Source organism: Bidens hawaiensis, unplaced genomic scaffold, assembly GCF_021521415.1.
Source record: "Bidens hawaiensis isolate Kalapana, Puna unplaced genomic scaffold, B.hawaiensis_p1.1 tig00016560_1, whole genome shotgun sequence".
NCBI lineage: Eukaryota > Viridiplantae > Streptophyta > Magnoliopsida > Asterales > Asteraceae > Bidens > Bidens hawaiensis.
The window spans coordinates 226,816-298,904 of NW_027492517.1; the positions used below are offsets into that span (position 1 = coordinate 226,816).

General features: G+C 37.8%; 3 protein-coding genes and 1 pseudogene across 4 annotated transcripts; 1 reads left to right on the forward strand and 3 right to left on the reverse strand.

The window, feature by feature from the left end:
• Positions 1-33,047: 33,047 nt before the first annotated feature.
• Positions 33,048-37,003, reverse strand: LOC143551694 (calcium-dependent mitochondrial ATP-magnesium/phosphate carrier protein 1-like). 2 transcript variants are annotated; one of them, XM_077042077.1, is made up of 8 exons: positions 36,790-37,003; positions 35,646-36,737; positions 35,161-35,578; positions 34,930-35,074; positions 34,738-34,853; positions 33,955-34,033; positions 33,640-33,873; positions 33,048-33,572 (listed from the first exon to the last, which is right to left on the reverse strand). In XM_077042077.1, exons 2-8 carry the CDS (start codon positions 36,712-36,714, stop codon positions 33,222-33,224), a joined length of 2,412 nt encoding a protein of 803 aa, XP_076898192.1. In that variant the 5' UTR covers positions 36,715-36,737; positions 36,790-37,003; the 3' UTR covers positions 33,048-33,221. The 2 variants fall into 2 exon arrangements, with proteins under 2 accessions (XP_076898192.1, XP_076898191.1); XM_077042076.1 differs by having other exon boundaries at positions 35,646-37,003.
• Positions 37,004-38,821: 1,818 nt separating this feature from the next.
• Positions 38,822-40,847, reverse strand: LOC143551674 (mitochondrial import inner membrane translocase subunit TIM14-1-like). The gene is made up of 3 exons (XM_077042064.1): positions 40,705-40,847; positions 39,362-39,540; positions 38,822-39,217 (listed from the first exon to the last, which is right to left on the reverse strand). Exons 1-3 carry the CDS (start codon positions 40,705-40,707, stop codon positions 39,061-39,063), a joined length of 339 nt encoding a protein of 112 aa, XP_076898179.1. The 5' UTR covers positions 40,708-40,847; the 3' UTR covers positions 38,822-39,060.
• Positions 40,848-42,678: 1,831 nt separating this feature from the next.
• LOC143551675 (protein IQ-DOMAIN 3-like) lies at positions 42,679-44,903 on the reverse strand. The gene is made up of 5 exons (XM_077042065.1): positions 44,760-44,903; positions 44,380-44,661; positions 44,077-44,298; positions 43,869-43,988; positions 42,679-43,514 (listed from the first exon to the last, which is right to left on the reverse strand). Exons 1-5 carry the CDS (start codon positions 44,835-44,837, stop codon positions 42,999-43,001), a joined length of 1,218 nt encoding a protein of 405 aa, XP_076898180.1. The 5' UTR covers positions 44,838-44,903; the 3' UTR covers positions 42,679-42,998.
• Positions 44,904-68,106: 23,203 nt separating this feature from the next.
• On the forward strand, positions 68,107-69,615 carry LOC143551676 (malonyl-coenzyme A:anthocyanin 3-O-glucoside-6''-O-malonyltransferase pseudogene; annotated as a pseudogene).
• The last annotated feature ends 2,474 nt before the right edge of the window (positions 69,616-72,089 follow it).

Genomic DNA, 72,089 nt, shown 5'->3' on the forward strand with positions numbered 1-72,089 from the left:
CGTTCAGTATGTACTTAAACATTTCAGTAGTAACATGCTTCCGCCCCGAGAAAATATTTAAAAACAATTCAGAAAAAGGGGCTCGTGAAACTCACCTTAGCACATGCAAGCAGGTAACAACAGTCATTATTAGTTAACACGTCCAATCTGTAATATGATCCCTATGATCGTTACTATACAATTACTATTAATATAACTTTAACTGTGTTAACCGGTACATCTGGGGACACTGTTAACCCAGTACTGTACCCGTTCCGGGGGCAATGTTAACCCAGAAACACTTCTAGGGACATCTGGGGACACTGTTAACCCAGTACTGTATCCATTCCGGGGGCAATGTTAACCCAGAAACACTTCTAGGGACATCTGGGGACACTGTTAACCCAGTACTGTACCCATTCCGGGGGCAATGTTAACCCAGAAACACTTCTCCGGACTCAGATTGTGATATCGTTTAGAGTTCAGTAGTCAAATTACTATTAGTTTGTTTTCCCCGTTTTGCGTGCCTATCACGGTTATCCGTTTTTACGTTTCAAGAAATGAGTTTGGTCACACACGACCCAAAAATAGCTGTTCACTGATAATTTAATTAAAGTTGTGACATTTGAGCTCGGTTTAGACGCCCCGATTGGCCGCGGGACCCGTTTCCGTCTTTAGTGCACCGGAAACTGTTTTATCGGATAAAATTACCCAAATCATCCGAATTATTTTCGGATGATTTATTTTTACTTGATTAACTCAGTTATATTCAAATAGTTCATTTTTAGGGTTTTTATGCACCGGTCAGCTCGTTTAGGAGAACTTTACCGGTTTACGCGTTTTAAACTTTAAAAGTTTGTTTTTGCACAAATAATTATCCGTTTAATCTCGGATCTTGAAATTTTGCACAAATCACTTTTTGAAAGTGGGGAATTTTATAAAAATATTTCCAGAATTAATTTTTATATTTAAAAATTTATTTATCTATTTTTAAGCACCATTTAAACACTAAATATGTCGTAAATACCAAACGACCTTAGAAAAATCCCAAATTTTTCCTGGATTACCCCTACCATCCACATAGTCCCCTGTAATTTTTCCAGAACCAGAATCTCTTTTTACATGCCATTTTCACTAAAACCGATCTAGAAAACCCTAGAACTCGTTTAACCGAAAGGCCTACTTAAACTTCTCCAACGGACCTAAAATTTTGTGTGTGACTTTTAAATGTTATAAAAAGCTTATCTGGAATTTTCCAGAATTTTTTATGATATTTAACTATTTTTCACCATTTTTAGCCAAAACCGAGCATTAAATTCACCAAATATTCATCCTTTATCCAAAAATTACCAAAATTTTACAGAACTCTTATTTTCATGTATTTAACACCTCTGTAAAATTTCATAACCTAACTCTAAATCATCCACAATCTGTTCAAAAATCCATAACCGAACATAAACCGAATATACCTTTTGCTTTCCGCCACTACAAGCTACAAACTCGTCTTTCCGCCTTATCTACCACTAAATACATAACCTACAATCAACATACCACAATACCAAGCCAGTTACACTCACAATCAAGCCTCTTACACTATAGTTTCGGTTATTGTTTCAAAACTAAAGTTTAAACCGTAAAAATTCGTTTTTGGTTCGTTTAACTCCTTTCTTGGACCAAGATCCCTTGTATAACCCGTATACATCACTTGATCATGCAAGAATCGGTTTTCATCTTTGAAACCTCATTTTCTTGCAAATAAACTTAAGAAACGAAGATGGAAACGTAAATAACTCGATTTTTACCTCAGTTTTCTTGCTAAAAACTCGGGTTTTTAGATGATCTTGTGGAGAGGAAAGGAAGAACATGGAAATGCTTGTTAAAAAAAATAAAAGGGCTAGGGGTTTAATCCCCAATCCGATCGGAATTCATGGAGGGGTGGGGTGGGACCCACCTTTTCATTCTTAGCCATCATTCGGATTTCGGCAATCTGGATAATGTTTTGGATAATCTGGTTCATTTCGTTTTTCGGTTAAATGTTTAATTCGGCTTAAAACGAGACTAAAACGGTCGTTTTCGTCTTAAAAATGAAATTTATATAGAACCGATTTAAAAACTTTAAAAACTTAAACCATGACATTTATTAACTTAAAACATCATATTATTAGTAATTGCGCATCTTTTTCGGCTTGATCGATCGTCTCTTGCTCGGTTTGGTATTGAAGGTTTCGTTTAATGATACGACGTACCATTAAATCGAAAATTCTTTTTCTGTGCTTTAATTCACTTATCCCGAAGCTTTAATACTTCGTAACATTACTAAATATCATATATCTCGTCTATAATTGAACCCTCGATTCGTTCGGGTTTCAATAACTATCGATCGATTAATCGCATGTTCAATACGATAAGTTATATATCCACGTACAATCAATACAGTGAACCATGTATTCTCGTATAATTACTATGGTAATTCATGTACCCGACATTAAATATAACGTAACTACTGTCTACCGGTTAGGGTATCCCTTGTTTCGTCGGAATCGTTACATTTCTTCTTCAAGAGAAAACGTCTATACTATGTTTCTTTTTCAAGAATAAACGCCAATCATCTCTATCATTTGTATAATATCTTATTTTTCTTAATAATTAAGAAATAATATAGTAACTATATCCTCATTTATTAAAAATTCTATCTTTCTTACTTTTATAAAGAAACATTATTTTAATTTAATCTTTGTATTTATAATTCTTTGATCAAGGTCTAGGCTATATCCCTGACTAGGGTCTTAGCCAAATAATAATAAAATAATAACTTAGGCATAACTCCTACCTTACGCGGGTTTACTGAGTTTATATGCCTAATCTTATACGATCAGCACTTCTACTCTATGTCGTGTACTAAGACTTTAATTGGTGAAACTTCGAAGCTTGGCACGCATTACGAGGTCGTCACGCGTTATAAGGTTGTAACATCCTACTTTCTGTTATAATAATAAAATAAACTTCGTCTATTTTATAGTGGGTCGTTATCGGTTTAGATAAATAGGATATGAGTTGGGCTAGTGTTGGGTTAAATGTATATGGGTTATGGACTTGGGTTATAAAAGAAAGAAGGAGAGACCATGGGCTTAAGCCCATGATCCCTAAATATATAAATCATAATCACCATTAATTCCTCATTTTACACATATTCCATACACCACCAAAACACACACTTAAGCCTTCTCTCTAGTTCTCTCCCTATCTAAACCGAAACCAAGAAAGAATCCGAGCACCGACCCGAGATAATGATAGTTTTATATTGTATGAGCTTAAACCGTTAGATATAGTCATGAAACGACGAGCCGACACCGTTAAACCGTTTAAGTCACGAGATCCGGGTGGAATCGGGTATAAACCGAACCTATGATGAGCTTAGGGGTCACCCTAGCTCAGATCTGGATCGAACGGGCCGAAAAACAGTGAAAAACGAGTTAAAACTCGCTTTTACGGTGTGTTCGCGGTTTTCCAGCGGCTTTCCGGCGGCGACGCCGAAAAGGCGGCTGAGTATTTTTAGGATGTCATAGAATGTTTCTGACATTCTATGACAAACCCTAACCCTGATTCGTAACGAACCAGGTGTGATTCGCCAAGTGATTCGCTAAAGAAAGCATAGCGAACTAGCCTTAGTTCGCGTCCAGATTCGTTAAAGGAAAAGAACAACGAACTAGCCCATTTCACTAAGGTCTGGTTCGTATAAGGATCAGTTCGCTATATGGACCAGTTCGTGAAAAGGGTCCAATTCGTCATAAGGACCAGTTCGTTATAATGCTTGATTCGTTACAAAGCCAGATTCGTTATAATGGTTAATTCGCTATGAACTCCCATTCGTTAAAGACTGAATAGCGAATTAGAACTTTGAAAGAATGACACAACAGTCCCTTGACTTAGAAAAGAATGAATTGATTATAAGTAAGCCCTTGAACTTTGATTTAGCGAATTATATAATAATTTAAAAATCTTAATGGAAAATGTGTTAAGACAGTTAATGGAATTAGAACTGAATAGCGAATTAGAACTTTGAAAGAATGACAGAACAGTCCCAGCCAGGGGCTCTGCCCCTTGGACCCTGCTAGGGGCTGCCGCCCCTAGACCCCGCTGCCAGGGGCGCTGCCCCCGGACCCCCGTTCGTCGAGGGTTATAATTAGACTAGAAACTTAAGATAAGTAGTGATAGTAATTGATGCATGTAATTATTATACAGTTAGCCGTGCCCAACTGAATAAGGAAATAACAATTAACGGTGAACGTAACCGACTTCAGGTGAGTTTCTAGCCCCATTCCTTGTTATGTTTTCGGGGTTGTGTGCACACTCGATGTGATTAGTTAATACACTTATCCTAAGTGATAAGTGTATACCATATATGTATTATGTGAAATGTATGAATGATTTCTTGTCGGTAGATGAACGATCTTCGGAATTGCATGTACTGTCAGGAAATGGTTGATGTTATATGTATGACGTAAGATGAAGAATGATTGATGTATGTACGTACGAAACTTACGATTATGTATATAGAAAAGTATGTTATAAATGTATGGAAGAAAGGAGACCGGACCCTAATAATATCCGAGGATGAAGGGTGACCGAACCCTAATAATATCCGAGGATGGAGGGTACCAGACCCTAATAATATCCGAGGTATGTAGGGTGAATGCTCTTTATAACGTAAGGTTAGTTATGTATGTGTATAAAAGAATGATGGACAGGTTAAGTATGTAATGCGTACCTACGGGCACGTATATGTGTATGTAAAGTAAGTTACGTGATTAACTAGAACTCACTCAGCGTAGCTGACTTTTAGTATGCACACAGGCAAATAGGTTGAGGCAGCTCGCGTGATTGAAGACACATGGCATGAAATCGAAGATACTGGCATCTCGAAGAAATGTTGTGATGTTTTAAAGATTATGTTTTGTTTTAAATGACTATGAATGTTTTATAAGACAAGATTTGAAGGTTATGTAATACGTTATGGTTGAAGTTTTATATTCCGCGTAAAGTTTTAATGAACTCTGATATTTAGAACTGCGTTTATGAGTAAATCCAACACCAAAGTAGGGCTACCGGTAACGGGGCCTTACAGAGGTCGACACACAAAACGAGGTGCGTCGGTCGTCAGTATTTGTTGGCACGAACTTCAAGATATCGTCGGTATATGGCACGGTTTACAAGGTGATGATTATCGGATCAAGGGCACGAAAACCGAGGTAGAGAGAGAAATAAATTCTAGAGAGAGAGTGGTTTTTTTGCGTGAGGAATGAGCCGGCCCCTTTCTATTTATAGCCAAAATCACAGCCCATCGCGATACGCGATGGACTTTTTAAATGGGTCATCGCGTATCGCGATGAACGGCCCATCACGCTACGCGATGGCCTTGTGCTTGGACTCATCGTGTTTCACGATGGGTCCCTAAATACCATTTTTCATTTTTGGTCCCTTATCTTTTTGTAGCTTGTTACTTTTGGGTCTAACTCTCATTGTCCAAAAATACTAAGGCGGCTCGCGGCGATGCGACTCTCATTGTCCAAAAATATCTTTTGGTAGCTTGTCACTTCTGCTAATATCTTTCTTTATATACACTAGGGATTTAAATACCCTTATACAATTACAAATTTTCTCGTATCATAACGAGATTACAAACAGTTTAAAAGAGTTAACTAAACTATTAGTTATTTCTAAGTCTTTGGATCTTGAACATTCATTAGGCATACTCTTGTCTACTTCTATTCTTGATTGGATGCATCTTGTATGTTTAACATATTAGCCTTTCCTTTCTTAGCACCACTTCCACTAACGTTGTTTTGTATTATTCGGACATTATAAGCTGAAGTTTCCGTTTTCTCCACAGCTAAAACATACAACTGTTTTTCTTCTGCAATCGCCTTCCGAATGACCGAGTTTCTTGCAAAAGTTGCATGTGATCAATGGAATATTTTTGGAAAAGTTGGTTGGTTTTAAACATTTCCCGTGATGTCTTTTACCACAACTTTGACAGATTGGTCTTGCGAATTTAAAAAGCCCTTCCTCCTTTTCTTTGCTTTTCCTCGTTTTCGTTTCCACTAGGAAAACCAAACATTCCTACTACTATACCACAAATGAGGGATGCATATCATATACCTAATAAATACTTTTGTATATTATCGAATAAGATAACATATCATGTAGAGTTTTATATTTGTATTTTTCAGACAACTTGTGAACGTACCGGCATACAAACAAACATTTAAAATATACAATAATTCAATTGTTAAATAATTGTCAACAGAAGAAAATGTTAGTTTTCTAGAAGATAGATCTTCTCCCACCGCTACATTCGATCGAGTTTCTGGCATAGCTGTCGTTTCTCTTCATTTTTCTTGTATTTTACATATGCAAAAATGAATTTTATAATAATCAAATGTTAAAATTTATGAAAAATATATATAAAGTAAGTCATATCTGTTTTCTTCATACATTTGTATACCTAAAGCCTAAAGGTCGTTTCGTTTTACTAAATTAAAACCTTTTTATAACACATGAATAAATTACTCATTAGCATTTGCTATTTTTCTATAGCATATCGCCAGGGCCGTCTCCCTCAGCCAAGCCGAAATAAAAAGGCCCGTAGACTGTAACGAGTAACGAAATATTATAAGCAAGAAAAAAATTTTAGGCCTTACGTAAATGGGTTTTTTGTTTAGTTTAAACAATTAAATTTTTAAATAAGTTTACTTGGTTATGATTTAGGTTGTGTATAAAAAAAATCTTAAATGCCTCAAGTGAGTGAGAGTAGAACTTGCAACCTTTTGATTGGAACTCACAACCCTTTACCACTAAACCAACCTAACTGCTATATAATTTAAGTAAAACATTTTATAAAGCTTGCTATATAATTTCTTTATATATATATAGAAAAAAATTGTGACCCCGAAAATTAAGTGCCCCGGCCGGTCGCCCACATTGCCTTATGTTCGAGCCGCCCCTGCATATCGCCATATCGGCCCAATATTAATCCATCATATGTTATTCAGCATTACCGAACTAATGGCTCGTAGCTAGGGATTATTTGGGTTCCCGCTGCTAACACGTGAGTTTAACCCTTTAGTTTTAATCGATGGAGAAATAACTTAATGATAATAAATCTTTAGTTTGGAGAATAAATCTTGGACTTTGAAGCTTTGGCTCACTTCAATTTGTTTTATTTTTTGGATGATAAATTATTACACCAATTTTTATTTATTACCATATATAAACTCTCAATATTTAGATATTTATCTTAACAAAAGTCTACAACCCATTTATAATATGTAGAACATTAATTTCAAGATGGATGACTTAAATTATACCATAATATAATTTCAAAGTGAGTGGAAGATCAAAGACTCTAGATATGCATTTTTCAGTGTGACCAAGTCGCTTCCATGTGGAGTTTATAATAAACAGAAGTATTGACCTTGGTCTGCCATCTTATTCTTTTACCCTTTAATTTTTATTAAAAATATACGACTTATTAAAAAATAGTGTCATGTATTTTATACACTGGAGTGATTATTAAGTTACCTTATTATAACACATGACTTACTACTTCGTAATTACGCAAATAAAATTTCACTATATTAATTCTATCAATGCTAGTTAGGAGTAAACCTAACAAGTAAGATAAGTAATTTGTTTTTTGCGATACGGTAGAATACTATAGTATTTAGTTACGGCAAATTTATAATTTTAAATGGTTCGCGAGCTTGCGAATAGCCTAATAGTGGATTCAACTTATTGCTAGGTTTTAAGAAGAACAAATGTTTTCTTTTAACCAAAAGCACATAGAACATGAGTTGTTTAAAATGTATTAAAAATTTAAAAATGTCACCGTATTTATACTTGTCTTTGCCTTGTTTATTTCAACTTTCTTCATGTCGACGGTCAATCTATTCGTTTATGGTGTTAATGACCTTTTATAACTTGCATTTAATTCTTCTTACATCAATGATAAGAAAAATAACATGAAAAGGATTTCCACATATATCATCATGTTTCCTACTAGAGACACCACCCCAAAATTAAAAACACCCACCCAATCCGCCGCACATCGGGCAATACGTCGCATATTGGTGGGGTCTTTTAGAAAAATATGTTTTTTTGTCTTTTTGTTGTCTTTCATTATTTTATTGTTTTGTTGTCTTTATTTTTATTTTTTTCTTTTCTTTTGTTTGTTTATGATTTTGTATTAGTAATCTTAAAAAAAAATACTTTTAAGTATTTTTCATTTTAAACCAAGTTTCGGGTAAAAACCGAGTAAACGTCAAACTTCTCGTTTTAACGAACTAGTCACTGTTCAAATCAACAAAAATATTTCTTAACATCTTTAATTTATGTTTCATTTTATATTATTTAAATTTTAAGTTTGTGATGTGTTGGAACCAAACTTGGTTTAATGTCAAGATCGAGTGGATTTACATCCGCTTAAACCCGAGTTTGGGACTTTCATTAATAAAAATTCTCAAACTAGTTTAAGCTACTGGTTTTATTGAAGTAATTCATATTTAAACAGTATTGTTTGATGAGTTTAAATAATACGAGAATATAAAATGAATTAAACAAAATTAAATACTCATAAATACAAGTTTTTATTAATAAGAAAGTTCCGAATTACATTCTCAAGTCAGGTAAACATAAACGAATACAAATAAAAAAATTCGAGATGTCACGACGGTAGAACGACGAAGACGGTGATGCCTGGGACAAGCCCACCACACGCAGATGAGACGACGGCGCGGGTGGTGCTGCAGTTTAGATTTGTTTTTGTGTTTTGTTTCTTTTTTTCGAACTCGTTGTTATATATTTAATATTATTATATAAATTTTGTTTTGTTTATGTTGTTTTGTTTCAATTTTAAAATTGTTGTTTCGTTGTAATTTTAAAACCGATAGATTGAAAACAAAAAAATTATTGAAAATAAAAATTGGTTACACCCCACTAAGGCTATGTGTAGTGGAGCGGTTACAAATTAGGCGAATTGCGACACGTAGCGCCCAGTCAGCAAATAGTAAGAATTTGTTTTTGGGGTGTAATGGTGTTGTAGCCCCTCCTGTGTCGCGTCACCATTTTTTTATTATTTTTTATATTATATTATATTATATTATATTATATTATATTATATTAATGTTGTTACTTATTCCCGAACTCGTTTGGTTTTTTTTCGAACTCATAATGTAATAATTATTATTATTTTATAAATCTGGTTATGCGTTATGCTTATTTTGTTCGTTTTCAATTTTAAAATTGTTGATTCGTTATTACTTTAAAACCGATCAAAAATCTGTTACACCCGACATACAAAAAAAGAAAACAAACATAAGTCGTTATGTACTAATTATTATTATATAAATCTCGTTCCTTTTATTTTGTATGTTTTTAACTTTAAAATTGTTATTTCGTTGTCACCTTCCAAAACCGATCAAAAAACGGTTACACCCGAGCCACAAAAAAACAAAACAAACAAAAGAAAATAAATAAAACAACAGACAACAAAAAGACAAAAACATAATAAAATAACAAAAAATACAACAAAATGACAAAAAAACACAAGTTTCCAAAACACCCAGCCCATATGCGGCGGATCGGCCGATCTGCGACTTAGTAGGTGGGTGTTTCCTAAATACCCCAAGGTGTATCTAAAAAACCCCTTAAATATTCCATTTGTATTCTATATTATTCCTATTTTTCTTTTTTTTTTACACTTTTTATCCATCATTTTTCTTGGTTATACTTGAATATCTTGGCTTCTTTAATAAATATGTTTACGACTCTCTTAAAACTAAGGATGAGCAAAACATGTACTAATACGAATTCAGTATCAATACCGAACTGATACCAAGTTTTGAGTTTTGGATACCAGAACGATACCGGTAATTTTTGAGTTTTGCCTTCACTACCGGTATCGAATCGAATATTTCAATATCGGTACTAAGAATTTAAGAAAATCGGTACTGGTACCCACACCCGCTCATCCCAGCTTAAACCTTGATCAAAGCGTATTTTGATTTCAAGCACTCTCTTTCAAGCTTCCACCACCAAATTCTTCAGAAGTTATTACAAACTGAAGAGTTACCAGGGCCGGCCTTTAGGGAGGGCTGGGAGGTCGACGGTCCCCGACCCAACAGTCCGTTAGGCCCGAATTTTTTTTTTTTTAAAAAAGTTATATCTATTTTTATGAAAACCAATATGTGTATTTAATGTTTAAACTCAATTAGATAATAACTAGTTTGGCTTAGTGGCAAAGGGGTATGACTCTCAATCAAAAGGTTGTGAGTTCTAGTCTCATTTAAGGCATATTTAAAAACCTATTTTTATACAAATGTTTTTATACAACCCAAATCATAACCAAGTATGCTCATTTAAAAGTGAAACTGTTTAAAGCCAACAAAATACTTATTTTATTTGAGGCCCAAAATATTTTTCGTCTTCGGCCAAATTTTTTTTTTACCTTCTCGTAGCCGGGCCTGAGAGTTACGATTTTCAAAAGTTACTTTTTTATTCCCAAACAACTACTCCTCCACTATGTTAGTGGATGTTGTGGTTTCCCATTGTTCTTAGACCAAGTGTTATGGTGTACTCTTTTCGTGAAGGGGCGTCAAAGGAGTTGCCGCCATCGATGGCGGATGTTAAAGCATCATGAGCGTTTTTCTGTTCTTTTTAATTATTAATTAATAAAACAAGCAATCATCTCACTCCACCATAATACATGTTTTTGAATGTGAAATGTGCACGTCCATTTGCCCCTTATAGCTTATATGTATGGATTTACACCTTTCGCCCGTCGCATAACACATTCTCATAATAATTTTAAAATTTCTCCGTACCTTTGCTATATCTCGCAAAAGATTTACAACATATTTCTGACTAACTATGTGATCGATCATTGGTATGTGTTCCGGTTAGGTTTATATTTTGGTACCATGTTCACCAAACTATACGTGGATTGTTATTTGAAGATCTAAAATTTATAAATAAGTGTGAGAAGGTATCATGATAGAAGGCACATGCATGTACATGAGCTTTAAGAGTAAAGGGTAATTGTGTCCATTTTGCGAGTGCCCGTAGACAACAATATATGTAAATTGGATGCATCGTTTTAACGGCCACACACACAAGTGTAATGGAGGAGGGGTCCTTGCATAGTCAAAACACATTATAACAACGAATTTAGATGCACCGTAGTATAAGTAGACGCCGATTTAATTGAGTTAGACCCATTGTAGTAATTGTAGACGTCATTATAACTGGGTTAAATACATTGTAGATAATTGTAGACGTCATTGTAGTTGTTTTAGTCACCTTGTATTAATGATAAACATCGTTGAGGTAGATACATTTTTTAACACCCTTGGATGCACAATTGTGTTCATTATTGCGTGACGATTGAGAAAACATCACTTTTCAAAGAAAATATATATGGCAATATTATACTAATATAAAATATAATAAATTTTTATTTTAGTTGTTAAAGTGTTTTAAAAAATAATGATGTGTGTAATATTATTTGAGATTCAATGTAAAGAACAAAAAATTATTTGAGATTCAAAAATTGATTGAGCTAGATTTGAACTTCTTGCAACCCCTGTGTTAATGAGTGGATGCATTTTGTAACCCCACTTTCAAATTTAAGCTATATGTACCCCTAATGTCCGCACACTGATGCACTTTGAGTCCAACTATCAGTTAGTCTTATATATTCGGTTTAGTTTATGTTGAAAAGATGATTTTACCCCTTCACTTTGCACCCCTTTAATCTTCTTTCTATGACCTACCACCACCACAACTTGAACCACCGCCATCTTCAACCACCACCGTCATGATCCCCTACCTCCATACCATCAAAGAAGGTGGGGGGAAATTACTTATTTAACGACATATATATTGTTTCGTATGAGATTTGAGCAAGTAAACATAATACTAAACTAAGGTGCTTCTGAAGTATCGCGTCTGCACGAGTACAAACCCACATTTGAAATATAGATTACGTGTTCTACTTCAGATATTGCACTTGTTTTCTCAATCCAAAATATGGGTTCGAATGTATGTTAGAAGGCTCTGAATCTTAATTCCATTTAGGGTTTTTGTTATGTTTTAGACGATGACCAAAATTTAATGCATAACACTTGTTTTCCCGACGTAGTCGAACAAACCCCCGGCTACCATCGACATCCTCCATACTTACGAATAGGGTACTGCTAAACGTACGCCATCCCCTTCATTTTTATTAAACATACTCTTTTCCTAAAGTTTTGCATTAATACGATTTAAACCTTTTTGTTTTTCTTTTACCATTTTGTTATCTTTATTATTTTAAAAAGTTTTTTTTATTCTTTAAAGCGTTTTTCTTTTCCTTTTTTTTCATATTATAACACTTTTTTTTAATGACAAAAAAATTGTTTATGTGAAAACATTTTTTTTCTAAAAAGAAAAAAAAACAGCTTTATAAGTTTTCTAATACAATAGGAAAATTGGGTTTAAATAATCTCAACTATACCATATTGGTAAATAACAGTCACAACTTCAAACTTGGCTGGCGGCGGTTCCAACTAAAGGGGCATTTGTTTATAACAGGCCGCGACTAACGGATGTTAACTCCGTTAGTCTGATGCTTACGTGGCACGCTTAGTTGTCAAAAACATGATTACGTGGCAGCTTACTTGGCAATGAAAGTAATATATAATATGTATGTATACATATGCATCTTCTTCCTCCCCTTTTACTCTCCAGGAGCTATCACAACACCACCATACCATTGCCACTAACAGCCACTACCGCCGCCGTCCCCATTCCGACACTTCTTTTAACATGTCTTTGATGCCGGTTTGCAGGTGTTCTGGCTCCTCCCTGCCACCTAATATCCCTATCCGTATCCACGTTTTGCGGCGAATAAACGAATCACCACCAACTCCAGTGTGTTGCTAGAACCGATAAAATCAAAATTGTTTTTTCATGCGGGTTGTTTAAACTAGAAAATCAGAAACCGTTATCGCGTTTGAACTCCGGCAAGGTGCTGCATGCTAACAATATGAACACCATTTGAGGTAATAAATATATCATTTAACTCGTTTTGATCAACCGAATAAAAGCCCTAAGATTTTAATTGCAAACTGTAATCAACTAACACGAATTTTGGGTTTCAACCGGTGACTGTTTCTAGGGTTCTAATGAAAATCTCCACCATCGGAAGCCTAGATCTAAAATGGACATGAAACTTCATCGTGAGGACATGGTGATGACAGATTAACGACAATAGTGGTGGTAGCCAATGGTGGTGGCCGACGTCTATGATGGCCGGATTCCATGAACAAAGTCGGTCAATGGCAGATGAGAGAGAGAGAGAGAGAGAGAGAGAAAGAGGAGAGAGAGAGAGAGAGAGAGTAATAAAATGAAGAGAATGTGCCACGTAAGATGCCACATAATCAAGTCTTTGACAACTAAGCGTGCCACGTAAGCATCAGACTAACAGAGTTAACATCCGTTAGTCGCGGCCTGTTAAAAACAAATACCCCTTTAGTTGGGACCGCCGCCAGCCAAGTTTGAAGTTGGGACTGTTATTTACCAATACGACATAGTTGAGATTATTTAAAACCAATTTTTCAATACAATATAGTATATTTTAAAAAAAAAATTTAGAGATAACTTACATTTTTTTAAAAAAAAAATCACATTATTTTTAACCAATAAAGAGATAAAATAACATCGACTTTATCAACAAAATGGTTCTTTTCTAATGTGACAATAATCTTATATTTCATAACCTAACAAAATATATTTAAAGGATTTTTTTTGTCTGACGAGGGATATGATTATAAGATTAAAATATGCAAATTGTTTTATCATTTTTATAAAGAGATTATATCATTATTTCTTTAAATATGTTTTATAATGATAATAAATAATTTTATTATGATAAAATAATAAACCACAAAAGGAAAGAAAATAAAAAAAGCTTTACTAAAAATAATCAGTATTACTATTATGATAAGCTTTATAAAAAAATATCATAGAGTACTAATATGTCAAATAAAATTATTAAAGGAATTTAAAGTTTAGGGAAGATGTATGATAAGTACAAGACGAGGGTACGTTAAAATATATCTTAGTATAAAACTTATTACTTTAAGAAATAAAATATATCTTAGTAACTTTGGATTTGCGTAACTTGGAAAAAAAAATTCAAAGTACACTAACAATTTGAACACTATTTTCCGTCTTGGGTTTCTTTTTCAGTATTTCTAGAAAAATATATTATTCCAATTTCCAAACATGGGGAACCCGAGGGAGGAGGCAAGTTATCGTCAATGAGACAATGCAATAAATCATGTAGTGACATTGCTATCATTGGGAGCAAACTAGAGTCAAGTCCTTAGCCATGAACCACAAGTACTGAGTCATGGTTGATCACAAGAGTCCAAGTCATTAACCATGAACCATAACTAACGTCTAAACTTTTGATCTAAAGTCTAAACTTTCATGTTATATTATAACACAGATAAATATCGAAGCCCGGCATCACAAAAGGTATTTTTGATTAGTACTGAGTCATGGTTGATCACAAGAGTCCAAGTCATTAACCATGAACCATAACTAACGTCTAAACTTTTGATCTAAAGTCTAAACTTTCATGTTATATTATAACACAGATAAATATCGAAGCCCGGCATCACAAAAGGTATTTTTGATTATTTTAATGTTCCTTTTTTTTTTGCTTTAAATGTGTAATTTTTTGTTTTAGTTATGGTATCGTAACAAACGTAACCAACACTGAACGACTTCATGTCTAGTCACCTCCATAACACTCGAATTTACCGACTAGAGTACCATAGCAAACGTAACCAACCGAATAAGCGTTATTGCCTCGCCTCAACGCGAAAGGTACAAAACTAGTTTATACATAATATCAATATGCATATGAATACTACTATTAACAACACTCACAAATTATATATTTGTTATATTTATATATTTAGATAAACTAATAGGTTGGTGCTGCAAGAGCCCCAATTGGGTCAAGTGACGATGCCAATCTTTTTTCTGTTTAAAATTGGCATTTAAATCTATTGGTTATTACCAGTACTATCCTACATACACGAATGTGTACTTGTCTATTTGTGTGTGGTTTAGTTTTAGTAGAAATCTTTTTTTATAAATTTAAAACACAATCTTGTGTGAAAAACGATCAACATATACACTCACGCACCGGATCATGACCCTAAACCTAAAACAGTTTCTTGATCATACGAGACTTCCTCTGTGAAGAGGTAGGTCCCAGCAGAGACCAGTTGGTCCCGCAAGACTCACCTTGAACAGGGACGTCTGCGCAAAGGCCATCTGCTCCCGCAGGACCCACCATGCTCATAGGATCTTACGCGCAGTACACAAGCTGTACACGCAGGGAAAACCTCCCAATGGTGAAGTACCCCGCCTGTCCCCGCAGTTGCGGATACAAGCCATCAGGGAAGGCTACCCGCAGACAGCAGGGTTACACGCACAAGACACTAGCTACTTCAGTAGTCACATGAAGGAATGAGCAAGGCGGGAACAATCCCGCCTAAATGAGCCAGTCTGATTCTGAAAGATCTTTTGTACCATACCTTCCAAGGTATGGATAGGACAGACGATCTGACCAGAACAGCCCATGAGCCAATCACAGGGTGACAGCTCATCGACAACAGGGCGAGGAGGAGCACCCTCTAGTACTGTTTGTCACTATTAGCCGCTGCCTACTCACCAACCCTTACTGAGGAGCATGCGCGGCCTACAGTTGGTGGAATAGTGTCACTGTTGGCCGTAACCTATTCACCAACCAGCATGGCCTGCGTCCAATCCACAGTAAGTAGGACGTGCATAATCTATAGTTGGTGGAATAGTGCAGCCGACTTTGTTACTGTTGGCCGTAACCTACCCACCAACCAGTATGGCCTGTGCATAGTCCACTGTTGGTTGAACAGGAATACTATTCAGCCGGCTGTGCCTTCTAGGAAACCTACCTTCGGCTATAAATACTTCAATATCTTGGAATGGTAAGATCATCTGCTATCCAGTTATCTAGCAATCTCTTAATATACACTTATATTCAGAGCAACCTAGTCTGATTCTCACGCCGGAGGGTGGTCACAAGGAGGAACCCCCCCTTCTCAGTGACGAGCTTACGGTGTTTGTTTTGCAGGTCTCCTGAAGAACAGCCTTCTCAGCTAGATCTCATTCGTGGGAAACATTACTTAACCCCCAGATTACCTATAATCTGTACCGGGTCACTTAGTGTTTCTTCATTGGCGCCATCCGTGCATAAAAGCTAGAACTATTTTAGTTTTTTCACAATTTCTGAAGAAATGGTTAACGTTACTCCGGTCCAAAGGCCTGTAACCGACCAAGAGACCCCGGTAACAACCCCAGCAACTGGGGGGAACACCGGCGGTTATACAATCCTTACGAACACTACCCCGACTACCCAAGCCGGGGCAAGTGGAGTAAATATTCCATTGGGGTTCACCGATACCCAACTGGAAAAACGAACGAAGGTCCCTCGCCAAACACTAGATCAAGTGAAGGCGTGGGCCGAAGCACGGCAAAGAGAATTCCAAGCCGAATTGGATGAACGCTTGCGTTCAGTTCAACAGGCTGACGAATTCACCAGTACTCGCCAACACCTCAATATGAGCAGTGACTGCGAGTACTCAGAAGACGAGTTGGAGTCCGATACCGACGCGAACCCTCGCCATAAGACGAAAGGGAAGCGTAAGGACACGGACGTCCAACCAAAAAGGAATTTTGGGGAAGCTTTTAAACCAATCGCGGAGAGAAACCCGCGTGACTTCTCCAAGACCTTTAGACCAACTGCTACAAATGCAGGAAGGTCAAAATTCGCAAGAGACATTGCAGAGGCAATCGCCCCAAGAAGCGCCAAACAAATGTCAAACATTGGCACTTATGATGGTCTATCCGACCCAGACGACCATCTGAACAGGTTCATTGCGGGGGCTACCGTCAGCAACTGGACGGAACCTACGTGGTGCTACATGTTCCAGATGACTCTGGTCGGAGCAGCCAGGGCATGGTTCGATCGTTTACCGATCCACCACATATATGACTGGGCGGACTTTCAGAACAAGTTCAGCCAACACTTCAGCCAACAGAGGAAGTACACTGAAGAGCAGTGGACGATCCTCAACTGCGTAAGAGAGGAGGATGAATCTTTACTAGACTTCATCACTCGCTTCAACTCCAAAAAGCTTAGTCTCGGCAACATAAGTGAGGATCTGGTTCGCGCCGCCTTCATCCAAGGCGCCGAATACCCAGAACTTATCCGCACGTTGAGGGGTAAGGATGGCATGCCATCAACTTGGGATGCCATCATGACGGCGGCAAAGCGCTTTGCCGAGACGGAAAAGCAGCTGGGAAGGGACCTTCCCCAGAGTACGCACCTCTACACGCAGAGGACAAGAGAGAACAATGTCCGGATCGCCCGGCAGAACAAAAAGAGGAGGCTAGGTATTTGGCAGTCAAGGGTAAACTTTGACACCTCATCCAGCTCTCGCCCTCTTGTTGGCGGAAGGGACAACACACACCCTTCAAATCGAAAACACCGGTGGACGCCACTCACAAAGAGCGTCACGGAGATATTTGCCACGGAAAAGTTGCCATGGCCCAAAGCCCCATCGATCCGGCAGAAACCTAATGCGGATCAAAGCAAATCCTGTGATTTCCACGGGACAAAGGGTCATGGTACTGAAGAGTGCACATCCTTGAAGGATATTATTGAAACATTTGTCAAGGATGGAAGGCTTGCACATCTCGTGGCATCGATCAGGAAGGGAGGAAGGAATGACAACCGGTACAGAGGTAACGGACGAAAGCCCGTCGACATCAGCATCAACATGGTTCATGGCAAGGTCAGAGGAAGAAAAAGACGGGTGGCAGAACCATGCGCGTGGAAGGAAGCTGAAGTACGCTTCCCGCGAGTGCCAGGAGGCCCCAGCAAAGAAGGCCCCATCGTCATCAGAAGCCAGCTGGGGCACTACATCACTTCCCGCACTCTTGCTGACAACGGCGCTTCGTCGACAGTGATGTACAGGCAGTTCTTTGATAAACTGGACGATGAAGACAAAGAACGCTTGGAGACGGTCTACGCTTCAATGGAAGGGTTTGATGGCAGTACAGAAACACCCCTGGGTATCCTCTCTTTCCCCGTTACTCTTACTGATGGGAATCATTCACGCACAGAAGACGTGGATTTTGTCGTGATGAAAAAGCCATACCACACATACGACATCCTATTCGGAAGAGACGGGATGGCAAGATTCAACGCCGTGGTATCTTCAGTCCACGGCATGATGGGATGGCCAACAGCTGAGGGTGTAGCAATGATCTCTGGCATTCCCCAGGTATGCATCGCATCTGTCTCATCTAAACCCAAACCGAAGAAGGCTAAACCAACCATCACCGAACCGGAAAAATGGGCCTTCAATGGCAAATACCCCGACCAGGCCGTTACCATTGGACCAACAATTGTTGATCCCACCCGCACCTTACTCAAGCGCTTACTGCAGAAAAACGCTGACATCTTTGCGTGGACACCAGCTGACATGACTGGTGTACCCCGAAGTAAAGCGGAGCATAAGCTCAAATGCGATCCGGCTGTTACGCCAGTCGTACAAAAGCGCAGGGTAATGGGGCCTGAACAAACTAACGCGTGTAGAACCCAAGTCAAGGAACTCCTTGACGCAGGCATCGTACGTGTTAGTAGATATCAAACATGGGTTGCAAATCCCGTAATGGTACCGAAGAATGACAAACAATGGCGCATGTGCATAGATTTCAAAGACTTGAACAAAGCATGCCCCAAAGATTGTTATCCGTTACCAGAAATTGATCTCAAAGTGGATTCGTTGGCACCATTTCGCCTTAAATGCTTCTTGGATGCGTATAAGGGGTACCACCAAATCCACATGGCCATTGATGACCAGGACAAAACCGCATTTCGGACGCCCGATGGTACATTTTGTTATAAAATGATGCCATTCGGACTTAAGAATGCAGGGTCCACGTACCAACGACTAATGGACAGAGAGTTTCATGCCCAAATCGGGAGAAACTTGGAAGTCTATATGGATGATTTGGTCATCAAAAGCCTCGAGCCTGAGGCGATGTTGAAAGACATTGAAGAAACTTTCAACACGCTCCGAAAGATAAACATGAAGCTCAACCCGAGCAAGTGTTCGTTTGGGATGGAAGAAGGGAAGTTCTTGGGAGTCATTGTTACTAAAGATGGCTTTAGAGCGAACCCTGAAAAGGTCGAAGCCATTGTTAAAATGGAATCACCTACCACCATCAAACAGGCTCAGACACTGAATGGGCGACTGGTCGCACTTAATCGCTTCTTGGCAAACCATGCGGATAAGTCGTTTCCTTTCGTGTCAACACTGAGAAATTGCTTGAAGAAAACGCACTTCCGCTGGACACCAGAAGCGGAAGCAGCTTTTCAGGAGATTCGGTCACGCCTGATCGAACTCCCAACACTTACAGCACCACAAGCGGGAGAGGAGTTAATCCTATACCTTTCCGCAACAGATAGAGCAACCGGGGCAGTCTTACTAGTAGAACGAAAGGGCATCCAGATGCCAATCTATTATGTTAGCCGTGTACTAACAGACGTAGAAACCCGGTACTCTACCCTCAAAAAATTGGTCTTAGCACTTATACACGCTTCACGCAGGTTAAGACGATATTTCCAGGGCCACCCAATCACCATTCTCACCAACTTCAAACTCTCTAATGTTCTAGGCAAACCCGAATTATCGGGACGTCTAGCCAAATGGGCAATTGAATTGGGAGAATATGCAATTAACTACAAGCCAAGACCAGCGATAAAAGGCCAGGTCTTGGCCGATTTTATTGCAGAAGTCCCCGTTTCGCGGGAAAAAGAGTGCCAGGAGGAGGCTCAACCCTCCCCAGCACAGGACGTCAATGATGTCTGGCGACTCTACACTGATGGAGCAGCCAGTAACGAGGGTTCAGGCGCAGGGTTAAAATTAACCAACCCAGCGGGCCAAGAATATACTTACGCTATTCGGCTGGACTTTCCAAGTACGAATAACGAAGCCGAATATGAAGCATTCTTGGCCGGTTTGAGAATTGCGCGTAAGATGGGAGTGAAAAACTTAGAAGCCCACGTGGATTCCATGCTGGTGGCCAACCAAATAAATGGAACGTACACGGCTGTGAATGACACCATGGCCCTGTACCTCGCCCAGGCAAAAACCCTTATGCGTGATTTTAGTGATTGTAAAGTCATACACGTCAAGCGCAGCGAAAACAAATCTGCGGATGCGTTAAGCAAGCTTGCATCACTAGCCTTCACCCACTTGGGAAAGGACATCCGCATTGAACTCCTCGAAGCACCATCAGTCCCGCACAGGGAAATTTGTGTCATCCAGACCAGCACAGAAACGTGGATGACACCAATAATAAATTACCTTGCAGCAGGAATACTACCAGAGTCAAAAACACAGGCAAGAAAACTACGCTGTAAAGCACTGAATTATCAACTCGTCAATAACATCCTTTACAGACGTAACTTTCTTGGCCCACTCTTGAGATGCGTGGACAACCAAGATGCCGACTACCTCCTAAGGGAGGTACACGAAGGCATCTGTGGGGTACACGCAGGCCCCCGCGCTGTTGTAGCCAAGCTAAACAACGCGGGATACTTTTGGCCAGGGATGCATACGGATGCACTGGCATACATCAGAAAATGCAGGTCTTGCCAGCTTTACGCACCTAACACGCATCGCCCCAAAAACGAACTGGTTCCAGTCACTTCTTCGTGGCCATTTCAGAAGTGGGCCATCGATGTGACAGGCCCATTTCCTACAGCAGCAGGAAATGTTCAGTTCCTAGTGGTAGCCATCGACTACTTCACCAAGTGGATAAAAGCAAAACCTTTAGCCCAAACAACCGCAAAGCATATCAAAAAATTTATTTGGGAATTTATAATTTGTCGTTTTGGACTTCCACATAATTTGGTGAGCGATAACGGCACCAACTTTGCTGACAAAAAGCTACAACAGTGGCTGAAAGAACTTCAAATCACCCACACCTTTACCTCAGTGGCACACCCGCAAGGTAATGGTGAGGTGGAAAGAGCAAACAAGAGCATCGTCGAAGGCATCAAGAAAAGACTTTTGAAACACAGATCCGGCTGGGTGGATGAGCTTCCGCACGTCCTTTGGGCAAACAGAACGCTGAAGAAGGCCAGTACGGGGGAAACCCCGTTCAGCCTCACTTATGGCACGGAAGCCATGGTCCCGGTCGAAATTGGTCTACCCTCACCAAGGGTCTTGAGTCAGCCAGAAGACAATGATGCGGAAAGACGGTTGGATCTTATGCTAACCGAGGAACGCAGAGACTTAGCCGCAGTGCGCGAAGAGAACTACAAACGACAAATGCAAAAGTACTACAACACGCGGGTAAAACTCTGCAACTTCAAGGAAGGAGACTACATACTGCGTAACAACGAGGCTTCGAACCAAGAACGCCCAGGAAAGTTGGCCCCAGTCTGGGAAGGGCCATATGTTATCAAACAAGTTCTGGGAAAGGGCGCATACCGGCTCGAAAGGCTCGATGGCACTCCCATCCCAAGAACATGGAATGGAGCTCAATTACGCAAATGTTATATGTAGATCAATTCCAAAACTTGTAAAGAAAAGGCCAAAAGCCATTTCTAATGGAAATGATTCTCCTTTCATAATGTGTTTACCTTTATTCTTATGAACTCCCCACTGGTGCCGGTGTTTACCACATAAAGGGGGAGAAGTCGTTACGTGTGGAAGGCGGCAAAACCCGCATAAACACAACGTTAAAAATAAGGGAAACCTACACGCAGGTATGATGTAAGTAAAGTTTAGCCATCCTTGTAAGTGCAAGTGACGGTCTTATCCGCACAATCACAAATAAGGAAGCAAAACTTCAAACTATCATCTACCACGTTCAAAGGTTATCCTAAAGAAAAAAAAAATAATAATACAAGGAAATAAGGAAAACCTACACGCAGGTCAGGTATGGGTAAAGTTTAGCCATCCTACCAAGTGCAAGTGACGGTTCTATCCGCACAATCACGAAGGAGGAAGCGAAACTTTAACCCACTATCAACCACGTTCAAAGGTTAACTTATCCTAAATACTTAGAAATGAGGAAAACCTGCACGCAGATCAGATGAAGGTTAAAGTTTAGTCATCCTACCAAGTGCAAGTGACGGTTCTACCCGCACAATCACGAAAGAGGAAGCGAAACTCTAACCCATCATCAACCACGTTCAAGAGGTTAACTTATTCTAGAACACTTGGAAAATTGCTAACTTAAACTAAGTATGCAAGTCATGAGTTTATAAAGCAAGGAATCCAAAGGAAATAACAATCTTATACGCAAAAATATTTATATTTCAATAATATATTACAAGAATGGCCGGGTTACTACCCGCCTAAAAGAAAATCTATACAAGTCTAAGCAATGGAAAGGGATCTTCGGGGTCAAGCTTCAGGGCCGCTTCCACTAGGACCCGCTCCGTCAGAAGAACGGGGTGGTTCGAGGAAAGCTTTGAGGACAGCTAACCCATCATCAGCAACAGCTACTTCATCCACCTTTTCCACCACTGGATGCGGGAAGGCGGCGTATTGGTTCAATGCTTGGTCGTAAATGGCTTCAGTATCCACATCGAACAAATGGAAGTTGGAAGGCGGGACGCCTTTCTCAACAAACCCTAGACCAAGTATGAAGCCGGCCTTTTCTCCATCCTCATGAGAAGCGTTGAGGGCTGCGGTCATAGCATCATCGTAAGAGGTCTCTGAAAAGACCCGACGCACAACCTACAAAGAAAAAATACAAGTGTTAGAACCTTTTCTTACAAAAGAAAAGCGTGAAGATAAAGCTAAACATACCTGAGGCAACGCTTCTCGAAGAACCCATTGGAGGGCAGCTTGAGCTTCGTTTCGGGCGCGTTCGGCTTCGCTCTTGTTGAGGTTGGCAAGTAGCACTTCCTTTGCGGCAGCCTCTTCGACGCCCTTAAGCTTCCGCTCGGTCTGGTCAAGCACCCCCCTCTGGTCCAGGATTTCCTGGAGTTTCTTGGCATCTTCCATTGCCAAGGCATCATGAGCGCGTTGGAGAGCCTCGAATTTGCCTTTCAGCTCCTCATTCTCCAAACGCAGAGGCTCAGCAACGGCTTCAGCCTGGGCAGCCCTCTCGGTTGCGTTTCGCGCAGTTTCCCTAGCCAGCCGAAGCTGTTCATTCACAGCTTGGGCAGCCTTGGAACGGGCCTCGAGACGCGCCTGAACTTCAACCTCGAGGGCCTTGAAGGCCTTCTCCTTGGTGGCGGCAGCTGCCGCCAGCTGTTGGTTCTCCTCCCGGAGAGCACGCGCTTCAGATACGTCTTTGGCGCGAGCTGCTTTCAACTTGTCGTTTTCACGACAAAGCAGCTCGACGCGCGGCTGCATCCGGGCCTGGAGAACCCGAAGCTCATTGGTTAGCCTACCCTCCTGGTAGCTAGCCATGGCTTCCCCCAACGCACCATGAGGAGCAGCGTGGCGAGCCCAGTCCACGCACTCCACAGGGGTACGAAGGGTTGTTCCTCGGCGTATGTTCCATCGTGGAACATACACTTCATTGGAATCTGACACTGCAAAAGAAACAAAGACAGTAAGGAAAAGATGATAAAAAACAAGGGAAAAACAAAGGAACCCTACGCACCTGTAGGGTCAATGACATGCCGATATCCGCCAAACCCATCACCTGAACCTAAAGGAAATCCATCCAACAGGTCAGGCAGATGAGAAGGTGGCAAAGATCGGCGGGAAGCCCTGCGCGTACCTGATGGTCCGGCTGTCGGTGCCGGTGGCGCAGGCATGGTGGCAGCCGCCGTGGTCGCCGTTGTGGTCTCCGCCGCGGTCGCCGCCTCCTTAAAAGCAGCAGTAACCGCCGGTTCCGTGAAGGATGCTGTAAAAATCGCACTCACGGCCGGCGGTGACGTCATCTCGACCGGAACAGTTGGCTCGAAGGAACGAGCAACTGGACCAGCGGATGCAGGCGCAGGCGCCTGGGTCGATGCCTCAGGAAGGCCGACCGAGCCTACCGTCATTGGCGGGGAGGTACTCCCCTGCGTCTCACCCCGGAATGCGTCAACATCTGCGCCTGCACAAAGAAGAAATTGTTAAGTTAAAATTATGAAGTGAAATCTACAAAGGCATTATGATTGTACTTACGGGTTTTCTTGACTCTGAACGTACGGACGGGCGGGGAGGAACCCGATGGAGCCGGCCTCTTGGTACCGGTCACCGTCGTCTTCGTTGGTTCTCCGGAGGTAACGGTCGTAGCCTCCGGAGCAGTGGTCTTCGCACCACCGGGCTTCCCCGCCACCTCTTCACTATCTGACTCTGAGTCAGATAGAACCACCGGATCAGCCGTTGAGGCCTTCCCCTTCCCCTTCACACTGGCAACAGCTTTCTTCTTCCGTACAAGGGGAGGACCATCTGCGGATTCCTCAGAAGAAGACAGGATGTAAGGATTTCCAACAGCAGGTACAGCATTGAGGGGTTCAGGATAGAATATCTCCTTACCTGGCCGCCGGTGGCTCAGGATCTCTTGGCCCGGCGGATAGACCTCCACAAACCTATCCGCCGTTTGCTCCAGGATGGGCAGCTCATTGTCGTCCAGAGCACGAGTGCCCACCCGCACGGGACTGTCAGCTTCCCGCGGGAACAGGAGCGACTCCAAATTATTCCCCTCTGAGAAAAGAAACAGTTAGAAAATAAACTAATATCAGCAAGAAAGACAAGACGTACCATAAGGAATAGAGTTCAAACCGTATTCGAGAAGGATAGGAAACCGATACGCATCCTTCCATACCCGGCTCATCCCCAGCAGCACCATCCCGGACTCCGCAAACCGGTAAACCGGAGATTGGACCCGGGATATCTTCGCGAACCATTCCGCCTCCTGGTAGCTGGAAGCATGAAGGCTCGGAAGCGCTTGACCCTTCTTGAACTTCATAGCAATGGGGATGGCGCGGGCAGAGATGTAGAAGAACTCCCGCTTCCACGATCGGAGACTGCGCTCGGTCACGCAGATCTTCAAACCCTTGATACGGGTTGTCAGGGTGTACCACCCCTGGACGCACCTCCAAGTATAGAAGGTCATCAGGCGGTCCACGTAGGGCTCAATACCCAGAATCCGGCACACCCACTCGAAGTGCCGGACCTTGGCAATCGCCATCGGATGCACCTCGGTCAGGTGCACCCCATGCCTCTCCAGGACACGGTACATAAACTTTGTCAATGGGAACCTAAGGTTCCCATAAACAAAGAATGCAGCATATACCCCGATCTTGCCACTGGGGGCATCGTACACAGTCTGGTGGGATTCAGGAAACTCAGGCTCGAGAGACTCGAGCATGAACTTCCTGACGATGTACTGGTACTGATCGACAGGTAGAGCACACTGGCACTCGCCAGCAGTACTCCTATCGTCGGCTACAGCTTCAGCATCATGAGAAGACATTTTTGCAGAAAGAAGAGTGATTTCGGGAAAATGCTTGCCTGAAAAAGGGGAGTATTTGCCGGAAATCACTAAGAAGAAGAAGAGAGGTGAAAGTGTGAATTGCAAATAACCCTCTTCCCCTTTATATATAGTAATCGCAATTAATGCGGTGAATTTAATGCGGAGGAGAGAGAAATCGACAGTGCAATGAAACTATGACACGTGGCAAAAAGCAAGCTGGCAACAGCTGTTGAAAGGACGTGCCAGTAACTTCGCGGCCACGCGCCCGTAAAACACGCCCACGCGCCTGAAAAAGCGACTGGAATGACCATGTTCTGTCACGTCACCATAACTTCCTGCACGTCCTGACACAGTCAGAAGAAACTGTCGCACGACGTTTCAGATGTTTGGATTGTTCTTATCCTTACCAACCTTTTGAATTTCAAAATTCAAAAAGATTCAAAAGTAAGCGGGGAAAACACCCCTTACCTTGGCAACCAAGTAACCATAAGACGGACGCGGGTACAGTGTTAAGGCAAAACCCTTCACATACCTGCACCCGCAGGGAATTGAAGCCAAGAATACCCCGGCAACAAAGTAACTATAAGACGGATGCGGGTACAGTGTTAAGGCAAAACCCTTCACATACCTAGCACCCACAGGGAATTGATGCTAGGGGCACCTTGAAAGTAAAGTAACCGTAAGACGAGCGCGGGTACAGTGTTCAGGCAAAACCCTTCACGTACCTAGCACTCCGCAGGGAATTGAAACCAAGAAGGATCTTCTGGGCAATGCTTGCGGAAACGGAAATAACATCCCCGCATAGCGGGAACGTCGAGAACTACATTGTTTGAGGCTCCAGGATGGAATTGGTGGTTTAAACATGATTGATCACTATGTTCAAAACCACTAAAACCTCAAGGAGAATCCAAACAAGTGAGACTCAACGCTCCTGACTTGCGAGAAGGTTACATACCTACCCGCATCATACCCAAAGACCAAGCAAAAAAATCGGGAATTTTTGCAAGTGACATTAGGAAACCCGCGGGAAGAATCCCCACGGAGAACCTTAAAACTAAAACCCCTTTTCAAAACCCCTTGCTTAAAGTCCAAAAGTTCACCTCACTTTATTAAACATTCATGAGAAGAACATTGGACTGGGGGGACTTGAAGAGGTAGGTCCCAGCAGAGACCAGTTGGTCCCGCAAGACTCACCTTGAACAGGGACGTCTGCGCAAAGGCCATCTGCTCCCGCAGGACCCACCATGCTCATAGGATCTTACGCGCAGTACACAAGCTGTACACGCAGGGAAAACCTCCCAATGGTGAAGTACCCCGCCTGTCCCCGCAGTTGCGGATACAAGCCATCAGGGAAGGCTACCCGCAGACAGCAGGGTTACACGCACAAGACACTAGCTACTTCAGTAGTCACATGAAGGAATGAGCAAGGCGGGAACAATCCCGCCTAAATGAGCCAGTCTGATTCTGAAAGATCTTTTGTACCATACCTTCCAAGGTATGGATAGGACAGACGATCTGACCAGAACAGCCCATGAGCCAATCACAGGGTGACAGCTCATCGACAACAGGGCGAGGAGGAGCACCCTCTAGTACTGTTTGTCACTATTAGCCGCTGCCTACTCACCAACCCTTACTGAGGAGCATGCGCGGCTTACAGTTGGTGGAATAGTGTCACTGTTGGCCGTAACCTATTCACCAACCAGCATGGCCTGCGTCCAATCCACAGTAAGTAGGACGTGCATAATCTATAGTTGGTGGAATAGTGCAGCCGACTTTGTTACTGTTGGCCGTAACCTACCCACCAACCAGTATGGCCTGTGCATAGTCCACTGTTGGTTGAACAGGAATACTATTCAGCCGGCTGTGCCTTCTAGGAAACCTACCTTCGGCTATAAATACTTCAATATCTTGGAATGGTAAGATCATCTGCTATCCAGTTATCTAGCAATCTCTTAATATACACTTATATTCAGAGCAACCTAGTCTGATTCTCACGCCGGAGGGTGGTCACAAGGAGGAACCCCCCCTTCTCAGTGACGAGCTTACGGTGTTTGTTTTGCAGGTCTCCTGAAGAACAGCCTTCTCAGCTAGATCTCATTCGTGGGAAACATTACTTAACCCCCAGATTACCTATAATCTGTACCGGGTCACTTAGTGTTTCTTCACTCTGGTTCATCATATTCTCTCAAACATATTCTCAATTTCTTGCACAAATCAATCTGAGTTTTACCTGGTCAAAACATTTGGGACCACAAATATTTTTGATTTGAAAGTGATTCACGACTCTTAGATTTTCCAATGATAATCCTTTTTTCAGAATTTCCCCAACACCTTGTTCAGTGACGAATCACATAAAATCTATTGGTCGGTGAAAGTCTATCTGTTTTGTCATGATTTGATAGTAAAACATGTATATATATAAGCAACTGTAAATATGTAATAGAAATGAAAATAATTTTTTTTAATAATTTGACTAATGCACTCATCGTGCTTGACTTTCATCTCATGGATTTTAGTCGAGACGCGCATTACTAAACCAGTTAGCCTGGTATGAAAAGTTGAATTGATGGTCTCATGATTATAGTAGTTGTTACTTGTTCCCCAACGAATTTACATAATTAAACATATTTATAATACTAATAATCATCGCTATCAATCAACAATTAGCTTGAATTGACATAAATGGTCGAGAAAACTAGCTGAGTTAGCAATTTGGACGAGATTGGCAACAAATGTGAAACCTTGATGGTGCAGTTGCAAAAAGAAAAGTATTTGGACGAAGATCACATATTTTATCAAACCTCAGAGACAATTTTGACACTTTACCTATTTTTTTTAATCTATAATCCCTCTAAACAAATATAAGTTATTTTGCTCGAACTAAACTTACAAACTAAAAAAGAATAATAATCAGAAAAGGAAAAAACTAATGGCCGCTCATATCCATCAGAGTCGGACTCCTTATTCCTTGCTACGACCGCTGTCTGTCAGTTCGTCTCCGTCATGACATTACACCATTATGGTATATGATTATAATACTACATTTTGGCTACGTTATTGTTATAAGGTCAATCGTCGATTAAAAATTAACTTATCTATTTCATTAATCGTTTAGGGCATACAGATCTTTTTATTTTGGCTTGGCCAATGTCTGTAAATCCTTAGAGACGTCCTGTTTACTATTTAAGAAAGAAGAAAAATCTTTTTTTTCCCTTTCTTTACCAACAAAATGGACTTTCATTACTAAAACAAACTTCAAATAAGAGTCTAATCACTAATCAACAAGGAGCTGAAAATTAATACAAACTCACACAACGTAAATGTATAATTATTGTTTCTCCCAAGAGCTTCGGGACCCATTTCTTCATGGTAAGAGTCGTGAAGTAACATCATTTAAAAGTCTAAAACATTACAAACAAACATGTATGAACTATGAAGCTTAGCTGGGCTCTTGTAGTCTTTTCGTGTCACATGGTTGTCTAGAAGCCGGACAAAAGTTACTTTTTACGAAGATCTTAATTCTAAAAGTTAGGCAAATGAAACTTTTACCGACTATAAGGCTGAGGGGTGTGGGGCGCTAACCTGGGCGCGGGAGGGGCTCCGCTCGCGCCTCGGGGCGCTAACCCCACACCACCGGGGCGCGAGCGGGGCGCGAGCGCGGAAATCCAGGCAGGCGTGAGCCTGGTCGCGGGAGAAGAGAGAGAAATAGCCGTTGGGAAGTGAGAAAATAGCCGTTGGGATTTATAAAAATTAAAAAAAAAAATTTTTTTTACCTAAATAATACCCCATTTCATCTATAAAATACCCCATTTCACCCATATCAATCACCACAACTTCAAAATAAAACCCAAAATCAACCCATCTTCCCAATTTTTTTTTAAAAAATAATGTCGTCGTACTCGTCTGATTCCGACTCCTCCGAAGAGGATGATTTGCTTCTTCATGTAGGGGGAGTTTTGACCGCAACCGTGGTCGATCTCTTGCAAAATCAAGCCCATCAACCTCGACTCCCGAGGGTTAGAGCACCATCTCGTGATCGTGATCGATCGGGTGCTAACGATACTTTGTTTAGGCATTATTTTAGCCCTCAACCGGTATATGAGGAGTCGGATTTTCGAACTCGTTTCCGAATGAGCAGACAATTGTTCATGCGTATAGTAAGTGATTTAGAGGCACGGTATCCCTTTTTTCAACAAAGGGAGGATGCTAGGGGTCTCCCCGGTTTTACCCCTCTTCAAAAATGCACGGCTGCTATCCGTCAATTAGCGTACGCCATCTCGTCGGACGCTTTGGATGAGTATTTACAGATGTCGAAAAGGGTTGCACGTGAATCCCTTCATTTTTTCTGCCAAGGTAAAAAACATTAATTTTACTTTTTATTAAATATTTATTACATTTTGTAATATATATTATACGTAGGAGTCATATCGACTTACGCTCGGAGATATCTGCGTAAACCTACAATGTATGACATCCAACGCATATATGAGGTGCACGCAGAAAAACATGGTTTTCCTGGGATGCTAGGTAGCATCGATTGTACGCATGTTGGATGGGCTATGTGTCCAACGGCCTGGCGAGGTCAGTTCCACCGTGGTGATCATGAAGGGCCGACCCTTATACTTGAGGCGGCGGTGTCACAGGATCTTTGGTTTTGGCATGCTTTTTTTGGTGTTGCTGGGTCAAATAACGACCTTAATGTTATCGATCAGTCAAATTTGATCAACGACCTTATCGACGGGGTTGAACCACCTCAATCTTTTGTTGCAAATGGAGAACTCTTCAAGTACGGGTACTATCTGGTCGATGGTATTTACAACGAATGGGCTTTGTTAGTTCAAGCTTTTACAGATCCAATCGCCGACAAACGGAAGTATTTTACGAAGAAGCAAGAGTCTGCTAGAAAAGATATTGAAAGAGCTTTTGGAGCTATAAAAAAACAATATTATGTTCTGGCGAACCCGATACGTTATTGGACTCGGGAGAGGATAACGGACGTCGTCTACACGTGTCTGATCCTACACAACATGACGTTAGAAGACGAGGGCAAAGCTATCTGCCAAAACTACCAAGGTGACATTCCGCCACAACCGTCCACAATCAGTGATCAACAAAGACTTCATAACATAGCAAATATCAAGAGCCGTGAGATACACGGGGATCTTCGACATGAGTTGGTTGAACATTTGTGGGCGAGACGACCCGATGATCTTGTATTAGATTAGTGTTATTATTAAGTATTATTGTTTGTTTAATTTTTAGTATGTTTTTTTTTGTAATTTGAATTTTAAAAAAAATGTGTGTTTTTTTAAATAATTTATGAGTTTTTTTAATAATACGTTTTTTTAATACATTTATAAAAAAATAAAAAAAAATCCGCTGGAGCCCCTGCTGGAGCCCCTCCACACCAGGGCCAGGGGCTCCAACGGGGGGCTCCAACACCCCCCTTATCCAGTTTCTCTCTCTGCCACACGTCATAATATTATTGGCTGGAGCCCCCACTGAAGCCCCCATTAGAGCCCCCCACACCCCTTAGCCTAACATTGGCGTCAACATATATATATTTTTTATTCTGACCACTTTGACTGGTACTTTATAGCAGCTATTTATATGTGTAAACAAATAAAGTAACTCGCTTACAATTTCTGATATTGCAGTCAGTTATGTTTGAATTAAAAGGAGTTGCAAATTTTACAATTATTAAATATTTCATGTACAACGCATATGGTGGTAAAATATTAATATTAAAATTAAAATTAAAATATTAGGCATCTATACATGTCATCTAACTTGGAACACAATCCAGAAAGTCAAACTAGGAACAATGTATCAATGTTTAAAAACACCGAATGTTCTTATTCGCTCTTATAAATCTAGAAGAAAGTACACAAAAACAACAAAGTTAAACCCGTATGAATGAATATATAATAATATAAATATATAAAGGATAAGAATTTATATATCATAATGATTTTATTTATGTTCCTAAGTGTTTTCGTATCTATACAATAAGTATGACATACTAGGGCATCTATAATGGAGGGACGTATCTGTCAAGCTAAAAATGCCCTCCATGTCGCTACGAGCATTTTCCTAGCGTGATGAGCAGAAGAGTTGGGCAAAAGACGGGTTTTGGGCTCGCTGGCTCGGTTAGATTCGCAAAAAAAATTACAACTGGGAGCATCAAGTGCCGTTGACTCTTATTTTAATATATATTTTTTAAAATTATTCTATAAATATAACACTAAAACACTTTATTAAACATCATCAATATATCTCTCGTCTAATAGTAATTGGTAGCATATCTGAAGGAATCGCTCATATGAAAATTATAATTGTATAGCATGTATTCTTTTTTGTCATTGTAGTATTTATAGAATATAAAATTAATATTTGTATTTTTATGGTCATATTTTTTTAAATTAAGTATTGTCTTATTTTATAAATAAGTATTAGTATTTCACTGAAAACCCTCTTACTACATAATAGTGATGGCACATCTCTTTTCATTTTTAGTGGATCAATCACGATGCCCTTACAATTAAAATGATACCTATTGGTTACACGACACAATATATATATATCTATGTATATGTGTGTGTATGATGACATACTTCTTAAAACTAATGGGTGTTTGGTTTGCTAATTTTGTTTTAAGTAATTAAATATATAAAAAAATAATTTCAAATTGACTTATTGTACGGTTTCGAAATAGGCATTTATCACAGCTGGGGCCACCTACCGATCTCCAGCGCTGATATTGCCCCCACCTGTCTTGCGCCTCTACCACCATGGCGATACAGGTTGCAATATCGGTGTGTGCTAAAGGTGGTGACAACAGTTGCAGTGGGCCGTTGATGTAGAGACGAGCTGGCAGGAGTCTCATATTCCAACTCCCCCACAATATGAAAAGAATAACGTTGAATTCCTCTATGGGAAAATTTGAGAAAGTTGATTACAAATCCATTGATTCTTTGACAAAATATGTTATTCTTAGAATACATACTCAAATTTTCATTAATACTACAAATCAAACAACTTATCAATGGAATTCCTAATACCTTCTAAAACTATGGTCCAAAGTTGTTCCTTCTCAAGACTACATGAATGGACCACAAAAGTGTTTCGGCACACACAACGGGGTCGACGGTGTTAGGGAAACGGCATCCAGACACATCGTCTCTTAAATGCACAGAACAAATACACACTATACATGTAATATAAGTAGCCCATTCTATCAACGTCACCATGGTACCACAAGAGATTTTTGTTCATGACTTGTAACTTGTTAACAATTGCATAGGTACGTTGCCAAATGGCCTAAACTCCAACCAAGACCTTAGCCGGGCCGGCCCATATTCAATAAGAAAAGGGCTTGAGCCTAATTTTCAGGCACCAAATTTTTTACCCGAAGTCTCATAAAATTCTTAAAAAATTCCTAAACAAACCACACATAACACAAATTGAAAGCCCAAAAAAGGCCATTGCTATTTCCATAAAATAAGTAGCATCCTATATTAGCTAGTAAAAAACAGCATCAAGGTGTGGCAAATAAAATTTGTATAATGTGTCGCTACATTAGGAAACGTTAAAAACTTCCTCGTAGCGTTCACATACCATCAATACAGAACAAAAACTTACTACTTCCGTGAAAGCTGCTCGGCCGCTTGCTGTTCTAGACTCTGCTGCTCTTTGGTTTTCGACATTGCGTTTTTCATAAGCTCGTAACCAGCAAAGTTCATGGCACCGAGTGGTGCAATCCAGAAGAACCGAGGTATGGCACCTTTAAACAACCCAAGTGGGCCCTCGTGACGAAGAATAGACACTGCAATCATTGACATTGACACAGGCCGCCCTTGAGGTGCAGTCATCATTCTAGTTTTCATCACATCAAACGGTGTTGTTGTGACCGCAGCCAGACCACCAGATATGGCTCCAACTGCAATTGTCTCCCATGGTTCAAGTTCTCGTCCGAGTGCTTTCTGGACAACCTGAATAATGACACAAACTTTGTAACCAACAAATTATATACCTTGAATTATGAAAAATGAATATTACCTTTTTGGATTCTCCGTAAAGTCCCATGCCTGCAACATAAAACGGGACTTCACGACATAAAGTAGCACCAGTCCCACGAAAGAAACCTTTGAGACCGTCTTGTTGCCATGTGCAGATGATTGCTTCTCCCACGTTGTTAAATATGCCAGCTTGTAACCTTTGTTTCAATACTTCACATGGAATTCTAACTGCTGTCCCCAAAACCGTGCTACAGAATGATGCTACAGATTGAACCTGGAAAATAACAGCATATCATCACAACCATATAAATAATATTTTTTTGGATAAAAAATTGATGGTTTGGTTAGTGTTTACTTGTAGGTCTGGAAGTGTTGGAGCAACGTTTATCAACACGATCTTACTTGCTTCAAAGATTCCGGTACGTAATCCATGGCTGCAACAAAAGATTAACCAAATGATATGTGTGTCAATAGTTCAATAAATTAAAAGAGTAAATTACACTTCAATAAATTTCAGGTTTCGTCCTTAATCTAAGAAGATAACAAGAATCGTCCTTTATGTTTGAAAATATTTGCATGCTTGTCCTTTCCACTAACAGGCGTTAAATTTGTCTGTTAAGTCAAGTCATGTACAATGCCCATGAGGGTAATCTTGTCATTTTCAATTTTCCCCTTGTAATGGAAACAGTTAAATAAAAAAGTTCAAAAACATAAACCCTCCCTCTCTACACACACTCTCTTTTGTTAGGTATCAAAATAGGACTGGTTTGTAATAGTTGAATCGTATAGGGTGTCTTCGGTTAGTTGTTGACTTGATTGTTGTAGTTAAACCAGATAGACGTCGGAACTCATTGGTATCAATGAAGTGAATTGGGTTTTACCCTTCTTCTTCAAGTTTGTGCACTGCTAGAGTGCTAGGTTCTATCTAGTGAATTCATAAACTTTTATATTTTACGAAGTAAAAGAACCAGATTACCCTCGTATACCTTGCACACGACTTAAGGACATAAACGAAACATAAAGGACACTAATTCCTGTTATTTCCTTATTTTAAGGATAAAACCTGAAACTTGCTATATTCCTAAAGAATGAGAAGTGTAATAAACTCATTAAAGAATAAAAGAAATGAATGTAAAACCTTGAAAATTGACCTATAATTGCAGGAACAGAGCCTCTGTATACTCCACGAAATCCGACTTCTGGAAGCTTTGCAATCATTTGTGGAAAACTAAGTGTCGATGCTTGTACTCGAGTCTGAAGTGGGATAACACACAAGGAACTTAAATAAAATCCTACCAAGTTACAAATTATTTAAAAAATCATAACTTACCTTAATTGTGTCTATAGGGTGCATTAGAGATGTAGATAATGCACAAGAAAGACCACCTGCTAATGCAGATTTCAAAACGCTTCCAGTAGGCACTTCCACTGGCGGTGCCACTGCCACAACGGTGGCAGCTTGAAACCATAAGTTCCTGTAATTTTAATCAAACGGTTAGAAAAGTTTAATGAAATAATATTATTGTAGAGGGGCCCATCAGCACCATTACACCATATTTACCGTGGATCTTCTTGAAGCTGGTCAGATGGGAGAAGTAGCATAAAGTTCCTAAAATGTCCATAAGAAATCGACTCTTCAGTGTCGGATTTGAGAAACCGCATCATGGCAACAGCGTTATCTTCATTTGCAGGAAGTCCTGCGTTCTTTAACGATTCCAAGATTTCACTTTTTTTCAGTGTACCGGATTTGGTTAAGCAAAGACTTGTGTACGCTTTAAGTATTGTTGGTTCTTTTTGTTCCATTAAAGATAAAAACTGTTTCCAACCAAATGATTTTGAAAACAAGTGTCGTCTTGTGCGACGCAAGAATTCATGCGCATATCTTTTAGGAAGCTTTCTCTTTCTAATAGCAACTTCAAGATCTTCTAGAGTTACTTGCCCATCACCGTCTCTATCTAACTCCTCAAAAAATCTCTTTCCTGTAACAAAAATCATTTATGAAAAAATGGCACATACGCAAAGTGCATAGATGGTAAAGAGATGTACCTTCTGCTTCTGTGTATCTGAAGAAATCTTGGACCGAGAAAAGTTTCTTCTTATCAGGATGGTCTTTGGTTGACCGTCCTAACTGGGGTACAAGCTCAATTAACTCGGTTAATGAAACAGTAGACAAAGTCGATCTTAAACATTCCACATTTGACAAAGGTATACTTAGCAATCCATAAGCCATCTTTTGTGTGAAACTGCTAACATTATCTTCTGTAACTTTTAACCTAACCGTGTCATCACTATCATCCTTTACAGGAGAAGTTATGTCAACAATACTTGATGGAACGCCTCCAACTCTTGCAAACTTCAAATTCCCTAGAAATCCACTGAATTCCGATCTTTTACCTTCCAAAATACTACCAACAGCCTTCAAACTTCCACCTTCTTGATAACTAAACTCAAACTTCTGTAGATTTTGAGTCAGTTGATCAAGAATGAACCCAATAAAATGCTCAACCGACAAACCATGTTCATCTTTAGTTTTTAAATTTTCCTCACGTGGCACTAAAACCACCTCATTTTCCAACTTTGACCACTTTTGATCACTTAAATTACTTTCCGGGAATGCATCTCTAGCCATAATCTCATTTCCATCTCTAGAAATCTTTGACTTATACTCATTCCCACGCATACGCTTACAAAACTTATCACCATTAGTCTTCTTCTGCACCTTCTTTTTACCATTTCTAAACGGGACCGGAACTGCCTGCACAAAACTACTAACCAGCAAAGACCAAGTGACCACAAACTGCATACAATTAACGCAACTTCCATCTTCTTTACTGTAATCCTGCACATCTAACTCATTCCTCGACACACCAACCTTCCCTACGCATGTCTTAACCGGCACCTTACTAACCACACCATAATCATTCCTCTTCTTCACACCAAACAATCCAAAACCATTCGTTCCCGTTTTACTTCTGTTCGTACTACTAGGCCACCTATGCTCAAATTCATTAGCAGCTTTCCGAAAACTAGTCTCAATCGGACCGAGAACATGCTTCACGAGCTCGATTGAATTAACAAAAGACTCCAAAGGATCACTCCTATTCACATTCACCATCACTGAAACTCTAAACTCTAAACCTACTTGATTACAAATCCTCCAATTAGGATTAATAATGTAATAATCAAATACCTAACTTATGAACCGCAAACAGTACATACAATTAACTCGTTATCGAGCTTATTCGTCGCGTAGTCCGCTACGTAAATGACATTTCTATACATATATACATACATATAAAAGGTAATTACAGGGTTACTCTACAGTGAGGTTGAAATCTATCTGTATCTATAGATAATGATAATGATAATGATATTATTTTATGATTGAAGTCTGCAATACCTGATTAGGTGCGATTTGGAGCATAAGCATTTTGATGGATGTGTGTGTGTGCATGTAGAAATGGATATATTGTGGTGGTGGTGGCGGTGGTGATTGGGAAAAATCTCAACAAGAAGAGGCTTCTAATTTTTAGATTTGGGAATTTATTTCTTAAATTTAGGAAATTACACTATATTTATATTCGGTTATTTATGGTGCAGTGGTAGAAGGTTTGAGTTCTGCATATCCAAGTTGGATCCCGTTTGTATCACTATTGGTGGAATAAGATATACGTGAGTGAAGGAGAGAAAATGCAATTACTTTTTAGTATATTTGAAAAGTTCTTGTAGAACCTTATAAGTTTTTAATATATTTTGTAAGTGGTTCTTAGTGAATATGATAGAAAGGTAATCATAAAGACATAAAAAAAATATTAGTTAATTAAAAGAGAGAAACTATAGTGATTTTTAGTGTAATTTTAGATTTGAAGTTAGTAGAGGGAGGGAGTGAGAATGCTCTAAGACAATGAAGGATTTAAGCTAGGTCTTACGTGGTTGTCAGTTTGAATCCTGAGCCGGCCCGGTTTTTGTACCGCCGTGTGTTACTCTTGTGGCGACACAACGACTGCCAAATGACAGCTGACGGTTTGATTTCCGAAAGAACACCCAAGCCAAATCCTGAATCTACCGTGAGCCTAGTTAAAACAACATAATCCGATCAAAATGATTTCCAATTTGAAAACTGTAACACAAGAAAGTTTCCAAAAGAAATATTTATTGTAGTTAAATAAATCAGAAAGATAAAAGATGGTGGTGGATATATAATGGTCGTGCATCCCACTTGGATAAGGGCACGCTTAAACATGTCTAGTTAATATTTTATGTATCAACATTCATTCAACTTATAGACCACTCTTAAGTTGGTCAACGCTATATTTCTTAGCCAAACACACCATCTACTAGGTGAACCAATTGAGTGGTATATGAATTACATATAATACGGCTTCTTCTAAATACATGTTTAACTTGAGACAAACTGGTATAAGCAACCCCACGTAAATGGTAAATCTTACAACAATAAAACTAGCTAAACATATTTTGATGTACTAATAAAATACGATTGAATGAATGATATATTTTACATCTAAAACGCGTCAATACACGAATAATATATATTGCACATTCATATCATACTAAATACATGATAGTTACGGTATCTTTAAATTGAGATGTTTAGTGATCGCACCATCAAACACGAGTCAATAGCTCAAATTAATAAGCCCTTACAAAGATGATTGGATTTCATAAAGAAAGGTCACCCAACGTATCTATGAGTGGTAAACAAGCATTTACATATTAAGCTAACAAGGCCATTTTCTCATTCGCCAACCATACAAAAAGTGTTGAAATAAATCAATTTGTGTGGTTACCATTTTCATGTTCCTGGTTATTGCTTCCCAACAAAAAACAAAACTATGACTGTGACCACATCCAACACTACTAGCCTTTTTGCAAAGAAGATCCTCATTTGCATATTCTCTATCCATACTACCAAGATAACTAGATAAGTGTAAAGTGATCATCATTACCATATATATTAGTTAGTGATGGTAAAATATCTTAACGGTAATCTTTATCGACTTTTTCATCAAAGATCAAGGTGCGAAACGGCTAATATAAGATGAATTCGTTAACATCAACCAGAAGTACTATAAGAATCATTTATCGGTTTGTTCATAACTCCGTTTTAAACCCTTCCATATCTATTTGAATAGTTATCATACGTTTCACAAAACTCGAAATCTTTTCTTTAAGAAACATTATAAAAACCAAAGCTTGTTTGACCATATAAGTCAAACCTGTTAGTTTAGACAAAAATGATCAACCACCCTTTGGCATAATTCGTCTACGAATTTAGTCCATTGTTCTGCTTCATCTCATGATCATTCAAACAAAGTACAAATCCTAAAGAGATAACAAAAGAACAACAAATACATAAATCTGTAGTTACCACGGTCCACATGGACCGCAGGCCCTCAAAAATCAACCAAAACACCCGAAGCTTAAGGGGGTCCCACCCAAATCAAAATGCCGATCCATTATTCTTAGTCTTTCCAAGCATTACATCTTTTGCTTCATTAATTTTTGAAGCTAAGTAATGACTGCCTCCAGAATCCGGATGGTTTGCAACCATCACCCTTCTATGCGCTTCCCTCACCTTAGCCTCCGCCACACTCTCTCTGTCAAACAACCCATGTCACAAATGTCGAAAATACCTTTTAAACAATAACATGATAAACAAAATCTAACAAAGCGTACGCAACTTCTTCATAGAATGCAAATATTTCAGAGATGATATTTATGAAGGGGAAGTCATGGTTTACCTAACACCAAGGATTAGAGCAGCTTCTCGTCTTGTCATTGTTTGTTGAAAACCGCCTTCATAAAACCTGCGTGATCTGGGCCTTGGAGGTCGAACCTTGAAAGATTGCCAGGCTTGAATACCATATTTACCAGCCATGGCTGCTGTTGCTACAGCAAGACCAGCAATCAAAGGTGTAGCCTGATCACAACATATTAGATTTGAATCATAGAAGAGCTCAAACGTAATCTGATGACGTTTTTGATATATGCAAATTTATGATCTTAAACTATTATTCTAAGGTCTAGAGTCTAAACAATACTCGATTTATTTGGCTCAATTGCTTTCATTTCATCCGTCCTATATAGGGTTGTAAACAAAACAGACCAGACCAAACCAAACAAGTGAGTTAAAGAACAACTAGCCAAGCGAAATCCCTCGAGTTCGTTCATTTAAGATATGAACTTGTTCGTGAATGGTTCACGCACACAATGGTTAGTGTCACGGTTCAATCCAGTTACCAACTTTGTGTGGGTGTTTTTATTTATCATTCATATTCATATGTTGATTACAACAACAACCATACCAGGTAAATCCCACTAATAGCTAGCTATTTGTAGGGTCTAGCGAGAGTGGGATGTAGGAAAGCCTTACCTCTATCCCTGGGGACAGAGAGGCTGCGTCCAGAGAGACCCCCGGCTCCAAAACACGTAAAGTCCACATAAAGTTTAGAAGTAACTAAGCCTCTAAGTCATAGCCAAGGCATATTTATACCCTCCCCGAAATGTCATTAACCTTAATCCTACATCTCCACGAACTCCTATCCTGGACCATGTCATCAGAGAGGTGCAAATCTACTAAATCGTGTCTAATCCGCTCATTCCATATTCATATGCTGATTATACATACAAATTAATAACATGATACTCCAATATTTTTTTTTGTTTATAGCTAATAACCTTGCTTAATGATTAGATTATAAAAGTCATCAAAAAGTATTAAAAACCTTTAATGAACAAACAAACGTAAACAAATACATTATCAAACTTTCACGAACACAATTGAACAAACACGGACTATGTTTGTGTTCGTTCATCTAGTTAAATCTAACAAAATTCATTGCTCATGTTATTTCGTCTACTAAACGAACGAAAATAAACGAACTTTCCGCCTAACAATTTACAAACATTTCGCCTTCTAATTTACAGCCCTAACTTTTATTAATTTTATTCAAACAAGTTATAAAAAAAAACATGTAGCATGATTCCTGCTAAAATGAAACTCGATATGAAATCAATTTAGGGCAAATTGGATAAACAGTAAAAAATAGAAATAAGTGCGACTAAATTGAAGAAACAAACTTACCATTTGGTTGTAATTATTGGGATGTAGAAGACAATAATAATGTTTGCGTCAAAGACAGATGGTTTCTTGAAGATTCTACTTCCAGATATTTAATTAAACGACCAGGAGAGTACTTCTGGTTTGGGGCTTGAAAGGCCAACTAACAAACAAGTATTAGGGCTTCACTTCAACTTGTTTTTTATGGATATCTTGGCCCGTTTTAAGCCTGCTTGTTAAGTGTAAGTGCCAAATAATAACTCAAAAATATTAATTATTAAATAAGCTTAAAAATATATAACACCTTTTCAATTTTCATAAGGGGTTTTGAAGTCTATGTTAAAGTGTCATGTTACTGTCACGTAGGCAGTGAGACTTCAACATTAAAGCATCGTTGTAGTTTAAATCCCCATAAAGCCCACCCCTTTAGGTTTTGGCCCCATCATTTGTCAACACTCTTCCTTTGCTGGGCGTTAATGCCTTGAAGCCACCTCCCTTTCCGCCCCTCTATAACCGCCAGTCCGCCACGACACAGTGTTGGAGGCTTTAAAGCCGTGCCATGTCATTTGTCACTCTCTTTGAAGCCCCACGACGATGGTCTTATTGATACATACATGGAAATTTAAACTATTTAAATAAAAGTACTATTTTTATGTTAATGTGATAGTAAGTTAACTATAACACTCTTGATGTCACTTTTACATAAACTTTTAACAAAACGTAATTTTGTGTTATAGTTTAACTTTGTTAAGCTCTTAAGACGATTTTGAAGTCACTTTAGATGACCGATGCACACCAAGTCAATTTTGTGTGTTCATTGATAGGTTTATGTTTATTGAACATTGTTGAACATCTTGGTTGACCATTGGATAATGTATAATATGAATATGTGTAGTTTGTTTAAAACTTAGAGTATTCAAAATAACAAACACATTTCATATGTGCGCCCATTTAGATTTTAGACACAACTTACAAGCACATGAGGATTTATAGGTGGAGTATATATCGAACACTTCGTTTGAGGCGTATTTGAGCTTAACTAGGAAGATCTTGATGATTTAGTGCTTGTCACATGATTTCCCGAGTAAATCTTTAACCAGACATTTGGATTACTGATTAAGGTTTTACTTCTAATGACGTGATTTAGATCGTGACGTTTTTAAGTAACTTAGACACATAGGGTGGATGAAATTTGTTCACATGCCACTTATAGAGATCAAAAACCAAATCTATAGATAGAAACACAAAATATATCTTAGTTATGTTGTGAACATACTAGTATAATACCATATAAAATTTATGTTGTAAATCATAAAGTTTATGATTAGAGAAAGCAAATATATATATATATATATATATATATATAATAATGTATGAGTGAATGACCTCTTAAATTTTAAATTTTAAGAGGTACAATCACTATTGCTTAAAGTATAATCACTAATGCAATCAATTTTGAAAATCTAGTTGTAGTATAGCCTTTGCTTACTATGATCTTGTACGGTTTAAAATTTAACAATTTAGTTTGAAACATACTTACAATTATGGTCCTTAAACTTAAGGGTAAGTTTTGTTAACTTATTAAATAGTTACATATTAACCATCTTATTTTAAACCAACAACCTCACGAAGTTTTAACGACCATAACTTTTTTATATGTTAATATATATTTTTTTAAGTTACACAATAAAAAAACGAACATTTTGTTCTCTTTAATTTGAGTATGGTATTGTTATACTTTTTAGAATTCAAAAAATAACATGTTAGGGCCACAACAGGTCTGGTGGGCTTGGGTCATGTTTCAAACCGAGTTACCCGTTCACCTAAGAATGGTTACACGTCCGACACCGCATTACATGTATACTATAGTCAGGCTACGTGCGTGCTATAGTGAGGTCACCGCTTATGCATTCGATGTCATGTTTGAGCGTGTACCTCGCCGCATCGCGTAACACTTATAAGACATATCAAGGACAAGGTATTAATCTGTTTTGTTCCCCCGACAAAGCAAGGTACTGTTTGCCTTTGGTGTTTTTCCCATTGCCACGTGGCTAGTACCAAAAAGTTGCTACTTTTCCTCATCCAATCATTTATTCATTTTACCTTTCAACACAAGTTTCTCTTGCATGACACTGAATTGTAATTTTGCACCATACAACACACTTACAAAAAGAACCAAACAAACAATACAAAGTAAACACAATACATAACAAATAACAAAATGATACCAAAAAAGTTTAAAAGTAAATACATACAAAACATAACCAACAAACAAAATGACTCAAAACAAACAACTTGTTATGAACTTGAACCCATCATCAGTTGCTGGTGAACCTACTTGGGGTCCTAGCTGGTGAACCTGAAAACGAAATCCGCTTCTTAGCTGATCCAGTCTCTGAACCACCTTTCCTTCCTGATCCAAAACGGCTTGAACTATGAACCGGACTAGCCATCCGGGACCTAGCCTTAGCCGACTCCGTTGCAACCATGTAACTAGGAACCACAGGAGACGACTCAACGCTCTTGTCATCACCCACCGAACCAGCTCTATCGTGCCACCTGACCCGCTCAGACCGCACACTATAGAAGCTTTTGGCGTCCCCGTCCACGCTCCCCTTTTGGCTTTCGGGCATGAACCTTGAACTAGATGATCGAGCCTTGGTGGGTGGTGTGGAGGGAGATTGATGGCTAACCAATGGTTCTTTGTCGGTTATGCTTTGAGTTTCCCAGGGCCGGGCAGCCATCCACCGTTCCAACCAGCTCCATCCCCAATGAGGATTGTTCGAGTCTAGAAAAGTTGGATTCGGAGACTTTGTAGAGTTCTTCCACATTTGCTGTTTGACAATTAGACAAAGGAATCCGGTTATCGAGTCAGGCTATACGCACACCATTGAAATGTTATACGGCCCCATATAAAAATAAAATATGGTTTTATACGAACCGTTTAAAGTAGCTTGCTAAAGTTATGGTTATACGGCTCGTATAGCTTTACTGTTTCATTGATGTGACACTGATGTTTTATGTCAAAATTTATACGACCTATATAACTTTATTGTTTCACTGATGTGTTATTTCAGAAGCTTTACGTTCTGTATAACTTTATACGACCCGTATAACAAGCGGATGCTGCATACAATGCTGCACCCTTATTTATAAAAACAAAATGTAAGCTAGAGATTTAAGCATACCTGATGAGAATGTGCATACGCCAATGCTCGTTCTCTACGTACAGCAGCCTCCTGTTTCCTTTTTAAACCGGCTTCGGTTTCTTCTTTAGATTTTCTACTGTCATCCCATGTATCTCCCAACTGTATCCAAATAATTGATTCTCAAAACACAAAAAAATGCGAAAAATTTTGAAGAAAGCGCGACTTTTATTGTGTTTTGTACACTTACAGAAGATCTAATATTGAGCTCTTTCTCATGCTTCAAAAGCAGTTGCTGGACAACTTTGTTCTCCTTAGACATATGAACGCGCCTTGACCGAACCTCAGACTGTACACGAGTCAATGTTTGCATACATTTTAACGTCGAAGTTGCTTGACGTTTGACCGATTGACCTTGAACCATTGATTTCAACCGCCCGAGCCCTCTCAGAGCATGCAACGCCCTCCTCGCCTTAAACAATATAATCGCATACATCAAAAGCTTGTTTCAAAAGTTAAAAGTTAAAACCTTTTGTCATGTTTTACAACTTACCAAGTGCCCGCGATAAGCTGTTTGAATCTTGATGGCAGCCAATTCTTGAGTGGATAAACGCGTTGTGGACGTCAGGCGAACAACCTCCGTGGCTGCATTGGCGGCAGCCACAGCCGCTTCTGCCGCCATGGCAGTGGCATACGCGACAGAATACGCGTGTTTGCTTTGTTCATTTTCAGCTTCTGTGGGATTCACTAATGTGGTATCTGTTTGTGATGAATCTTTATCTACACTCCTTTGCTTTCCAAACCAGTATTTCTTGGAACTCTTTTTACTGGATTTCTGTATTATAAATTAATAAAACTCACATTGGTATTTCATAGAACAACTTGTAGAGAAAGAAAAGAACTTAAAAAAGCAAACTTATAAGAATAACATGCCTTGTCTTTCTTTTCCTTGGAATCAGAAGGGTTTAGAGCTTTCTTTACAGCAGATAACCAGTTTCCTTTCTTTCCCATTTGTCGGTTAAATCATCTTCAAACAATCAAATTAATAATATTATAAAAGCAAAATATTTAATATTCATGGCATCTTAATCAAATAGAACATGAAACCGGAAAAAGTTAAAGCGAAAAAAACAAATATCAGTCAGTTTGGGTTTATGTTTTTGTAAAAACCGAACTTACGGTTTGGTTTTGGTTTTCCATGTAATAAAACCAAAAAAACGAGCTGAACCGAATTATAAAATTTTATCTTTTATTTTTTATCTTTAGTAATTTTTAAGAATTTAATAAATATATAAGTAAAACATTTTAGCCAAAATGTGTGACAAAATAACTTATACCCAAAATTCATTATTTTGGGTGAAAAAAAAATACACAGAATTTACAAGCTCAAATGACAAAACAGAAAAAACTAAAACCGAACCAAACCCAACTGAAAAACAGAAAACGAACGGTTTTCAAAAACTGAGGTTCCGATTTTTGCTTCGGGTTTCGCCCAAAACCAACCAAAGCAGAACGTGCACACCCCTAAATGAATATGTGATATATTTGTATTCACATTACTCACTGCATCATTTAACCAGATAAGAAACATCAAGAAACTAAAACTTAACCAAACCCAAGTCGAAAACCGAGAAACCTCAACCGAAAAGGTTTTTAAAAGCTGAAGTTTTGGTTTTTGGTTCGGTTTTAGCCCAAAGCCGACCCAAACTAAACCATGCACACCCGTGACAGATATTTTACAGATTTACAGATGAAGATGTGATAAATTTATATTCATATTTATTTAACATATTAAGAAACATCAAAAAACAAGATACCCACATGAATATTCAAAAAATTGATGGGCAGAGTTGATAAACTAAAGGGAAAAACTGAGAAATAAACATGCATTGATGTGAAGTTATAAGTGAAATACCTGCAACTGAGGATCAGATTAAGATTTAAGACAAGACAGCTGCGAGTTTGGTGTTGGATTAGAAAAAGTAATCTGAGAGAGATTTTAGTGACAGATCTCGCGAATGTTTTGTTTGATGTTTGAAACAGAGGTTTTTTCGTTAGTAATAATATGCGAACAACATGGGTTCGTGTCCACGACAGAATAACTGTGTTTAAGTTTTCATCTTCTTTTCTTCAACAATATAAACAGTTACTTATTTTGGACGGTGTCATTAAATACAACTCAAGTGTCCTTTTTTTACTAATTATTTTATTCTATAACCTTTGAAGCAAACTCTTCAAAGCATTATATTCTATGATTCTTAATAACGTTTCAATAAATTAATGTAGTTAAGCTACGAGAAAAAAAAAGAACAGAAAAAGGAAATATACATATCATTTTAAATGACTCGACCCGGTAACAGTACCGCCGTATAAATAAACGTATGCCGAAAATTTACGAACCCAATCCAAAATATCTTTGGCTCCGTCACTGGCTACAATAAACTCTATTGTAGTATCAACATCACCGTCCGCTTGTATTAACACGTAAAATTAAATCAGAAGATACATAATAGATATTTTCTAACAAAAGAGTAAAATTTAAAACATAATATTTCTTTTGGTATAGCTTCTTGCTAACTTTTTTTCATATATACCTTTGTTATTGTTCAAAAAAAATATTAGTCTAAGAATAATCCACACGGATCACGGGACTAACGGATCTATCTAAATGGCACCAACGAATTTTTTTTTTATAAAATGTATTTTTTATAACTGATAAGAATTGTTGTACTTTGCAGTTAAAAGTCCTCGGACATTCGAAAATCGAAACATGATACACGGGTGAAAAGAAAATATAATGATTTGTCACTTATGTTAGAGAGAGTAGCATCCGTTGGATCAAGATGACCACACCACTAAGTACTTGACGGACGGCTGCAGGTGGTTAAGGTCAACACAAGATGATGTTGCCCACAACTTAACATGCTCTCCACTCTGTTCTACTTCTATCCAACAAGCTCAAACACATGTAACGTATTTTATTTAGAAAAAAAAACACACACACACCTTGCTAGTATCACATTTTTGGGAAAATCTAATTAAACAACAAAGTTCTAGAAAGGGTATTTATATGTGAGAGGCTAAATACAACACAACTTAATAATAAAATTACAGGCCTATTTTTGTTCATGGGATTTTTTGGATTTGTGCTATGCTAAATGTTTATTGAGTTGTACATAAAAGAAATCAATATCCAGATATATTTATAATTCAGTTTTCTCGGTTTGAACCAAATTGAATTTTCTTGAACCGAAACCGATTACCTTATTTGGTTTCGATTCAAAATTGAATTAATATGTAATTTGGTTTGGTTTGATTTTTGGTTTAGTCGATTAATCTAATGCCAAATATTGAACAATCTTAGTGTTGATCTAAATAGGTTCTTTGAAGACCTTTGTTTCACAAGTCACACAAATTTAAACATATCAATGCATGCGTAGGGTTTAGTGTAATTGAATTTCTATAGTGAACAGGTTGATATGTTAGCTGATAAGTGATAATAAACTATTTGTGTAAGAGTTGAGTTGTAAAAAAATAGGTTAATTCACACACATTTATAATTAAAGCTAACTCATCTTATTATAACTTATAAGTTCAAGATGTCAACCTGCTTGTAGTTGTAACTTATCTCACATGTTTTCAACTTGATCATAACTAATGTACAACACATCTACCCCATTTAAATTAAACGGGTGAGGTCGTATCACAATTACATGATTTTGAATGTTTCAGGTTTAAGATTGATGATTATTTTATATAATTAAATATATGAATCATATCTATCTATAATATATATAAACGAAGACATAAAAATCCTACGTGTCGCGATGTGGTCGCTCCCTCTTTTTTTGGAGTCACCAGATTTGCTTAATTTTTAAATGGAGGCTTTTCATGCATTTTACCCGAATTCATAGGTATGAGTCTTACTAAATCCAGATATTTCTTAAACGGGTTATAACATCTTATTAAATTAAAAATTATTCTCACCAAATTATTTATGTAAAAATCCTATAAAATAGGATATAATAAAAAATAATATCTTATTTATTTTAAAAAAAGATATATATATATATATATATTAAATTAAAAAAACCAATTTGATAGTAAAAAAAAAATAAACAGGTCTTGGGTCTCAACAAACCATAAGTATATTATTAACTTTCATAAATATTATTTATAATTAAAAAACCAATTTTATAGAAAAAAAATAAACGGGTCTTGGGTCTCATCAAAACCATATAGCTTTTAAACCGGGTTATAACATCTCATTTATTTGTAAAACAATTTATCATCAAACCATAAGTATATTATTAACTTTCATACAATAAAAAAATATAAATTAAAAAAATAAATAAATATTAGAACAAACAATATAAAACAACTCCGTAATATAAAAACTAGTTATATATATATATATTAAAAACCAAAACTCATTCCTCTCACAAAAACCACTATTCATCGTTTCCTTGCCACACATTCTCCACCGCCTCATTATCATACCGGTTCTCATCTCTCTAAATAAAAAACACCGCCTCATATCCTCTGTAATTCCTTTTCGATCGTCATGCAACAAGGTAATTGATCCTTATTCGTATCCGTTTGTCTACGTTTGTTTTCCCTGTGGGGCATGTTTCATTTGATTGTTAGGGTTTTAAAGTTTATCAATTGGGAATTGTTGTTTTCTTTTTCTGAACAGGACCCTGCTCGCCACCACCGTCTCTTTAATTTCTTTGACCGTCCTGTCGTTTGTATCTTTGACCGTCGCCGTATGTGGGAACCCTTGGTGGCGGTGGACTGGTGGTTAGCAGGTGGCAAACCCTAAATAGCGGTGGTGTGGTGGTTCAGTGGTCCAGTGGGTGTATTTACTGCCCTAGGCGTCCTTCACTGGCGTGGTGGCACCGGAAGGATTGTTTGGTATTTTCGTTTCGTCACTGTTGCCAGTTGTGATGGTTGAGTACTCAGGTGGCCAGATTTACTGTTGCATGATTCCATTTAGGAACCTAGGCAGTGTTGACGTGGTGGTGTCGGTCCTCTATTCGGTACGATATTTATTTCATATATTCGCTTATTTTTCGTTTCGGTTGTTAGTTTCAAAAACTGATTAATATAACTATGGATGTTGGCTGAATTAGCTTTTAAAATTCGATTTGATTCGTTCTTTTGAACTTTTTGTAAGAAGTAATAATATTTACTTTATGATGTCTGCGTTTTGCATTCAAGAACCAAATGATTTAGCTTTAAAATCAGTATGAAAACATGTCTATGGAAGTTAGAATCACTGAATCCAGACATGAACTTTGGTGGTGGTGGTGGTGGTGTTATGTGTACCATTATGAATCTGAATTAGAATTTACCATTTTAATTTGTTAATTTTGTTCGTGTTGCAGCGCTACAAGTAAATATGGATGGCGGAATCCGGCCATATACTTTCAAAATTTATATCAAATAAGTAGATTTTCTCATCGCTTCAATCGTGTGCATCTCTCTCGGCAGGGGCCATGGCTTCTTTTATTAGGTTGCAGTAGAGATTCATAGCTGGTACCCTCAAATTGAGTTCGTATTAAGGTAATTTGCTTATGCATTTGCTTAATTATTTAAAGATAGTTGTGTGTGTAATGTTTGAACAATTATTTCATTCTGAGTGTGGACAATACTGAAAGTAGAAGTGTAAAGGCAGATGACTTTTATTTGTCTTCCAAATATCTTTATACATTTGTAGAACACCCTCCACAGGTCATATGTTCAACCTTTTTTTTGTATTAGTTATAAAATATTTTACACTTACCAACCCATATATAAAACTGAATCAGTAAACTAAAATTTACAAACTTTAACTGCAGGGATAGTTTGTTTATTTTTTAAAGTTTATAATTCTTTCATTTCCATGACAATATGAACACTTTGTAATATATTTCGTTTTAAATTATTGGTTGAAGTAATTTGTGAAGGCTATAGTAGCACAACAAAAGAAGTTCAATAATATGATTAACAACATTGTGTTGCTTATATTCTATCATTTCTAATTGTGTGGTGTCATTCTTTATTTGGTTTCAGTCAAATACAACTTTGGACTTGCAACAAGAGATTAGCTTGGTGCACATGGGAGCAAGAACGAGGAATGGATTTTTATATATGGATCAAAAGTGTTTAGGTAATCACTCATAGTTACTTCTTATAAACAAATCACATAAAGACAAACAAGAAGGGATGAGTTTTCCCAACGATCTTCATTTTTTATCCTTTTCAGCCTACAAATGGCGTTTAACACGCATTTTATATTATTTACTTCTGTTATCAGGGATATGTATGTGCTGACAGAGTTGCTCATGCAGAATTAAGAACTACATGTAAAACTTTGTCCAAATCTTCAGGTTAATTCAATCTCCTTGACATTTTCTCTATTTCAAGTACTTTTAATATCAAAATTTAATAGATTTGACGAACACAATTGTGTTTCTTTCTCTATTTCAAGTACTTTTTGGTAATAACTAAATTAAACACTATAGGTCATTCGTTGTTTGACCAAGGGTATTTAGGGAATTTTTGTAATCTATTTATCGGTTAGAATTATGAGTTTTTGGTGAATGTAACTCAAATATGCATCGAATTTGTAGTGTGTCAACTTTACAACTAGGGGTAGTTTGGATAATTTGAGTACTTAGTCCGATTTAAAAGTGCTGCACATTCACAGTTTTGAGTTAGACTTAGTCAAACTTCCAGTTTAGGTTTGATTTGCTGATATGGATGTACCTAACTTATGGTTGCAGCTTTGATGAGAATTAGAAGGGATCACACTTTATTTTGGGTTCAATCTTTTATATTGAACAAGCATGCGGGTTGAAAGTGTTTTACTCCACATAGTGCAAATGTAGGCAGGTTGATAATTTCATTCGCTTTCGTTTTGTGTCAAAATTCTGTCTAAGGTAATTATATGTTTGGTACGCTTTTGTTTGCTATATAAAGTTTCAGTTTTCTGTGCGTTAACTTTTTTTTCCCATTTGGTTAACGATGTAAAGAATCTAGATTTGTCTTTTCTTTTACCGGTAACGGGTCGAATTACAACTTGGTTTTTGTTGATTATACATTTGATGCATTTAACGTGCCCCGCCGCAACGCGCGGGTTAGAATGCTAGTTCAGGTTTAATAACTTCAACATGTTAATGTTACATGATAGATACATGGCGAAACAACTGACACATGCATGTTTTAAGTCAAACCATTTAATAATGTTGCGATCAATCACTTTAAATACATACATTAGAGACATACGAAATATGGGAGAGAAAGAGTCGTGTTCAATGCAATGTACGTGTTTATTGATTTTCCCAATAACTTGGTTGATTAATCTCGGGCAGATACATAATGTAACAAGCACGCAACTGGTCTTTTGGTCCAATGACTTGCGGTGATGGTTAAGGCTTGAGATCATTATAGTCTAAAGTTCGAAACCTAACTCATCGTGGGTTTTCCCATAGTGGTAAATATTCTACTTGATGGTGTTTCTGTGTGAGTCAAGCTTAGAGTGTCAAATCAGTATGAACTGTTGACATCTCGTCTTAAAAAAATTCACTCGAGTATTGGGGTAGTTTCAAACATCGTTATAAAAATAATCGTTATAAAAATAATAATGTAACATACACATTTATCTTGAGGGAATCCTGTTATCTTTATGTTCTCTATTGCACAACATAACCCCAATTACTTTTTTTTGTCAATCAATATATATATTTTACCGATGTACTTGCATTGCCTCATATTTTAACATGGAACAATTGGCCAAATGTACATATTTTAAAGAAGGTTTTTGACTTTTTGTAATTTACCTTGATAAGTTCAATAAATAATTTGCCGACATTACCAAAACTATTGACAATTGGGAAATTATTATCAGGAAACAAACGAAGATGAAACTTGTTAATTTCAACATTATATTATTTAAGTTAGCTCTATAGCCTATATTGATGTGAAGATAAAGCATGAACTCCTACTTAAAAATATATTTTACATTATAAAAAAATATAAACTAAACATGATCTCTAATCAACACATGTCGAATAACTTCAATTGTAAGATGCCAAATTACACAACAACTTGGTTGACCTAATAAACTCATTCCAAATTCTTGATGGCAATCGGCCGATGATAGCTGTCACCACCACGACTGCCACCACCACCACCGCCACCGCCACAACCTAACAACCTCACGAGGCTCCAAGACACGGACCGGCCATCATTACCATTACCGCGGCTTTTCTTGTCATCCTTCCTATCTTTAGTACTCCCCATGAATGTTTGTCGTTTCTTCAAGTCTGTAATATGCATTTGTGCTGAAAAACTATTTGATCCAAATCCAAACATAAGCAAGTACCATCTTGGTTTGGTTGCTGATGCCAAGATGGACACCCTCCTTATTGGTACCTCGTACTTCAAATCTAGTTTGTCGGAATAGTCATGTGATTTAGATTTAGATTTAGATTTACTAGATTTCTTGAACAACTTCCATCTTTGTTTGTGAGACTTTTGTAGCTTTTTAGATTCTAGCTTGTGAATGTTTGGAGAAACAATAGTATCTTTGTAAGAAATGATCTTCCCACAAAACACAACACTATTGTTCATTGAGGTCTTCAAAAGCTCACTAGAGAACTCAAACTCATGATCATCAAAATCACTAGGGCCATTTTCATCGTTGAGTCGATAGAAGTCTTGTGGATCTCCATTGTTGTCGTATATCATAAAATCCGAGAGCGAAAGAGTGTCGATTACATCGTCTTCATGGTTCGAATCATGCATTGGCGAGGCTTGAATGTACTGGCCGTCTTCCATGTACAAGAACTTTTAAGCTAGGGTGATTATGATGGAACTATGGAGTGTTTTGGTAAAAGCTTGAACCATGGTTGTTGACTATATAACTAGTTTTTGATTTATAATGCGACAAATGGGGACAACTAAATAAATGTGTACATATTTGGAGGTACGTGCAATGTGATAAGCTGTGCTTCTAGAAAGTGGTGACAGTCACATATAGTCATCCTTTAAAAACCAATCTTGAATTTTATTATAAGTTTGTATTGATGAACTTTAAGGGTTTAAAGAAACACTAAATATGTGGATGTTAATATCCAATCGTGTACATAAAGACAAGAATTATATTTATACATATAATTTAAAAGGTGTGGCGACGCGGCTTGTTATCCGCTTACCTGTCTCGATCTCTATTATAATTGGAATTTTTTAATGTTTGTTTTTAATTAAAAAAAAAAGTATCTAAACCGAAAATCAAGAACTATAGTTAGGTTTCATAGAACATCAAGTCTATTTCTTACTACTCTACCTAATCTCATCGGCCCGATCTCCAATATGTTAACTAGGTAAAATTTACTTAACTTAAATCAAGTCACACAACATGATATTTCTAATATATTATTTAACAAATTTTCTCTCTCTTTTTTTCACCATTCATTTGATTTATGCTTTCCTTGAGTGTACGTTTTGCTTAAAATGTTATAACTTTCCATGTCGTGTAACAAGAGTTTTTATATTCATTTGAGTTTTTTCACTCTTTTTTAACATTGCTGAAAGTATATATATTTAAGTATATATATATATATATATATATATATATATATATGTGTGTGTGTGTGTAATCAGATAACATTATACTCTAGATTATTGTCTATATGCACATTGATCATCATCTTTTAAGCATTGTTACACGAAAAAATACATTAAGTTCATATTATTTACCATGTGTAGTACACGTAGTGAAACATGAAAAATATACATTTTATAAGTTCTGAAACGTGAAAAAATTATAATTCGTAAATCATTTACTTTGTCTAATAGATTAATTTATATGTTAAATGAGACCTTAAAATGATGATTAAAATTTTGAAAATACTTCTTTGTATCACATGTTGCGTTTAATGTGAAGACACCTTTCGGACATGCAATCCTATTACCAAATTGTGTTTGTCGCATTTCAGACTACAATTGTATCACATGTTTCGTTCTGATTTGACCTGAGACAATAATCGAATATGTACGGGCCATTTTAAAAAATGATGACTTTTGTTTATGTCAAAACTACTTCAGTAAAAACTAATATAGCCTCAAAGGCATGTGTAGGGCCTTGCATTAATAGCAACTTGGTTTATCATTATCAATAAATCTTTTGGATCTATTATATTGTATGCTAAGCTACACGCAATACCTGATTTATTTAATTTATTTTTAGCTTTAGTTTTGTTTATTTTTTCAAATAATCGAACTTATTTATTTTTGTTATTTGACAAATCCTCGTGTAATACACGAGTTTAAAGGCTTGTAATGTAATAAATTAGAATAAACACATGAAAAGAGGGTCGGTGACTTTCTAGAAAAAGAAGTTGAATCGAGGTCACGTATGACATAACTCTAGCACTTGTTAGGCAAGTTGTAGATGTTGCTGTCGGGACTGTTGTTTTTGGACCCACTACGGCTGCCTGCAGTAGTCCGATTTGGATTTGTTGTACGTTGCTGGTCAAGTCTCTCGTAATTCCTGGGAATCGAGATGACACGGATGCTGCATTATAGTCAAACAAACGTCCAAAGAAATGTTTCCTTATTCAAACTAATTAAAGTATACTCCTAATAATTGCCTTATAATATGGAAAAAAAAATGATTTAATCAAAGACGAATAAAATGTTTTGATTTAAGATATTCTCTATTCCTAATATCAGGGATTGCATGAAACAAGAATGTTTTCAAAAAAATTATTATTATTATTATTATTATTATTATTATTATTATTATTATTATTATTATTATTATATTTACTTTTCTTCCGAATATTATTTGACAGTAATAGTATAAATTAGACGTGATATAATGTAATTATTGTATTCTTATATTTTAAAATGGTAATAGCAGTATAATTAGGTAATTAAAACTTAAAAAAATAAATAATCAAATTAACACATAAGGTCATAAACAATATAATATTAAACCAAACTAGGTTACAACCCCGTGAACTACACGGGGCTGGTTACCAAACGTTTTGTAATTATAAAATTTTTAGTAAATAAATATAATTATATTTAACGGTGTTTTATATACAATTACTTCGCTCATGTATGGGAGTCGCCAAGCTTTTGTTCGGCTTGAGAACATGCCAACCTATGTATGTGGGGGAAGCTGTTTCTATATTTGACAATGGTCTTCGGAGGGCGATTGAGGACATCGTGGTTTGTGGAGGTCCGTTCTTTGGGGATCTCCAATGGAGGTTGGCATCACTTCCGATCCGTTATGGGGGGTTGGGATCCTCAATGCGAGCTTCTTTTGCTTCGCTCATGTATGGGAGTCGCCAAGCTTTTGTTCGGTTTGAGAACATGCCAACCTATGTATGTGGGGGAAGCTGTTTCTATATTTGACAATGGTCTTCGGAGGGCGATTGAGGACATCGTGGTTTGTGGAGGTCCGTTCTTTGGGGATCTCCAATGGAGGTTGGCATCACTTCCGATCCGTTATGGGGGGTTGGGTCTCTGTTCGGCCGAGGATGTATCTACATATGCTTTTGTGGCTTCGAGAGCACAGTCGTGGTGTTTGCAAGACCATATTCTTCGGGGTTGTGATATTTATGGGTTGGACTCTGATTATGGGTGTGCGATGGATCGTTTACGTACTTCACTTCCAGATTTTGATCTTAACGGGTTCTCTAATAAGGACACCGCCCCCCCCCCCTAAAGCCCAACATGTTGTGGCGAGTGCCTTATTTAGTGGAATCGTCAAGAGTTTAGAAGTGAAGTTTGATCTATCCCCTCGCCAAAAGGCGGTGTTTGAATGCCTTCGGGCTCCTCGGGCTCAGGATTTTCTAACGGCCATCCCCATTGAAGGATTAGGCCAACGTATGTCGGGTTTGGAGTATCGGGCTATCCTTAAGTACCGGTTAATGATCCCTATGTTCCCGACGGATGAACCTTGCCCAATTTGTCGTAAGGTCTGTTTGGATTCTTTTGGTGACCATGCGGTGCATTGCAAAGAATTGCCTGGCTTTAAATACATACATGATCTGGTTAGGGATGTTCTGTGTGATGTTCTTAAACGGGCAGGGATTTCTGCTAAAAAGGAGGCCCTGTTAACTTTCTCACGGATCCTATTGAAGGGAGGTCTACTTTACGACCAGCTGATATTCTTGTGTTCGGGTGGGCAGGGGGGAAACACGCCTGTGTGGATCTTACAGGAGTGTCTCCTCTTGTTGGGCTCAGGGACCGTGGGTTTGTTGTGGGTCAGGCTGCGTTGAAGGCTGAATCGGGCAAAGTTGTTAAACACGAGAAAGCTTTTTTAGATAATCAACATGTCTTTCTACCATTTGCCTTTGATACATTTGGTTTTCTGGCTCCAGAGGCTGTGAAATTTTTGAGTAGGGTTCAGCGCGTCGTACACGGAACCTCTTCAGCTTCTAGGTCCCAAAGCTTCGTTTTTAGCAGGATTGGCTTTGCTGTTCAAAAGGGGGTTACGGCGCAGCTTGTTGCCCGTTTGCCTGCCACTTTATTGTAATCGTTTTATAGTAAATTATATAAAACTTCGATTTAATTAAAAATTACATATTAATTTCACAATTTATCTACTTTTAAACACTCATTCAAAACCTAAAATGCAGTAGCCAATTATAACTTCGTTTAACCTACAAAATAATGAACACTATTGCTAACCAATATATTCCCACCATTGGCTAGCTAGTGATATAACACTCTGGTGCTAAAAATTCCATGCTGAATTTAGTTATTCATGACAAATATACATACATAATTAAGACTCAGTATTCAAAATTATATGAATAAATATGAGATAGAAGTGACATAAATGTAACATTATTCGAAGTATATATTTTTTAAAAGTTTGAAACGCATTTAAGTGTTAGTTTGAAATGTCAGTATTTTTTTTTTGCCTTTTTTTGTTTAAAATTTTTATAACTTTACTCAATCATTTTGGAGCTTATTAGTTTATACTTTGAATAGATATAAAACATCATTAACAAACATGAAAATTCAATTAGCTATAAGTCTATATATAACACATTTCAATCAACCCTCTCAACTGTAAATTAATGCACTTTCAACCATTAGTATTTTTTTTTTCATAAAAACTAAACTTTGATCTTTTCTTTTTCTCTATTTTGGAATAACCACAAAGCTCAATACATTTAATAAAAAAAATTCTCCATCCAACATATTTAAGTATTCAAAACAAACTCAATAAATACTCAACAATAACAAAATAATAATAATAATATATAATAATAAATAAATAACTTCTATTAAAAAAAACACTCAGAAAAACCAATGTCTCGGACCTTAAACCAGTTCACCAAATGAAGACCGTGTTAACTTAAACCTCAAAAGAAATTTACTTGCTAAGTCGTGCCCAAACAAAGGATTTGATTACAAGCTATAAACAAATAATCACATGTTAATAGTGGGAAGAAATCAACAAAGACATGGAGATATGATCAATCAAGTTAACCTAACTATATAGTTATTCCTAAGAGCATCTACAATGGGCTACATATCCCACGGTTTGAGTCTATGTGGCACCAAGCAAACTTGAGGATACTTATAATTAACCATTGTAGAGCTTTGAAGTTTGTGGCAAGTTTATTTCTTCAAACTTGCAAGAAACATGTAGTGTGGGCCCCACGTCTTTTATACACACACATACTATATGTACATATACATATATATATATATGCATATTTAATATGTTTATTATAGGTTTGTAAAGGTTTGTTGTTATGGAAGAGAGTAAGTGTTTTTAAGAAAAGTTTGGAATTTTATGTGGCGATGACGTGTCGGTTTGTATGGGTTTGTTGTTGTGGATGCTCTAATATTACTCTGAAAAAAAAAAGGTTTCTAATCACTGCAAGAGTTTTTGTAACCTTGATTATATGAATTGCTCTACCTTGCATTGTTATTTACAAAAAAACAATTAATAAAAGGGGCAAAATTGTATTCATTTAAAGGTAAATACTGTTGGCTTGTAACCATGTATGCAAAGAGCACCGTGTTTATCATCAAAAATTTCTACACCTAACTCGCTAGGCAATAGAGTATGTACTCGATGATTGTCAAATGAACCCTCTAATGTCTATCATCTGCAAGTTCAACAACGGTTGGCAGTAAAAATTGAGACAAAAGATCGATTCCAATAACCTGTAAAAACAAAGATAAAAGAAACCCATATGAAAATTTACGCCTTTTTTGGGATCTTAATCGAACAAACACATAGCAAGCGAAATTCAACCAAAATAATAATAATAATAATAATAATAATAAATGAAATTTACTCCTAAAATCATCGACATTAGGAGAATAGGGCTCCAATTTGACTAAACAATAATGTTGGGGATTATATGAATCATCAAATATTGGTAGTAAATAAAAAAGGCGTACATGGGGTATGAATAAAGTCTAAAATCAAGGAGATTATGGTGGAAAGAAACTATCTGTAACTGCATATAACTTCTATTCTAAAAATTAGCTGTCAGGATCTTGAAGTAGAGGGCTCCATGTGTAAAAAAATAGATGATCAAATAAAAGGGAGAGTTGATGCATGAATGACACATGAATAAAATAAGCTTTCTTTGTTACTATAGAGATTACTTTTGTACGTGAAAAATATTTGATATGCACACAGATCGTCGACACATATACCGTATTTATACATATAAAATAAGCTTTCTTTATTACATATGTGTCAAAATTGCGTCGGAAAACTAAAAAGTAATACCGTATTTATACATATACGGTATTATTAATACGGTAATTATAATTTTTAAAAGTTGTTAAAAAGTGTCAGAAAAGTGTCGGAAAATTGCGACAAAATGATGTGTCGGAAGTTCATCAAAATTTGCGTCGGAGATGTGTCAGAAAGGAATTTCCGACGAGGGTTTTTCTGACACTCGAATTGCGTCGGAATTAAGTAGGAAATGCTCGTTTGTGACGCATTTTCGACGCATTTTGACGTCACAACCCTATCAATTTTCTAGTAGTGATTTTCCAGTAATGCAAAACATTTGTAACATAAACTACTCAATTTAAAAATTGTAACTAATATACAGAAAAGTACATAAATGATCCGTATAGTTTGACTATTTTGCACGATTCGCCTTCAAAAATTTTAATAATGACAAGCTTAGTCCAAATCTGTGTGAGGATTGCATGTTTAGTCCTCACTGTTAATCCCAGTTATTTTTTAGGGTTAAGTGATGTTGTATTTGTTATTTTATATTTTTCTCTTTCACTTATTTACTTAGAAGATCGTATTTAAAGATCAGGACTATGATAATGCATGTCAATGTGAAGATGTTCCTCGAAGGTCAACACCCAATTGAAGGTTCAATACATAAAGCGAAGATGATGAAGTTGATGTTAGGAATTTGGAGTGAGACAATGTATTTTATCAAGGTCTCAAATCTAAAAGACACAATATTCACACATAAATGGCATATAATATCACTTTTTCGTTAAAAAGTAACTAAACTTGCATATATGTTTAGACTAAGTTGATTCATCCTGGAGCTCTTAACTCTATCTTGAATTTTTAGCATATACTTCATATTTCGTAATAGCAAGCTAGCTAGCATACTGCATGAAAATATAAGCCAAATACAAAGCTAAACAAGACTAAAGGATTACCACTCAAAATTCAATCAAATTATTAAAAATAAGATTTTTTTTTCTATGTTGGAATATAACATACGACTATATGATCCCATAATACATGCAAAGACGTGTAACTCACTATGAAAAAAAATCTAAATTTTTGTGATATGACAGCAGACGACTATGTGCATTGCATAACATAGTCATAGATCACAAATGTCACTTTTGGCATCTTAAAATCTAACAATTATATATGTGTATATAAGGAATTTTTGTTACCCTGGTTAACCAACACATGGCCATTTACATAAAGTAGTCATATGACAAATTTTATCTGTACTATTATGGTATCACATGGTCATGTGCTATGTTATACATATCATGGTTAGAATACGTTAATATATGTCAATTAAGTGTTTATAGGTCCCGAAGCATAAAATGAAAGATAGTATGGGCAATAACGAGCTGAAGATAAAGATTTGAAAAAGAGTAAAACGAAGCATGCTTAGCCCGTACACCAAACTTGGGCACGAACCATGGCCTAGCCGCCAACATCATTAAAACAGGGCCCACATTCTGGCCCAAGGGGGGTTTGAATTGCTGTGGACTGGAAGAAAAGATGGGAGGGCGATATTTAGGAGCATCCATTTCATTAATTGAGATGAGGGAGTCATGTATTAAGGTCCAAGAAGACTAGAAGAGAGGATCCGAGAATGACTGACTTTCGTTTTCGGCAAACCTACTGACAAGTCGTATCCATTGACTATGTTCATGATGATTATAGCAAGAGATGATAATCACCGACTTTAATTTGCACTAACAATACATAATCTGCTATAAACATGATTTAGTATTCATCGCCTATTAATGATAATTCAGTGTACGCGTACTTGTAAATGACATTGTATTTCCAATTTCTCTACATATTAGTTAAATTCATGACACCAATGGTACATTAATGTAAATGACACAAATATTAGTACATTACAGTACTTGTAATTTAAGGATGTCACCTTGGTAAGCAATTCTTATTTCTTAGCCTTTGGGAATCAAATACTTTGTATACAACCTTATGAAATTAACATATTATTTCTAACACAATGATCTAAAACGTGCACATTGTATATCAAATTAAACATGTAAATTACACACACTTCATGATCATACCAAACTAAGCAAATAAGTTCCTATGCATCAAACACAAGCAAGCCTTGGTGTTTATCCATTAGATTTACCATGCTACTCATACCAAAATGTGCACCTTAAACTTATATGCAATATCGAGCAAACCAAACCAATTACTCACATAAAACTTAGTAATTTGGACATAACAAACATATTTCCTTAAAAAACGAAAATTTTGGAGTATTCTTCATTTTGGAAAACTTTATAGACTCACACTCACCCTAGCCAATTAAGCTCTCCATATGAACTTTTAGGTTTAATAATACTTATGAAAGTGTAATTTATAGTCTGAGAGTGCTTCTATTTAATTTTGCTGATGAAAATTACCTTTTCAACACAAGTTTACTAAAAATTTATAGAAGATTTATAATCTTAATGGTGAGATAAAATAAATTGAATACCTTGTTAATAAAAAAGAAAATACATACTACCCAAATCCTAATTATACAATTCAATGAAAAGCTTACATAAAAGAAAGTAACAAGTTAAAATCATGTCTTAATGTTATAAAATCAAAAAACGTAACTTGAAGTTCTTTTTTTTACCACAAAGCCTCACGCTCTAAATCTACTCACTTATCATCTTATGTCACCCTTTAGATACCATTGGGCCAAAAGGTCTGTTTGCATATGCTACACCGCTAATCAAACTGTCGGAATACATGCTCCGAACAACTTTCCAAGCCTGCTACCAATTTTCCGACGCATAGTCACCTCCTCCACACGACCACCATTCACCGGAAAAATTCTCGGTGGAGTAGCGCGAGCTTGTATACTCCGTAAATCATAAATCTCCATCCTCGCCGGAGACCTAATCAATCCAAAGATCAAGAATTCCCTCCTACTCCTCCTCATCCGTGGCCTCATTACCGGAGCCAAATTCACCACCTTTTCACCATCCTGCACCAGAAAAGTTTTCATTCTTAAGGATTTTTTAGGCTTATTATTATATGGGTCCGAATCGTTCTCTGGCAAAGATATCAAACTACGTAAGAAAGCAATTTCTTCAGGTGGTAGAGAACCGGCAAGTTTGAAACTGATGGATGAAAATGAACTCCCATTATCTTGTTCTTCTTGGAATGAATAACAAGAGGGATCATTGTAAATATGAAGATCGGATAGAGAGAGAGGATCATTGTAACGAACGTAAAGAAAACTACCAAATGCCAATTGTTGGGTTTAATACGGGTGTAGCCCCGGCCCGTCTTGGGTTGGGCAGTTGAAGACTAGAAGGGTTGAATGGGCTGGCCACCCACTCAACTTTAGTGGCCCGTTTTATATTATTTCTTGTAACTTATGGAGGAAGAAATAAACCCTAGTTAGCCTCCCTATATAAACAAAGTTGTATCTTGTAATTTCTTGAGCACCTCAATAAAAGAAGAGACCCTGTTCGTTGCCCGTGGACGTAGGTTACACACCGTGACCGAACCACGTAAATCCCGTGTCCCTATTTACTGCTTTACGTTTAATTATTGCTTTAATATTGTTATTAGTGTTTGTGAGATCGTTGACCTACTGCCACCACTAATACATACAATATTATTGATTTGCAATCTGTGTTCGTGACTTGTGAGAACTGTCTACCGCCATCAACAATTATTATATTGCAATAAGTTGTTTGTTTGAAATTGAGTCTGTGCATGTGTGTGGTGAAGTCAATCAACATCCGATTATATTATTATTAATATAATCAATTGTTTCTTTCTTGAATCAAAAGTCAAAGCCAACATCAAATTTGCCAATCACCTGAAACAGAAGCAGGCCGCTACGGAAGGATTATTGCCGCGGACCATTTGTTCCAGCATCTGATTTCAGTTTAGTTTTGTCATTTATTCCACTGCGTTTATTACTTCTCATATTATTGTCCGTTTTAGAAATCAATTAGAAATACCGTTAAGTTCTTAAGGCCCGAGCCGTTGTATTGTATTGATTTCCTTAGCCCTATCCGACTCCTTTCGGGTCAGCCGCGTACACGTAATACCTAACAAGTGGTATCAGAGCCAGTGTTGGCTCTCACTCTTTGATCTCCGGTATTATGGCTGATGAGGGTAAAACGAAAATCGAGAAGTTCGATGGACAAAACTTTGGATGGTGGAAGATGCAAATCACGGATTTGCTAATACAGAAAGATCAAGATGTGGCTTTGGAGGAACCGCTAGAAAAGATTACAGATGAGTGGAAAGCTATTGACAAGAAGGCGAAGTCAACAATTAGGCTTGCCTTGTCTATGAACGTGGCGTACAACATCTTAGACGAAACCACAGCGCGTGGAATCATGGAGGCGTTGTCAAACATGTATGAGAAGCCATCATCTGCAAATAAGGTGTTCCTAATCCGGGAGTTGGTAAACACACGCATGAAAGAGGGAGGTTCTGTTACCGAACACATATACACCTTCAATTCTCACCTGAGACGTTTATCATCGGTGAAGTTCAAGATTGATGATGAATTGCAAGCTTGCCTACTTTTGTCTTCATTACCTGACAGCTGGTCAGGAACAATCACTGCAGTCACCAGTTCAGTTGGTTCGGATGCCTTGACTTTCAACAAAGTTCGTGACCTGATTTTGAATGAAGATTCTGGAAGGAGGAATAATGGAGAATCATCAAGCACTTTGCTAAGTGCTGAAGGTAGAGGGAGAAGCAAGAACAAAGGAGGCAACAGGGGTAGATCAAAATCTAAGAAAAGAAGCAAGTCTAGACCAAGAAAATATATTACCTGCTGGAATTGCCAGGAGAATGGGCATTTCAGAAGTCAATGTACCAACCCTCCAGCACCTCAACAGAAAAAGGAAGTAAAATCTACTTCGGAAGTAAATGCTGCTACAAATGAAGTTTCAGATGATGAAGCCCTAGTCTGTTGTGTTGAGAACACAGTTGAGTCTTGGATCATGGACTCTGGTGCGTCTTTCCATGCCACGTTTAGCACAAAGAGTCTAATGAATGTTAGAACAGGAAACTTTGGTAAAGTCCGTTTGGCGAATAATGAGGCTCTAGATATTACCGGGATGGGGGATATCGACTTGAAGACTTCTTTAGGAACTACATGGACTCTGAAAGATGTCAGAATAATTCCTGGGTTAAGGAAGATGCTGATTTCTATTGGGCAGCTTGATGTTGAAGGTTATAGTGTTACTTTCAGAGGAGGGCAATGGAAGGTCATAAAAGGTAACTTGGTAATTGCTCGCGGGAAGAAAAAGGGTACGTTGTATATGGCAGAAATCTCAGCGGGAGAGGTGAATTCAGTGGCTAGTGGACCGAGTCCATCATGTTTGTGGCATCAACGACTCGGCCACATGAGTGAGAAAGGTTTGAAGATACTGGCAGAGAAAGGAAAATTCCCTGATTTGAAAAAGGTGGAACTTGATACAGGGTTCTGTGAACCTTGTGTGCTTGGCAAGAAGAAACGGGTCACCTTCATAAAATCAGGAAAAACACTTAAAGCAAAGAAACTTGAGCTCGTTCATACTGATGTGTATGGACCAACACCAGTATCATCATTAGGAGGTTCCAACTACTACGTTACTTTCATTGATGACGCTACACGGAAGCTATGGGTCTATTTTCTCAAAAACAAGTTCGAGGTATTTGAGATTTTTAAGAAATGGAGGGCAGCCGTGGAGATGGAAACGAATCTGAAAGTGAAGTGTTTAAAGTCTGACAATGTTGGGGAGTACATCAGCAAGGAATTCGTTAATTACTGTGCTGAGAGGGGTATAAAGATGATTAATACCGTTCCCGGTACGCCACAGCAGAATGGAGTAGCCGAAAGAATTAATAGGACACTGAATGAAAGAGCTAGGGCAATGAGGTTAAATGCAGGGCTTCCAAAGACCTTCTGGGCAGATGCAGTCAACACTGCTGCATATCTTATAAATAGAGGACCGTCAGTTCCTCTTGGATTCAGACTTCCAGAGGAAGTATGGAGTGGAAAAGAGGTTAAATTCAAACATCTTAAAGTGTTCGGTTGTGATGCTTACATTGGGATAAAAGATACTGAGAGGGACAAGCTTGACCCTAAGGCGAAGAAGTGTACTTTTATAGGCTATGGAGACGCAAATATGGGCTATAGGCTTTGGGATCCAGAGGCCAGAAAGGTATGTCTGGCTCGTGATCCGGTTTTTAATGAAGCAAGACTTTACAAAGATAGAAAGTCATTCACACAAGAAGTTGATAAAGAACATGTAGAGTTTGAAGATTCAAGTGAGAAGGTTGATAGTCAGAGCTCAGAAACATCAGAAGAGGTTTTGGAAGAAAATGCAGATGAATTTGAGGATTTCTCTGACAGTGGGAGTTCAGAGCCTAATACTGAACAGTCTCCACTAGAACAAGAAATTATTACACCTCAACTAGAGGTTAGGAGGTCTTCCAGAACCATTAGACCTCCTAAGAGATATTCTCCTTCTGTTAATTACCTTCTACTGACAGAGAATGGTGAACCACAGTGTTACTCTGAAGTAATGAGCTTGAAAGACTCGTCTCAGTGGGAGAAAGCGATGAGAGAAGAGATGGATTCACTTAACAAGAACGAGACTTGGGTTCTTACAAAGCTTCCGGCCGGAAAGAAAGCTCTTAAGAACCGATGGGTATTCAGGATCAAGGATGAAAGTGATGATACAAAGAGATACAAAGCACGATTGGTAGTGAAAGGGTTCCAACAAAAGCATGGGGTTGATTATAATGAGATATTTTCCCCTGTGGTAAAAATGACTACAATCAGACTGGTGCTTAGTATTGTGGCTGCAGAAAACTTACATCTGGAGCAGTTGGATGTGAAGACAGCTTTTCTGCATGGTGACCTTGAGGAGGATACCTACATGGCACAGCCAGAGGGGTTTCAAACAGTTGGTAAAGAAAGCATGGTGTGCAAGTTAAAGAAGAGTCTTTATGGGTTGAAGCAGGCGCCCAGGCAGTGGTATATCAAGTTTGATGATTTTATGGGCAGGAATGGATACAAAAGATGTGAGATGGACCACTGTTGTTATCTCAAGAAATTCGCCAGTTCTTATATCATTCTACTGTTGTATGTAGATGATATGTTGATTGCCGGGTCAGACATGTTAGAGATTAATAAGTTGAAGCGACAGATGTCTGAAGAATTTGAAATGAAAGATTTAGGTCCAGCCAAGCAAATTCTTGGCATGAGCATCACCAGAAACAAGAAGGACAGTTCTCTAACTTTATCTCAGGAGAAATACATATGGAAGATTTTAGAGAAGTTTAACATGAGCGATGAGAAAACCGCTACTCGAAGTACACCTATGGGTAGTCATATTAAACTTTCTAAGGACCAGTCTCCTAGTACTGATGGAGAAAAGGCAGAGATGGCAAAGATTCCTTATGCATCTGCAGTGGGTAGTCTTATGTATGCAATGGTATGCACGAGACCTGATATCGCTCACGCAGTGGGAGTTATTAGCAGGTTCATGTCAAATCCAGGGAAAGCACATTGGGAAGCAGTGAAGTGGCTGCTTAGGTACCTAAAGAGAACTTCAAAGATGGCGTTATGCTTTAAAGGCAAGAATGCAATTCTTAAAGGGTTTTCAGATGCTGACTTGGGCGGATGTAAGGAGACTTATAAGAGTACTACGGGATATGTGTTCACTATGGGGGATACTGCAATCTGTTGGAAGTCTAGACTGCAAAAGAGTGTGGCACTCTCAACCACAGAAGCTGAGTATATGGCAGCTGCTGAAGCGAGTAAAGAGCTTGTTTGGTTGAGGACTTTCTTAGAGGAGTTAGGCAGGGAACAAACAGATTATCCATTGTGCTGCGATAATGAAAGTGCTGTGAAATTAGCCAAGAATCCTGTGTATCATGGTAAAACAAAGCACATTCATATGTGTTATCATTACATTCGGGGTTTAGTCAGTGATGGGACTATTCGGTTGGACAACATTAGGGGAGACAGGAATCCGGCGGATATGTTTACCAAGGTTGTGACATTGGACAAACTGAAGCTATGTGTAGCTTCAGTTGGTCTCCAGGAATAGTGTTGAGGAGGTGGCGACGAACAGGTAGAAGACATGGTTTATATTGAAGACAAAAGATTACAAGTACTGGTGTGTTTACAGGTGGAGCAAGTGAAGACGTTCCGAGGCTCCAAGTGGGAGATTGTTGGGTTTAATACGGGTGTAGCCCCGGCCCGTCTTGGGTTGGGCAGTTGAAGAATAGAAGGGTTGAATGGGCTGGCCACCCACTCAACTTTAGTGGCCCGTTTTATATTATTTCTTGTAACTTATGGAGGAAGAAATAAACCCTAGTTAGCCTCCCTATATAAACAAAGTTGTATCTTGTAATTTCTTGAGCACCTCAATAAAAGAAGAGACCCTGTTCGTTGCCCGTGGACGTAGGTTACACACCGTGACCGAACCACGTAAATCCCGTGTCCCTATTTACTGCTTTACGTTTAATTATTGTTTTAATATTGTTATTAGTGTTTGTGAGATTGTTGACCTACTGCCACCACTAATACATACAATATTATTGATTTGCAATCTGTGTTTGTGACTTGTGAGAACTTTCTGCCGCCATCAACAATTATTATATTGCAATAAGTTGTTTTTGAAATTGAGTCTGTGCATGTGTGTGTGAAGTCAATCAACATCCGATTATATTATTATTAATATAATCAATTGTTTCTTTCTTGAATCAAAAGTCAAAGCCAACATCAAATTTGCCAATCACCTGAAACAGAAGCAGGCCGCTACAGAAGGATTATTGCCGCGGACCATTTGTTCCAGGTTCTGATTTCAGTTTAGTTTTGTCATTTATTCCACTGCGTTTATTACTTCTCATATTATTGTCCGTTTTAGAAATCAATTAGAAATACCGTTAAGTTCTTAAGGCCCGAGCCGTTGTATTGTATTGATTTCCTTAGCCCTATCCGACTCCTTTCGGGACACGTAATACCTAACACCAAATTTGTTTTTTATTTAGTTCTAATTACCGTAACAGACACGACGGAGACCAATCGAATTTGCGTAGACTCGCCACCTCAATGCCCAAGATTGACAACACTAAGGTTTTATCAATGTCCGAATTTTACCAACCATCGCCACCCCATTGGTCAACCTCAATATTTTATACATTTTTTTTATTTTAGTTCCGATATATAAAACATGTAATCGGAACTGAAGAAAATTTGCGTCGACTTACAGTTTCAACGCCCGGGACCGACAACGCCCGGATTTTACTGTCCCTGCGCAACGCATCGGGTGACACAATAGTTACTTTATAATCTTGGCACGTAATTTTTGGTGATGATAAATAAATATTGATTCATTATCATTAGCACTATTCCAAGTCTTAAATTAAACAGGTGTAATAAATTGGAGTTTTCTTAGTAGAATATTATATACAAATAAAAAGGCTAGACTGCTAATTTAAAAATCAATCGTCATATTAAATAATGAAAAGTTAGATGCAAAGAGATACCAAGTGATTGACTGAAGATTGTGTTCATATCATATTAATAGTTATTAATATCATCATTTTGGAGAAATTTCATAAACTGCAATAATAGATGGGTTCCTCTCCAATCTTCACTGTTCTTGAACAGGCCCAGATATCGCCACCAGCGACCACGGTTGGCGACAGGTTGTTGCCACTAACCTATTTCGACTTCTTCTGGCTAAGGCATCGTCCGGTTCACTATATATTCTTTTATGAGCACTCCGTCACAAAGCCTCAATTCATCGAAACTATTATTCCAAATCTCAAACACTCGTTATCAATCACCCTTCAACATTTTTTCCCATTCGCTGGTAACTTGATCGTATATCCTACTTCTACCCAACAGCCCGAGATCCAGTATGTTGAAGGTGATTCAGTCACGGTTACTTTTGCAGAAAGTGACCTTGATTTCAACAAAGTAACCGGAAATCATCCCCGAGATTGTGGAATGTTTTATGATCTTATACCTCAACTAGGTGAGGCTGATAAAACGTCAGATTCCACAAAGATCCCAGTGTTCTCCATTCAAGTAACACTCTTTCCAAAATCCGGAATCTCGATAGGATTGACAAATCACCATTGTTTGGGTGATGCTAGTACAAGGTTTTGTTTCTTGAACGCGTGGACATCGATGGCTAGATTTGGTACAGATGAATGGTTTCTAGCTAATGGAACCTTGTCATTTTATGAGAGAGTGGTTAAAAACCCTGAACTGGATGATGTTTTTGTTAAACGTGGGCATGTAGAAAACTTTAAAGAAGAGTATCAACCACGGATACTCCGTGGACCGACCGATAAAGTTCGAGCAACCTTCATATTGCCTAGGGCAGTACTCAACGGGTTAAAAAATTTGGTTTCAACACAACTACCAACATTAGCATATGTATCATCTTTTACGGTAGCATGTGCTTATATATGGAGTTGCAAAGCGAATAAAGTCACAGATGAGCTACACCTTTTTGGTTTCCCAATCGATTATAGATTGCGTATGAATCCCGTGATCTCGACAGCTTACTTCGGCAACTGTCTTGGTTGGTGTGTATCAATGGAAAACAGCACAAAGTTAACTGGAAAAGAAGGGTTCGTGACTGCTGCAAAAACTGATCGGAGATAATCTACATAATACTTTAACTGATAAGGACGGATTCGGTAAATATTCAAAACCATTGAAGGACCTGTTTTCCAATGGAAATCCAAAAACAATGATCTGGGTCGCTGGAACGCCGAAGCTCAAGTTTTATGACATGGATTTTGGGTGGGGTAAGCCCAAAAAGCAGGAAATTGTTTCGATTGATTATAATGAAGCGATATCCATAAATGCCTGCAAAGAACACATGAATGAAGGTCTAGAGATTGGCGTTTGCCTACCAACTACCGAGATGGAGTCTTTTGTTCGTATCTTTGAGGATGGATTAAAAGCATACATCTAGATGCATCATGCGTCATATTATAATAATCGGCTTCCCCTTTTGTATTTTGTTTTGGTCATTGAATAAAAGTGTTTGTGACTTCATAGTTCAGTTGTCTTAATTGTCGCCCATTTTGATTTTTCATTTGAAACTTCTTTATTAATAATAATAATAATTCTAACTTTGTGACCTTGTAGACGTGGTTAAGTCCAAAGACCTAAACAATGTTAGAAAGACTATAAGAAAAGTTAAACAATCTTGAAGCTTTCATTCATAAACAATAAACTAATTATTATATTATTATTATCTATACATACTATTAAAGCAAACCTTAATTTTCACTCGTCAAAATTCTAGGTTCTTCACATCATTGTCACCTCAATACCATGCCACCAATTGCTTTTCATACTCATGCCAAGTCATCCACTACCCTATATTTAAAAATTAACAATTCACAATTTTTTACCCTAACATATTTTTCTCTCATTCTCTATTAGTCAGATCTCCCTTCACCCTCTCATATATTCCGGTTAATCTAAATCTAGATTTGTATTAATCGTTTTCTGGTAAATTTATATTTTATAATAAAATGTTTTTGTTTTTGGACGGAAATTTTTGAAGTTCATACTAGGCTATTACATTTTAAACATTTTCATGAGTTTGCTAATATAGGAAAGTTTGTTTAACTATTAGCGTTTTATGTAGACAATCTTACTCTTTAATATTTTTGTTAGTCCATCTTAATGTTAAATATTTATTTTCTCTAATATGTTATTTATGAAATTTTATGGTTGTCTATATTAATTTTGTTATTTATCTGTTTTCAACCTGCGTATAACACGGGTACTATCCTAGTATTTATATTAATAAAAGACAACTTTGGTGCCGCAAGTGCCTGATTGGGCCACTTGGCGGCACCTTAGTGGTCGATGGCATTTAATTTTATTTATTATTAATTTTTACTTTCGGTCCCAAAACTAACATAGCATAAATCTATTGAATGCTATTTTTGTTTTCTCTATTTTGTTTTAGTTTCGGTATCGTAACGAATGTGATGAAAACCAACTGAATTCGCGTAGACTCACCGTATTTTGTTTTATTTTTGGTATCGTAACTAACGTAGCGAAAACCGACCGAAGACTCACCACACTTTGTTTTAGCTCCGGTAGCGTAACCAACGTAGCGAAAATTGACGTAATGCCAATGAAAAATTATTGAAGATTTATAATCTTAATGATGAGAAAAAATAAATTGAATACCTTATTAATTAAAAAAAATACATACTACAAAAATCCTAATAATAAAATTCAATGAAAACTTACATAAACAAAAGTAAAACTTAAAATCATGTCTTAAGGTTATAATTTAAAAAAACTTAACTTGTAGTTTTTTTAAACCATAAAACCACACGCTTTAAATCTACTGACTTGTCGTCTTACATCATCCTTGAATACCGTTGAGCCAAATGTTCAGTTTGCATGGTACACAGCTAATCAAACTGTCGGAATACATGCTCCGAAAAGCTTTCCAAGCCTGCTTCCACTTTTGCGCCGCACAGTCACCTCCTCCACACGACCACCATTCACCGGAAAATTTCTTGGTGGAGTAGCACGAGCTTGTATACTCCGTAAATCATAAACCTCCATCCTCGCCGGAGACCTAATCAATCCAAACATCAAGAATCCCCTCCTACTCCTCCTTCTCATCCATGGCCTCACTACCGGAGCCAAATTCACAACCTTTTGATCACCATCCTGAACCGGTAAAGTTTTCATTCTTAAGGATTTTTGGGGCTTATAATACGGGTCTGAATCGTTCTCTGGCAAAGATATCAAACTACGTAAGAAAGCAATTTCTTCAGCGGGTAGAGAACCGGCAAGTTTGAAACTGATGGATGAAAATGAACTCCCGTTATCTTGTTCTTCTTGGTATGAATAACAAGAGGGATCATTGTAGATATGAAGATCGGATAGAGAGAATGTATCAAAGGCGGCGTCTTCATTAGCTTCATGCATATCCATGTTTACTGATTACCTGTGTGTTTGAATATGTTCAAACTTATACACCGATCACACTATATATATATACGCTAAAGGTGAAAAGCTATATGGTGCATGAACTATATGATATGACGTGTGATTTATTGCAGCTTAGATGGTTATAAATTATGAGCATGTGATTTTGTGGCCTATTTTTTTTTATTATAGTGTTTAGTTTAATAAATTGATAATTAAGAGCTGGCTAGTGCCGCAGCCCACAAGGATAATTACGAGATAGTTTAACTTTGATTTGGTTATTTAAAGACCCAGAGAGCTAGCATTGTTGTATTATGTATATCTAGTGGATTGAATGTAAACAAAGATGGTTTAATTATAAGAGTTAATTATATATTAAATGTTGTTAAAAATGTATGCAAAAGTTTAATAAATGGTTAAAAATCAAAATTCTAAAAAGAGTCACAATTAAATTTTGTATCCTGTATACCGCGGCGAGGGGGGGGGGGTGTTAATTAATTAAGCTCAAATAACAAATATTTTTTGTAATTATAAGTACAAAGTCATCTTATTTGTTCTTCTT

Excerpts from the sequence above, each read along its gene's own strand:
- LOC143551675 (XM_077042065.1), bottom strand. The coding sequence starts at position 44,837 with ATGGGAAAGAAAGGAAACTGGTTATCTGCTGTAAAGAAAGCTCTAAAC. Across the intron at positions 44,299-44,379 it reads CAGCTTATCGCGGGCACTTG|GCGAGGAGGGCGTTGCATGC; the intron begins GTAAGTTGTAAA and ends ATATTGTTTAAG. Across the intron at positions 43,989-44,076 it reads AGCTCAATATTAGATCTTCT|TTGGGAGATACATGGGATGA; the intron begins GTAAGTGTACAA and ends ATTTGGATACAG.
- LOC143551674 (XM_077042064.1), bottom strand. Across the intron at positions 39,218-39,361 it reads GCTCTAATCCTTGGTGTTAG|AGAGAGTGTGGCGGAGGCTA; the intron begins GTAAACCATGAC and ends GTTGTTTGACAG.
- LOC143551694 (XM_077042077.1), bottom strand. The coding sequence starts at position 36,714 with ATGGTGAATGTGAATAGGAGTGATCCTTTGGAGTCTTTTGTTAATTCA. Across the intron at positions 35,075-35,160 it reads CAGCTTCAAGAAGATCCACG|GAACTTATGGTTTCAAGCTG; the intron begins GTAAATATGGTG and ends TTAAAATTACAG. Across the intron at positions 34,854-34,929 it reads ACCCTATAGACACAATTAAG|ACTCGAGTACAAGCATCGAC; the intron begins GTAAGTTATGAT and ends ATCCCACTTCAG.